General features: G+C 34.2%; 10 protein-coding genes and 1 long non-coding RNA gene across 12 annotated transcripts in view; 6 read left to right on the top strand and 5 right to left on the bottom strand.

Annotated features, from left to right (window-relative positions):
- Positions 1-563: 563 nt before the first annotated feature.
- On the top strand, positions 564-1,075 carry LOC106664996 (cuticle protein 7-like). Of its 2 annotated transcripts, none has more exons than XM_014391111.1 (2): positions 564-676; positions 769-1,075. In XM_014391111.1, the coding sequence occupies exons 1-2, from the start codon at positions 665-667 to the stop codon at positions 1,003-1,005; spliced, it is 249 nt and encodes an 82-aa protein (XP_014246597.1). In that variant the 5' UTR covers positions 564-664; the 3' UTR covers positions 1,006-1,075. The 2 variants fall into 2 exon arrangements, with proteins under 2 accessions (XP_014246597.1, XP_014246596.1); XM_014391110.1 differs by having other exon boundaries at positions 564-696.
- A 6,126-nt stretch (positions 1,076-7,201) lies between these two features.
- Positions 7,202-8,006, top strand: LOC106664992 (cuticle protein 7-like). The gene is made up of 3 exons (XM_024229016.1): positions 7,202-7,317; positions 7,376-7,657; positions 7,724-8,006. The coding sequence occupies exons 1-3, from the start codon at positions 7,216-7,218 to the stop codon at positions 7,955-7,957; spliced, it is 618 nt and encodes a 205-aa protein (XP_024084784.1). The 5' UTR covers positions 7,202-7,215; the 3' UTR covers positions 7,958-8,006.
- Positions 8,007-18,436: 10,430 nt separating this feature from the next.
- LOC106664995 (cuticle protein 7-like) lies at positions 18,437-18,946 on the top strand. The gene is made up of 2 exons (XM_014391109.2): positions 18,437-18,575; positions 18,635-18,946. Exons 1-2 carry the CDS (start codon positions 18,468-18,470, stop codon positions 18,869-18,871), a joined length of 345 nt encoding a protein of 114 aa, XP_014246595.1. The 5' UTR covers positions 18,437-18,467; the 3' UTR covers positions 18,872-18,946.
- Positions 18,947-24,870: 5,924 nt separating this feature from the next.
- Positions 24,871-26,078, bottom strand: LOC106664994 (cuticle protein 7-like). Its single transcript, XM_014391107.1, has 3 exons — positions 25,956-26,078; positions 25,244-25,525; positions 24,871-25,177 (listed from the first exon to the last, which is right to left on the bottom strand). Exons 1-3 carry the CDS (start codon positions 26,061-26,063, stop codon positions 24,941-24,943), a joined length of 627 nt encoding a protein of 208 aa, XP_014246593.1. The 5' UTR covers positions 26,064-26,078; the 3' UTR covers positions 24,871-24,940.
- Positions 26,079-28,843: 2,765 nt separating this feature from the next.
- LOC106665141 (cuticle protein 7-like) lies at positions 28,844-29,663 on the top strand. Its single transcript, XM_014391359.1, has 3 exons — positions 28,844-28,967; positions 29,029-29,310; positions 29,377-29,663. The coding sequence occupies exons 1-3, from the start codon at positions 28,857-28,859 to the stop codon at positions 29,608-29,610; spliced, it is 627 nt and encodes a 208-aa protein (XP_014246845.1). The 5' UTR covers positions 28,844-28,856; the 3' UTR covers positions 29,611-29,663.
- A 3,170-nt stretch (positions 29,664-32,833) lies between these two features.
- Positions 32,834-33,575, bottom strand: LOC112127690. The gene is made up of 3 exons (XR_002910684.1): positions 33,448-33,575; positions 33,161-33,373; positions 32,834-33,095 (listed from the first exon to the last, which is right to left on the bottom strand). It is a non-coding gene; the product is annotated as an uncharacterized LOC112127690 (long non-coding RNA).
- Positions 33,576-35,754: 2,179 nt separating this feature from the next.
- Positions 35,755-36,693, top strand: LOC106665145 (cuticle protein 7-like). The gene is made up of 4 exons (XM_014391362.1): positions 35,755-35,879; positions 35,941-36,213; positions 36,280-36,561; positions 36,628-36,693. The coding sequence occupies exons 1-3, from the start codon at positions 35,769-35,771 to the stop codon at positions 36,424-36,426; spliced, it is 531 nt and encodes a 176-aa protein (XP_014246848.1). The 5' UTR covers positions 35,755-35,768; the 3' UTR covers positions 36,427-36,561; positions 36,628-36,693.
- A 4,305-nt stretch (positions 36,694-40,998) lies between these two features.
- On the bottom strand, positions 40,999-41,810 carry LOC106665144 (cuticle protein 7-like). The gene is made up of 3 exons (XM_014391361.1): positions 41,694-41,810; positions 41,355-41,627; positions 40,999-41,298 (listed from the first exon to the last, which is right to left on the bottom strand). Exons 1-3 carry the CDS (start codon positions 41,793-41,795, stop codon positions 41,062-41,064), a joined length of 612 nt encoding a protein of 203 aa, XP_014246847.1. The 5' UTR covers positions 41,796-41,810; the 3' UTR covers positions 40,999-41,061.
- A 7,108-nt stretch (positions 41,811-48,918) lies between these two features.
- On the bottom strand, positions 48,919-49,739 carry LOC106665142 (histidine-rich glycoprotein-like). Its single transcript, XM_014391360.1, has 3 exons — positions 49,619-49,739; positions 49,285-49,557; positions 48,919-49,218 (listed from the first exon to the last, which is right to left on the bottom strand). The coding sequence occupies exons 1-3, from the start codon at positions 49,727-49,729 to the stop codon at positions 48,982-48,984; spliced, it is 621 nt and encodes a 206-aa protein (XP_014246846.1). The 5' UTR covers positions 49,730-49,739; the 3' UTR covers positions 48,919-48,981.
- A 4,982-nt stretch (positions 49,740-54,721) lies between these two features.
- Positions 54,722-55,451, top strand: LOC106664978 (histidine-rich glycoprotein-like). The gene is made up of 3 exons (XM_014391091.1): positions 54,722-54,826; positions 54,887-55,150; positions 55,218-55,451. Exons 1-3 carry the CDS (start codon positions 54,722-54,724, stop codon positions 55,449-55,451), a joined length of 603 nt encoding a protein of 200 aa, XP_014246577.1.
- Positions 55,452-70,136: 14,685 nt separating this feature from the next.
- The window catches only part of LOC106664993 (cuticle protein 7-like), an 866-nt gene continuing 472 nt past the window's right edge, over positions 70,137-70,530 (bottom strand). Inside the window, exons 2-3 of the mRNA XM_014391106.2 lie at positions 70,497-70,530; positions 70,137-70,436 (exon numbers count right to left, since the gene is read on the bottom strand). The exon at positions 70,497-70,530 is cut by the window's right edge and continues 248 nt beyond it. Coding sequence (XP_014246592.1) covers positions 70,203-70,436; positions 70,497-70,530 — 268 coding nt within the window. The 3' untranslated portion in view covers positions 70,137-70,202. The remainder of the gene's footprint in view (positions 70,437-70,496) is intronic.

The following is a 70,530-nucleotide window of genomic DNA, read 5'->3' as shown; positions in this document are numbered from 1 at the left end:
GGTGGTTTTCTGGTCTTGAATAGTTCGGCATTCTTCACACCCAACCTTGGATTTAATGCTTTTTTTTAAAAAGATGGTTCCTACTCACATTAACCTGTTTCGCAACAATCCGTATTTCGAGCCCTTTAACTCATCGTCAGGTTGAAGGGTTTCTACAAAACGTCTCTCGACATGAATTGCAAAAGTGCTTACTTGCTTAAAATACTTTGCAATTCTTGTCGAGAGACGTGCTTGTAGAAACCCTTCAACCTGACGATGAGCTAAAGGGCTCGAAATACGGATTGTTGCGAAACAACTTAATGTGAGTAGGAACCATCTTTTTAAAAAAATGATTGAACTCCACACTCACTCCATCATTCATAATTTCTATTGAATTTAATGAGTAATCTGTTGTTTCAATTTTGAATGATTGGAAATCCCGCAATCCAACGATAAAAGGAATACCACCCAACACTAGTAATAGTAGAATATACACCGTTATATAAATTAAAAGAATGTTTCTCAATACTATACGGTCTAGTTGCGTGCGTTTCCTATAAAAACAGAAAGTCGAACGTAAATGAGCATCAGTCACTTGTGAGCATGCACGGTCTGACAATGATCTCATTTGTCCTTTTACTCGCCGCCGGCGTCATTGCTGTGGCAGCAGCACAATCTGGAGGACATGGCGAAGAAGGTATCGGCCATCACGAGCGTGTCCGTAACGACTTAAATATTACGAAACTGTTGTTGGTAATAGATTTAATTTAATTTTTCTGTTCATTCTAGGCACCGCTTCATTACAACTTTGAATACAAAGTCCACGATGAACATACAGGAGACGTCAAAGCTCATCATGAGACAAGAGAAGGCGACAAAGTCAAGGGATTCTACACGCTGAAAGAAGCCGACGGTACAGTCAGAGAAGTCCATTACACAGCTGATCACAAAAAAGGTTTCATTGCGAAAGTTAAAAGAATAGGACATACCGTCCACCGCGTACCTGAATACCACCATTATTATTAATAAGTCTATGTAAACAGTTAAATCCTGTGTAAATTTGTAATATACTATACAAATATATAATAATGTCATGTTTTATGTATATAATCATATTCAAGGAAGAATCATTAATTTATACAAATCCGCAAAACAAAATTTAAAATGAACTATTTCGGTACAAAAATTTTCAAGCAAATTGAAAATATTTTATGGCCTATAAATATCGAAGTCTTTGAGAACTCAATTAGACATAATCGTATGTAACCATTTTATTATTTATTAAGGATATACTATATTTCAATTCCGATATAAAATATATGGGCCGAAGATCTCGTTCCACTATCAATAAAAAATTTCACTGTTTTATGTTTGAAACCAGAAGTGTCAATACTGGTAAATGTTCATATTGTGAGTTAATAGTAGTTTCGAAGTCCTGATGAAGGGAATATAATGGTGGAAAGCTTGATGACAAAACTGTGTGATTTCTTTGCTTTCAAATTAGCCCTGATTCTCTTAATACAAAATTAGAAAATATGATAAAATTCAGTTTCCAATGCGGCCAACTTAATTCCCAGTATTATTCAGAAATCGTTAGATGCGGTCTGGTGTGATGTAGGTTTCAGAAAAATACTTTCTTTATCGTGCCAACGTTTCGATCTTTATTGAGATCATCTTCAGGGCTCAAAATGTTTGTTTTCTGCGTAATTGTGCCATTCTTGCGTATCCTGGGCACTTTCAACACAACACGCATGAATGGCACAATTACGCAGAAAACAAACATTTTGAGCCCTGAAGATGATCTCAATAAAGATCGAAACGTTGGCACGATAAAGAAAGTGTTTTTCTGAAACCTACATCACACCAGACCACATCTAACGATTTCTGAATAATACTCGACAACCGGCCACTAATCATCACACATTAATTCCGAGTAATTCATAATTGAAGTAGGCCGTCGATAGTGCTGAATATCTGAGAAAATAGTAAGTGATGTTTTCTACAATTTGAGGAAAAGTATCGGGCGTTGTATATGCCAATAGCTAATAGAATAAATGGTCTATTAACTCTTATTAAATTTTCTTGTACAGAAATGCTGAAAACCCACCAAAAAATTATTGTTAAAAGTGGACATTTAAATGTTGTTTAAAATGTTGTGTAGTGACACATATTTGAATTAATTGAGTAGGTGTTTATGGAAACGTAGATGATTGAATAAATCATTATGGTAATACAATTTGCCAATCGCAGTTCAATTTAGGTATTAACGATTGGTTTAATTATATGTTCATACTGCCTAAGACATATGATTTAATAAATAAAACAAAGATATGATGGTAATTAAAAAATCTGGATCTATGTGATAACAAACTTTTATAATTTTTTAAAGTTCTCTATAAAGTCGAAGGTTTATACTTGGAATTTGATCAAATTTATTTATTTTCACCGTTGAACTTCAGGGAGTATTCTCTTTGAACGAAGAGTCAAACTTCCAGAGAAAATAGGGAAGATAATTTAAAATATAATTAAATCAATATTTCAAATACCAACAATAAATTCATTATTTCAGTTTGTCGGGCTTCACATAAAATGTCAAGTATATAATTCAAAATGTGAAGTATATGATTGTGCTTTTTTAAATATTATTCAACAATAGATTGTGCATATTTTGAATTAATGACATTTATTACAAGGTAATTCACCTACGATGTTATGTGAACCCTTGGGGTGCATTTTCTTTGGAAATGGATAAATATATAACATTCAACGGAGGATATAATTTGATAAAAATATGAATTTTTAAAACCATATTTTCAACATTATACTATTTTAATTCCCATCAATCTAAAAAAATTCACAAAACTTCGTTCATTTGATCACGACGTTCTGGAAACAATGGTACCGAAAGGAGGCCAATTTTTGGTCCAGGTAGTGAAGCCCTACTAAACTCTTTGAGGCTTTGTAGGGCGCACTCTCAAAAATCTATTATTTCTCACATTTGTATATATAATTTTGACACGTAAATGGTGTTTTATTTTGAATAACAATATCAAATAGATATTGTGAAATTTATTGAGACATGTGTTTTGTCGCTAACACGGCTGTTTTTTTAATAACGATAATCTGGTTTGTTTCTTAATTTATTTTAAATAGATGCAATTCCAGCAATGAAGGAAATATAATCAAAGATTATATAAGATAACTTTAGATTAGATTTTAATAGATAACTTTCTATTCGTTTTACACTACAGGAATATGTCATTACTCTTAAAACCTTAACATACCGTGTTGTAAATTTATTTAATCTAATCCTGTAAATATGGGGAAATCAAACGTAATGATCTGTGAAAAAAATTGGGGCTGGTTCCTAAACCTAACCTTAACTAACGGTACCTAATCCTGAACCTAAGCCTACCACATAACAGACCCTAATCTTACCTAACGTGGCCTGTCCCTAATCCTACTTAAAGTAACCTAACCCCTAAAGTAGAGTAAAATGAAATATAATACAACAAGGATAAAAAATAAATAAATGGGCAGTCTCAACACGACACGCAAGAATGGCACAATCACACAGAAGGCAAACACTTTGAGCCCTGAAGATGTTCTCAATAAAGATAGAAACGTTGGCACGGTAAAGAAAATGTTTTTCTGAAACCTACATCACACCAGACCGCATCTCACGATTTCTGAATAAATAAAAAATAAAGTCAAAATTTGTTTTAGGATCAAGTTATGTAAAATTTCTTATCTAACCAGTTATATTCTAATTTATATGCAATATGTGATAACAAGCTTTTATAAATTTTTTAAAGTTATATAAAGTCGAAGCTTTATACTTGAATTATATGCAGAACTTGATCAAATTTATTTATTTTTATTGTTGAACTTCAGGGAGTATTCTCGTTGAACGAAGTCAAACTTTCAGAAAAAGAGGGAAGATAATTTAAAGGATAATTAAATCAATAATTCAAATACCAATAATAATTAGATTATTCAACAAACCTTTATTCAAACATGAAAAATCATTTCCACAATAGTGGCTCAAAGCATTTTCAGAGCAAGACTATTAAAACGTATAAAACTAGTAAAAGTATGCTTTCAATAAATATATATAAATTATTTAACAATGTATAATATAAATTATAATTTAATTCCAGTTCAAAATCTGATTTACATTACCCAACAAAATATACAGCCAAAGAAAAACCGTCTAAGCTTTTTTTTACCATTTTGCCCAATTTATATAAATCATTGTATTATCGAACTGATTCTTCTAGCGTGTCTGGCAAGTGGGTGAAGGTCGTAATGTAATAACATCCTGGCCAGAATGGAATTTCTTCTCAGGCTAATTCTTCGTCACATCGAATATATATAAGGAGGAAAAGATCAACCTAACTGCCATTTAACCTTCCGGCTTTGTGGAAGGAAGTTGTACCACTTTTCGTTTTCGTGCGGTTACAGAAGGTAAACTGCCCAAAAATGAATAGGGATAATTGTAATTTATTCGTAATAAAAACATAAAAACAAAATAGAAAATACAAACAAAAATTACACCTCATTTTAATAACGGATTCACTTAAGAATAGAAATATGAAGATAGTCATTATGTAAACAAACATCTATTCTCGTCTTTTCTTCTTTTTAATCCAGTTGTATTCTCTTCAACCAAGGAAAGATCATCTTGAAACAGAAGTTCGTAATTTTATTGTACAAATGAGTAATCGAGGTGACCGGCAAGTGAATTATTGCAGAGGCAGATGACGTCTCTCATAGCGTATTCTCCCGGGCTTTAGCCCGATTCCGAGAGACTGGAAGCACCAATAGGATGCCTGATAGTGGATCTCAGCGCATTACCACGCTAAGGGAGGACAGAAATATTGTCATTGCTATTGTTAGATCCTAAATGAAGTACAACATGTTTTGGCAAGGCCACAAATGATTATCAACACAAATGATTCGTATCGTTTTTGGGAAGTTGGCCTCACATAGTATGCCCTGCGGCAACAGCCCGCCACCAGCGGAGGAGAATATGGTGTCCTAGCGCCTAGAAGGGAACACCAATTGGAATGCTGTTATGTTTACTGATCATTCGCGTTTCTGTCTGTATATTGATAGCAGGTGCCGAAGAATCTACCGACAACAGGGGTGCGTACAACGCCCCAGTTCGTTCATTGCAGTTTGCAGGAGGTGGTGTAATGGTCTGAACTGGGTTTTACTCTGGAGGGCGAACTGGACTCCATATTGTCGAAGGCAACCTCACCGCAGTCTGCTATGTTCAAGAAGTTATCGAGGAATACATCCCTCAAACTAGGGTCTCATTGGCAGGGATTATCGAATTTGGATGACAATGCCAGTCCTCATAGAGGCAGAGTTGTTTGTAAATATTTAGAAAACATCGGAATTTTTCATCTGCCCCTTCCCCCATTGCCTCCGGATCTGAATCCCATTGAGCACATGTGGGATGCGTTGCAGAGATGGCTTTTCGATCACCATCCACAGCAAGTTGACCTGCAACATCCGAGTGCAACGTTGCAACAATGGAGTGAAATTCCTTAAGAAATTAATGACGACCTTATTAACAGTATGCCTAACAGTGCACAGAGGTTCTGGCTAACGGAGGACAGTATAGACGGTATTAAGTTTTTAAAAATTTATTGTGTTCCATAAACAAAAGTATGAAATTAAAACCTTTTATTTTGTTATTTTTCAAAATCCATTAATTAAATATTCCTTCAGTAGAAACATAATTATGTCTAATAAATTTTAATGTAATTTATAATAAAAATAAAATAAAAATGCTAGGAAAAGTAAATACTACAAAATTCGCACTATCCCCATTCATTTTGAGCATTTTATAATGACGATGACACATAAACAAATGGTGTTTTATAATTAATTTCACAAATGAGAATTATTTATTTTACGCTGGTCTTTTCGAACGGGTAAAAAATAAAATATTACAAAAGAATCGGCAAAAAAGCTTAGTGTTAAATGATTAATGAATACGGAAATGGATCAACAAATAATACCAAACACCTAATTTTTACATTCAAAACTATTTATATGATGAAATTTTACTGTTGGAAGAAAATATTTAACAAGTAGCAGGATTGTGAACGAGAGAGTTTTTTTAAAATTTATTATTTCACAATTGTGATTTTAGTCGCACTTAGTAAATGAGTTAAGAAGTGAAAATCTATCATTTTACACTTGATTGGAGAAGTCACCTAGCAGTGACATTCCATCATTCAAGATTTCCCCGATCAGATGGCTAATGGCTGCTTCTCGAAGATCTGCCCGTATCTGTCTCCCTTCTAAACCAGGGTTCCTCTGGCCGCAGTCGAGCAGAAATGTGAGCGCAGCCTGCAGGTGTAGAAGAACTTATGGAGTAACACCATCCTGGGCCACAAAGAAAAGAGTTTTTCACTTAATCACGTAAAAATAGAGTATAGGCTGACTCAAATTCGATTGGGGCATGTCAGAATGGCGGAGCATCTGCATCGATTCTCCATCATAAGCCGTCCTGGTTGCTCATGCAATCAAGCACCACCTGAAACTGTGGACCACCTGGTATTGGAGCGCGAAATCTTCCAACAGGCCAGACTACCTTTGCTGCAGTGAAAGTTTACTAAAAGACGACAAGACCTTCGGCAAAGTACGAATTTCTGAGATCGAAGAACCTACCATATTTTGAGGACTTTGCGAATACCAATTTTATTTTATGAATTAAAAACTTTTCATTCAAGTGTTGAAAAATATTCTTTTGTGTTTTGAAATAGTTTGATTACTTTTAATTTATTTTTCTTCTTCATATTGTCTTTTTTATTGAAATTATTGTATAATAAACTATTAATCGTCATCGTATAAGTAATATTAATAATGGCGCATACATTTAAATAAATTCCCTCGTTTTAGGGTGTACCTTCACGAGGAAAAATTCTCTCAAGAGATCTCTTGGCCACAACCGCTTCGAAGGATGCGTGGGAATTGAAAGAATGATGTGATAAGAAAGGTGTTGGATAAGTGGATTTGGGGTGAAGGGTTAAATTTTTGCGGAAGTTTTTATATCGGAACTCCGTCGTCGTCCATTCACTCAACACACATTCTTTACATTCTTTAAAATTAAGGATAAGTTTCTTAATCCTGTACGGTCCAGTTCCGAGTGTTTCTTATAAAAACTGAGCCATAAACGTAAATTAGCATCAGTCACTTACGAGTAGCCACGAACAAACAATGAAATCCTTCATCGTCTTTACCGCCTGTATCGTCGTTGCGTCTAGCGCTCCACTTGAAGGCGAAGAAGGTCTAGGGCTCCACGAACATCACGATTATTATGTAGTTCATGAAAATCCATTTACTTTGAACCAATTTAACTACTCTTATTTATTTACAGGCACCACCTCATTACAACTTCGAATACAAAGTCCACGATGGTCATACGGGAGACGTCAAATCTCAGCATGAGACTAGGGAAGGTGACAAAGTCAAAGGATTCTACATGCTGAAAGAAGCTGATGGTACAGTCAGGGAAGTCCATTACACCGCCGATCACAAAAATGGTTTCAACGCTGAAGTCAAGAGGGTGGGACATGCTGTCCACCAAGAAGAACCAGTCCCAGTGCACCACGAAAAAGTAGAAGAAGAACAAGGCCATGAGGAACATCATGACTACTACGTAAAATCAATATTTAAAAGGTTTATTATTTGATAAGAGTTTAAAATCATTTCCTACTTAATTTAGGCCCCACCCCACTACAGCTACGAATACAAAGTACACGACGAGCATACGGGAGACGTTAAATCTCATCACGAGACTAGGGAAGGAGACAAAGTCAAAGGATTCTACATGCTGAAAGAAGCTGATGGTACAGTCAGGGAAGTCCATTACACAGCTGATCACAAAAATGGTTTCAATGCCGAAGTCAAAAGGGTAGGGCATGCTGTCCACCATGTACCTATGTACCATCATCAATAGTAAAGAATTGACGTAAAACATGAAATTCAATTGTTGTACATTTTTAAAATAAAAAGACTTTATTACATAAAATTAATGTTTTTAGCTTGATGAAGTTCTGTAACGTTTATTACGTTTTGATCAAGCGTATAAAAACAACAATAATTCTTTGTTTTATTTCCAATCTACTGTTACCTATGTAATTTAATATACCCATTTTACTTAATTAAAATTAATTATTGTCATTACATTGCTACATTTTTAAATTTTTGTATGTATTATGTACTTCATTTCAACAAATCTGTAATTTTCTGAACGCAATGAATCTTGTCTTTCTGCATGTTCAAAGACTAATTTTATTTATTTAATAATTTTATATATACATAACACAAAAAACATGTTTTTAAAACTAGTTTTAGTAGGAAGGACTGAAAGGAAACAAAATTGCTTACAGTTGACCAGAAAATATCCTGTGAGTGTTCAGGTTTGATAAGGCGATGGGAATAATTAGAAATTACTTTCAAAATTAATCTCTTCTTGAAGTTTTAATCAGCTGTTTGAGCGTTCGAATTCGAAATGTTGACAAGAATTGATTTGGTCAATTTATTTTTGGTGAAAGTGATCTTTTGGGTTGTGCGAAAACAGTCTCCAGGAAGTCTCCTTACAAGACGCATAATTCCAATTTAATTGCTATCTTTCTTAAATAGTGAGTTTTTTAAAAAATTTCTTCAAATGTGTTGTAATCTAAATAATAGACTGTTTAGACTTAATATTATAACTCAAAAAGTGAGAATAAGAAGGGAGCATTCATAATTTCAATTAATTATTCTTTTTACCTAAGGTCTTAGTTCAAATGTAAAGAATAATTAATTAAAATAATTATACGGTCAATTATGACCGCGAAACATATATGGATTCATATTACGAAAGCTCGCAGAAATTTTACAAAACTCATGCAAGAGAGATGATTCCCTAATTGTACCATATGTGATGTAGCAGAAGATTTAAAACATTCAATTTTTATTGCAAAGAACTCGAAGAAGGAAAAGTTATTTATAACATTTTTTTCTGGCTAAAGTAATGAAAAATATATTTAATTATGGCTTAAAATCTCATAAATTTGCCATAGACCTGATTTTTAATATACAAATGTAGAAAGGTCTAAAAGTTGCATTTCGATGGAGAATCCCGCAATAGTCATGAAATAATTTCTATTCTTAGATTGGCGATAAGTAAAGTAATTTAATAATTATTGCAGCTCCTTACAGTGATATTTTCTTCCATTAAACCAAATCGTAGAAAAGATGTTTTTGATGTTTAAGTAGTGTATCCAGCCCCTTTAATATTTTCTTAACTCACTAACAAAGATCATACAAAAAACGTTAAATGATAGTTATTCTGAAATCGTGAGATGCGGTCTGGTGTGATGTAGGTTTCAGAAAAACATTTTCTTTATCATGCCAACGTTTCGATCTTTATTTAGATCATCTTCAGGGCCTGGGATTTACAAACATTGTTTAAATTTAACAAATACATGTAGGATGTGGCAAAAAGTGAATTTATACAATGCAAAAAAATATTTTTTATATTCAATCAAAGTATTTCTACTCACTCAAAGTGTTTGTTTTCTGCGTAAATGTGCGCCATTCTTTGTGTTGTGTTGTGAAGATGATCTAAATAAAGATCGAAACGTTGGCACGATAAAAAAATGGTTTTCTGAAACCTACTTCACACCAGACCGCATCTCACGATTTCCGAATAATCATAGACTAACGGTCACTAAACACCACACACGTTAACTGATAGTAATGAATGGCTTAAGGAACATGGTTTTCAAATTTCAGAACATAAAAGAAACGCAGTTCCTTTCTGTAAAAGAAAACCGCGAAATACTCCTCAACTAATTATTGATAATTAACAAATTAAATTAACTGACTCGACAACCTATTTTGGTGTAATTATAGATAGAGCCTCGAATTGGCCTAAGCACATAAAAGAAACGAAAGCAAAATGTTAAGCATCACTACATTTACTAAAAACGCTTAATTCCACTAAGTGGGTTGCGGATAGGACTTGTATGTTGAAATTTTATAAAGCCTTAATAAAATCAAAGATAGAATATGGATGTAATGCCTGCGCATCTGCCAAGCCCTAGGACTTTACAGCTACTAAATAGTGTTCACAATTTGGAAATACGAATTGCAACCGGTGCTTTCCGTTCGAGTCCAACAGTAAGCTTACTCGTTGAAGCTGCCGAGACTGATTTGGAACGTCGGAGATGCATTTTAGATATAAAATTCTACCCTAAAATTTTATCGTAACATTCCCACCCTTTGCTCGAATTCCCCAGCAGACCCCATTTCATACAATGAAGCTATTAAAAACTACAAAATTGAACATTATGCAATCCGTGCCTCTATTAGTTTACATAACCTTACCATCACTCTACCCACTATTTTGAAATACAGCATAAATCACATATCACCCTGGGTACTTCCGACTCCCAAAATCCCCCATTTTATGTATACGCGAAAGAATTCTTAGAGCTATTAAACAAACTACCACACATCTTTTTGCTATACAGATGGGTCCAAATCCCCTTCAGGAACAGGAACTGAAGGCCATTGTAGTTTGTGACAGTAGGAAATACATGTTCTCACTCTCAAATTTATGGGTCAGTTATACTGCGGAGATGATTGCCATAAGCAAACGTCTAAACACAAATAGTACCATCATATGATAAAATAGCCATATGCACCGATTCACTTTCAGCACTTTTATCAATAAAAATAAATTTACTGATAAACCTATCATTCAAGACAAACTTTTGTCTCTCAGACATCTACACTCAATAGAAAGTGAAGTGTTATTTATATGGATACCTAGCCATTGTCAAATAGCGGAAAACGAACCGGCAGACCAGGCTGCTAAAGAGGCCATCGAGAGTGGTTTACCAATAACAACAGTGTCACATCAAGACGTAGTAAGCGCTATTAAAACAAAAATTTGGTTATCCTGGCAACAAATGTGGAGCAATGTAACGGACAACAAAAATAAAAAGTAGTGTTAGTCCTTCATATCATCAAATAGACAATCTAGATTTGAAGAAACGGTCTTAACAAGACTAAGAATTGGCCATACCCGTCTTACTCATGGTAATTTGATGTCACGAGTCCAATCACCCAAGTGTCAAAACTGTGAAGAAATCCTAACTGTAAAACACTTACTAATAGACTGCCCTAGCTAAAGAACCTTAAATATATACAATTCAATAAATCAAAAATTAAGAATCAAAAAAAGAACATTGACAAACTATTTCAATTTTTACGAGTTAATAGCCTAACTAATAAAATTTAATTTTCATTAAATATTATCTATCAAGGCGGACATGAACCTAGTGGTTGATCGCCTTTATAAATAAATAAAGAAATAAATTTGACAAAAAGCTTTCGTCAAAGACTGCAATAATGCTAAACCAACAGACCACTTTGTGTCAAAACGTCGCAGTTAAGACATGCGAGAGGTCCGACGAGGGCCATTGTCGCCAGTGTTGGCATTTAAGGGCAATGTCACAATTACACGGGCACCGTTCGGTCGCAATATTGCCGAAAGGGTTTGTTAGCTGAAAACGATTTCATACATATTTTGTAGAAAACCGTCTCGCAGGAAACGGCCCACATTGTTAATGCAGCCGCGACGAATCCATCCGTCTTTTTTTTTTATGGTGTGGGCTGGTAATACGCATGTTGTACCCGATTAATCGCTTTGACACATTGAACATCATCTCTATGATGGATTCGTTAGCCATTCCCTGATTCACTTTCTTCGTGATTATTTGGACCACACTTCCACCAGAAGATCACACATACCGATCGTCGGAAAAGAATCTAGTTTTCCTTAAATTTCAGCAGTGCAACAATGATAAGAAGATTCGTCAGGTGCTCAAAGCAGTTATTTCTCTTGTAATAATCATTAATATCATAAAAATATGCTTATACTGCATGTTTTCAATTATATGAATCTACATTACAAAATTATCACAATAAGAATATCGGAATGAGTGTACTGTATGGATGTATTTATGGGTATGAATGTATTTATTTGTATGAATGTAGTGTTTGAAAGGGTAAAAAGAATATAGACACAGTTGGGGGCTGAAATAACCTAGATATCGGAAGCCCCAGTCAAAAAAAAAAAAAAAAAATCGAATAAGTACTTCGTGTGATACTTGGTTTGAACCTATAAAGTAATCTTGGTCTATCAATAATTGGCACTCCCACAAGAAAAGTGACACAACTCAAATAAAAACAAATCTTAACGCAATTACGGTTGTTGGTAATAAAAACTGTCATGATTCATCAATATTGTCTTTTGTTTCTCCAAGACTTAAGCGAAAACATAAAAGTTTAAAAATCCAGCTGTACTACTTCTAAAAAACTATTCCTTTTTGAGTTCTGGCATTTTTCTTGCATATATCGGCCCTTAGTAATTTAAGTTAGTTTGTTTATTCTAACGATAATTGTGGTCAATGAATGACAGGGTATTGATTTCTTTGTGATAGTAACACAACATACAAACCTAAGAAACAGGCATAAATATCCATGTAGTAAGTTTTACTAGGACTATTTTTGACCCAAACTAATGTGCTTTCCTCCTGGAGTCAGGGATAAGTAGCTTTTAAAATAAAAATATATATATGAACTAAAGGTTTTATAAACACAGTGTAATTAAAACATTAACAAAATCGTTGAAACTTTAAAATTAAGTAACTAAGTGAAAGTTAATTAAGTAAAAGGAAAAAGACAACATTGTTAAAAAAATATGAAAACAAGAATATTATAACTAATTAATTAAGGTTTTCAGTTGAGATAAAAAAGTCAATGGCACGAGCGGGATTCTAACCCACGATCTTCGGCTTGATACGCCGCTGCTCTACCACTTGAGCTATCGTGAACTCGATCCACTCAGACACCAACCTTCCATCTCAACCCACCTTTTGAATTTTCCCTCCTTTTTGCCATTTTTCAAATGTCGTGTAATCAATTTGATTCTCGGCGACAAATGAAATGGCCACGGAGAGCTTTAGTGAAGTATACTTCATTTTGAAAAATGGCAAAAAGAAGGAAAAATTCAAAAGGTGTGGTTGAGGTGGGAGGTTGCTGTTTGAGTGGATGGAGGTCACGATAGCTCAAGTGGTAGAGCAGCGGCGTATCAAGCCGAAGATCGAGGGTTCGAATCCCGCTCGTGCCATTGACTTTTTTATCTCAACTGAAAACCTTAATTAATTGTATGATATTAATTAGTCAAGCGGACCACGAAACTAGTGAATTTAATAAGGTTAAAATGAAGTATACTTCACTAAAGCTCTCATTTCATTTGTCGCTGAGAATCAAATTGATTACACGACATTTGAAAAATGGTAAAAAGGAGGGAAAATTCAAAAGGTGTGGTTGAGATGGTAGGTTGGTGTCCGAGTGGATCGAGGTCACGATAGCTCAAATGGTAGAGCAGCGGCGTATCAAGCCGAAGATTGTGGGTTCGAATCCCGTTTGTGCCATTGACTTTTTTAACTCAACTGAAAACCTTAATTAATTGTAAGATATTAATAGATCAAGCGGGCCACGAAACTGATGAAATTATAACTAATAATGTTATTAAAATAAAACAAATGAAACTAAAACAATTCATGGTCACTCTGGATCAAAGTATTGTCATGAAGAAAAAAGCAAGTTCTTCATATTTTTATTGCCAAACTTTCAACCTATTTTAAGGTCATCATCAGGGCCTATATTAGTTTCCCATTACGAAATACATATTTGTACAAGTGATTTAACAATTGTTTGTCATAATGGGAAATTAATATAAATTAATATTCGTGAGTGAAAAAGTGATACTTTTAACATTGAAAACAAAAATAATTCTAAAATTAGTACTACTTTGATCTTACAATGAAGAGAAAAACGAGCATAAGGACTAGGAGTGCTTTTAGATTCAATTAGAGGCATGGAATCTTATTTTATCGATAAAATATATCTGTTTTTCAATATTTTGATTTTTTTTACGAGGGTTCGCAACAGCAGAAGTCATATGCCTCAGGGTGCCGTGTTTTTGTAAAAAAGCCCATTTGTAAGTATGTCGGGTTCGAATGCAGGGCCGTTGGATTCGAACCCGGGACCTTTACCTTACAGTGATGAGCGCCGTGTCAAAGACTAAACCTTGCGGCCACCGAAGCCCCCCCCCTGCATGTTAAAAGACATTTTGTACGATGAAGGTTGTAAAACCCCCAAACGGTGTCATTATTAGCTGATGACTATTTACAAGTGACTTTAACTATTGAAATTATTAAATAGGAATATGATCAAATATTGTCTGAACAGTGGATCAAAAATAAAATGGATTAAGTATAATGCGTATAAAAATATCACCTCCTAATCAAAAGGCTTTTTGCTTTAAACGTAAAAGTACCTATTTAAACTATATTCATATTCAAATTTCAGCCAGGTCGTCTGAAAATATTAACCGAACCCAGGTCTTGAAGTTGGTGATCTGATGAAACGCGTCTCACGGATCAAGATGATGAGTAAAGTTCAAATCACATCTTAATTAGGTATATACCTATATATAAAAAAGTGGGATTCTGCTTTTACAGCATTCTCATCTTTGTTCTTAACTGAATGCTAGTTTTTCTCAATTTTTTTTTTGTATAATGACAATAAATTCAAAGAATGAAGTCAAATAATATAATTCTTTTTAAATACATTGAAAATAGCGCAAATGTTTTCGTTCATATGACACCAGAAGAATAGCAACACACTTTATGTGAGTATGAATGGTTCAAAATTTATGTTCACACATGTAATGTATTTTTTCCCAATCCATATGTTTTTTAATTTACCCCGGCTCTGAAGATGACCCGACTAAAGGTCGAAACGTCGGCAAAAAAATGAAAACGGTTTTTTCTAAATACTTCTTTCTCGACTGCTCCTCACGACAAATTATTGAACAACCAGTCACTAAAAACGCACATTTTAAAGTTAACTTTTTTCTTTGGCCCGATTGGCAAGACCATTGGGTGGGGCGCATGGTTAAAATTTTCAATCTAGTATCAACAAAAAAGTTCGATTAAAATTGGTGATCCAACGATCGGCTTCTTCTAAGAAAAAAACTGACATTAATAAACCAAAAATTAGAACTGACGACTTAAAAATGGATGAGTTAGAACCGAACTTGAACTTTTTAAGATCATACAAATTAGCAAAAATGCCAACATTGCATTGCAAAAGCTTACAATATAATAGATTTTATATATATAAAGCAATGATTCAAAAATATTTAATTGGGATACATTATATCTATATCTAATTGATGATTTTCCAAGCATTCATAAAATTACATATAGCAAAGTATATTTCCTATATTAGCTAATTTTACATTTAAAATTCTAGCTGTTTTTTCGTATTCTGAAAGGCATTGATTTTCGAATTTGTTTGTTAGCATTTGCTTCGACAAGCCTGTAGACTTGCAAAATTTTAGAAACTCCGGGAACTATTTTTCACAAAAAACAAGTTTCTTAAATTGTAAGAATCCTTATTTATCTATAATTATATACTAATCTAATTTATGATATTCGTTCTTCTTCCAAGACGAGCATCAGTAACGAATGCATAAGAATTGACTTTTGATGGAAAAGTGTAAAAATTAATAATAGGTCGCAAGGCGGACCAGGCGGTGTCGTAACCTGCATTTAAAGTCCGGGTAATTTTCCACATTTGACCATCAGATTTTCGCAAGCCCGGAGGGCGGTTCAAGAGCAACTGCGCAAATTCTGCATAAAGGGCATTACAGGCGGATTCGTGTTGAACCAAAGGCATGAGCTGTTGGTCAACCTCACGGCGACCTTTCTATGACGTGCCACAAATTCTTCGCCGGTTGGCCTGAACTGGGCCTCATTCATTCCGAACCCCGCCAACACGTGAATCCAAAATGCAAAATTGTGATAGTTTTAACGTTAACACGCCTTTCTCCCACGTCACTCTAGAATGCAATTCGTTCCTAGTTGCACACCCGTGTGACGTAAGTGTAACGCCCTTTTCATTCTGATCAAATTAAGCAACCTGTGGCCATTAAAACACTTTGTGTAAGAAGGCAAAAGGATTTGCACGATTTATTGTTTCGTGAATACCATTTTATAGATCCAACGTTTCTCATAAGAAAGCCAGATAATATTAAAACTTCAATCAACAATCCCCTACCAACCAATCAAAATAAATATGTTAATAATAAAATTTATCTTTTTTTAAACGCTTATCTTGATGAAAAGAATCAGCATATAATTTATACATGTTAATGTCATTTATTTAACTACAAAACGGTTTGGCACATCAGCCTCAGTAATTTGGTTGTTTCCAACGATCTTAGTCTTTTTTGATCAAACTGCAGTCATTAGAACTGACAATCAGGATGAAATATTGCAAAAAATCTTCGACATCTAGATGATAATGATGGTTACTAGTGATTAAGTGTTTTTGTTCCCTAGGCTCTGCAGCCTTCTGCGTTATTGTACTTACATTGATCCTTAGTTCAGTGCGGTCGACTCGATCCTTCTCCTAAGAAGTACAGGTCATTGACTGTCTTGGTACAGTCTTCTTCCTCCTCATCTCATACCGTACAAATGGGGTCTTCATGATGACCCCATTTGTAGGTGGAATACGCCCATGTTGTTTAGTGTTGAATAGTCCATCACGCCTTTGAGTTTATCCCTCTCTAAGGCCTTCCTCACCAGACTTATCCGAGGGTGGGTGTCCATACAAGAAGATGGAAAGTTACACCTGAAATGGATAAGTCTTCTCAAGTGGCAGTTCAAAGATGTGAAGAGGAAGTTAGTGACAGAGTCAACGATGGACGAAAATCCTATTTAAATGTACCATCCAGTTTGCCTTTTAAATGTAAACTGTAAATTCATCCAAGCAAAATGACAGGAAGAGTGGAGAAAAAACTCCAAACAAAAAACTTTACATGGATTTTAAACTGATTCAGGTCAGGTCACAGGTGTAACAGGGAATACTAGCAGCGATTTAGGATAATAGACAGCCCAGTATGTCCTTCTGACGATCCACATGCTCAATCATGGAGCCACATGATTTACCATTGTCAAAAAGAAGATCAAATATGTGCCAAAATGCTTTGAGAACTCGTCTAACGAAGAAAATAATGGTTACAAAATGAAAATAATACAAGTCATTTTTCCAATTGATCTCCAGTATGAACTCTAACAAACTGTAGATATAATGAAGTCAATCGGTGACACTGCTAGACCGTGGTCGTCAATGAATGACCCTCACTCTTGCATCATCCAGCTCTGGGCCGGGATCAAGAGGTAATCCAAATGCTGAACGGTACTACCGTACACGCATGCCGGCATGTTGGATGTCCAAATCTGAGCATGTGTTTTAGGTTAAGTCCATGTCCGTTGAGTTTTTACGCTAGCTGCGGCGTGACCCCCCCCCTCGTAAAGGTCAAATCGAGCTGTCCTCGGCAGCTTGAAAAATTGTCACGTTTCTTCCCTTTTCGTAGAACTCCATGAAAGATTCATTTATTTAACGGTCTCCTCAAAATGGTAGTTTCTAATTAGGAGTAAGAGATAGTTTTAATCCATCGGTAGATTTCGCAACCTCCTTAGCCAGTTCAGGATGTGGATCATCTCTTGAACTGGACGCTGCAAGAACGAGGGTCATTCAGCATATCATCCTTACAACTATGGTCTGACGGTAACACTGAAACGACATCGTCAAAAAAGAAAACTTTTCAATTTGAATTTAGTACCAAAGTAAATTTGCATCATTTTAACAAAATTACATGTAGGGAAATAAAATCAAATAAACAAATAGTGATTATTTAAAGAACGTGAAATGCGGTCTGGTGTGATTTTGGTAAGCAAAAAAATGTTTTTATCGTGCTAACGTTCTATCGTTATTCAGATCATCCTCAGGTGCTGGGACTTATAATCATTATAGAAATTTGTATAAGATATTAATAAGAATTATACAATGATGTATACATTATAGAATTTTTAGGTTTAATCAAAGTATTTGTACGTAACACCAGACCGCATCTCACGATCAATAAATAATCACAAAATAACGATCACTAAACGTTTCACATTTCTACATGTGAATAAATAATAATACACACCGTGCAAAAAGGGCAATAAATGAACATAAATATTCAAAAATCTGGAAACACAACAGGCTAATTTTAATTTCTTTATAATTATACGTTATTAGCATAAAATTTTACCAAACTATCTTAAAAGATAGATTAAATCCTAACCCTATTAACTAAAAAAAGATTGTATAGATGCGTTTGATTTTAAACAAATAACACGTAACTTTACATGATCAAAATGCCAAAATTAAGGAAATGTTTCTCAACCCTGTACGGTTCAGTTAAGAGCGTTTCGTATAAAAGTGAAGAGAGGACGTAAATGAGCATCAGTCAGTTGTGAACAAGCACGGGCAGACTAACGTACATAATGAGCACTTTTGCCGTTTTCTTCTTCTGCATCGTTGCTGCCGCCACAGCACAATCGGGAGGACACAGTGAAGAAAGTCTCGGCCACTACGAACATTACGACTATTACGTAAGTTATATGAAATATAATATTTTGTCAAATATTTATGCGTGTGCTGTTTACTCCAGGCACCGCCCCACTACAGCTACGAATACAAAGTTCACGACGAGCATACAGGAGACGTCAAATCTCACCATGAAACTAGGGAAGGCGATAAAGTCAAGGGATTCTACATGTTGAAAGAAGCCGATGGTACGGTCAGGGAAGTCCATTATACCGCCGATCACAAAAATGGTTTCAACGCTGAAGTCAAAAGAGTAGGACATGCCGTCCACCACGTACCTGAATACCAACATCATTACTAACAAATTATATGTAAAGAAAACTATGCAACGTAATGTAAATTTGTACTAAAAAGTATACAAACGTATGATAATATATATTTATGCTTGCTGTATAAAACCATGTTCAGCATCATTCCCAAGTAGCTGTACTCAAGAACCCAAAAGCAGTATAAAACAGAAATAATTTATTCATGAATAGTACATGAGTTTGATTTAAAAAAAAAGAAGCTAAATACTAACTTTTTCATTATTGGTCTCATCTTACGCTTAATTATATAATTACTCAATCAATCTTAATTACATACAATTTTTTCGAAATGAAAAATTTGTGTCACAGGCGGTCAGAACACAATCTATTAATTCGTATGGATATGTGATATTATTTTTCTTAATACATAAAACATAATTATTACTGTGTTTAATTAATTAATATTTATGAAAGGTATTGGTTGAGATAAAAAAGTCTGTGCCACGAGCGGGATTCGAACCCACGACCTTCGGCTAAATACGCCGCTGCTCTACCACTTGAGCTATCGATCGCCCATGCCACAAGAAAGTTTGGTGGGTTCGAATTCCGCCTGTGACACAAATTTTTCATTTAAAAAAATGCGTATAATTCATTGAGTAATTATGCTAAATGTTAAATGATGCGCTCGTACGTCGTCAGATTCGCATAAAGATATGTCTAGGGTTTTGTGTCTATTTTATGGTTGACAGCCGGAGGAACATATGAGAGGCTATTTTATTTAGTTAACAAACTATAAAGCAGAGAGTCAGTAACGAAAGAGAGAAGCTCAATTAGCTGCTGTATAAACAAGTTTGCGTGAAAGATGAGAAAAAGACTTAACTAAAGGCAGAGAGCCTTCAGCTCTTTATTTATAACTGTGTATTCAGCCATATTTGTTGTTATTATAAAAACACCAATTTTGAAGCTATATATTTATAAAGTTTTTATATAAAATCGTCGAAGATATATGTCGAATTCTACAATTCTTCCATTTTAAGTTAGTATTAACCAACTTTCGTATTTTGGGTATTAATTTTGTCGCGCTAATGAATATAAATTTATATTAGGGATGAGGCTAATTTGAAAGAAAAACATAAATTCGTTCGTTAGGTTTTCGAAGAAATGAATCGCCTTCAACATTAACAATATTCAATATCTTTTTATGTAAGCTTAAAGCTTTTTATGTAAACCTTAATTAATTGAAAAATATTAATTAGTCAAGCGGACGACGAAAACTAGTGAATTTTTATGTAAGGTTTTGCTGCTCGAGTCGTTAGAGCAGAGGCGTATTGAACCGTAGGTCGTTGGTTCGAATCCCACTCGTGACACTAACTTTTTCATTTCAACCAAAACCTTACATAAAAAGATTAATTAATTGAAAAAAGTAATTTGGTCAATCAGACCATTAAATGTAATTGTTTAACAATATTATTAAAAAATTACAAGGCAAACAGATATGAACATCTATTTACACTATTGAAACTTAAGGTTTTATGCATAATAAAATTATGGATTGAATTTTTATACTAAACGAGGACAGACAAATAGACGAGTTGTAGACTTCCCCATATGGTCTGCGGGATGATAATCCTTTTGTTTGATAGTTACCTCACAAAAATCAGTGAGGTTAAGCGGACCCATCCTATTATACAGACATGGGATCGCCGAATTTAATGAAACATTTTGTACTGATATTAAAGCGACTAATATTAGACATGTACCCAAGATTCTTTGCCAATCGGTCTTAAGAGCGGAAAATTTTTTAACCTATCTAACTTATTTTAACCTAGGTTACTTTGTAATAAATTAGGTATTTCAATATCTAAATACCCATAATGGATACCCATATAAAATGGATACCATATACAATTTGGATATAGTAATCGAGTGTCATAGCAAAAATAAGTTAATAATATTTTTAGTAACAAAATGTTGATTTTTTTTCGCACCTCATAACCCTGAATTCAAATCATCAAGAATACAAAAAGTCAGTTTTTCCCAAATTTTTCTCCTTCCTAAAATTATTAAAAAATCACAAAAATGCTGATATACTGCAAATAAATTGAAAAAAATATACAAGGTTGTGAACACTTTAAACTACACCTAATGACATAAACCTACCACGTACAAAAACGTAAATGAATCCCCTTTTGAAAGTTTTACTTTAAATCAGGTCAATCAAAATGGAATAAAATTTAAACGTTGCTAAAGGTCTTTTCAATTAATTAATCTTTAATTTTGGTTTTGGTTGAGATAAAAAAGTAAGTGCCACGAGCGGGATTCGAACCACGAAATTGTCACGATAGCTCAACTGGTAGAGCAGTGGCGTATTTAGCCGAAGGTCGTGGGTTCGAATCCCGCTCGTGACACTCACTTTTTTATTTCAACCAAAACCTTAATTAAACATTAATCAATTGAAAAGAATTTATTAGGTTAATCGGACCACGAAACCTAATAGATGTTGCTGAAATTATTGAAATACAGCTTTCTGTCATTTGAAATAACGTTGATTTTGGATAAAATCCAGAGAAGTTGTGGTTTTTCAAGTGGAACACCGAACATTGGAAAAAATTGCCGTAGGCTCAATCCAGCATAAAAATGTCTATTTTTTGCAATAAAAAATATTTTTTAGATCAAAATTTGTGACAAATTTACAAATAACCACTTGCAATAAATTGTACCGAATTTGTAAATTTTGTCAGTAATTACGACTATCGTTGTAACTTACATTTAGCTCAATGAAGTTTTACAAATAAAAATAAAACTGTTTACTAGGGGAGACTACGGACGTGGGATCAACTACTCTGTTGTATTCGTCCGTAGGCGACAAAATTGTACTGTATTATTAGAATATTTATAAAGGTACAGAAAATGTTGAATAAACCGTGCGATATAGCATAGCAAGACAAAGGCAAAGATCGTATTTAAAAAATTACTTCAAGAATTTTTCTCGTCTCGTTAAGTCCATTGGCATGGATCCCTCCTTTCTCCATCAACAGGGCATCTTCTTCTGTCTTATAATGGAATTTTGGAGTAACAAGAAGAACGTCTGAAAAGACTGATGAATTATTGTGTCAGATTTATTTTTGGCACCCTCAAATATCTAGTGTCTCACACGTGTATTCAGAATATCCTGGCTTTATCACTCCTTCCTTAAAGTTCCTTAAGTATTTCCTAGGCTCCTTCCTTTATTAATCTATACTCTCGTCGACCTCACGATATTGTCAAGCTATTTTAGTTCAAATTCTCTCTCCACTCTCAAACGCTCGCTCGTTGCCCAATAATATATATCTTCCTCGTCATAAAACCTCTACATTTGAGAAAAGAAAATTAAAAAAAAAATTACTTCCAAACATTTTACTAATTTTTTATAATCATTATTGGTTACAAAGTAAAAACTTCTCTAAGTCCGTAATAAAATAATTGATTGTATGACAAGTTTATCTTAAGACTCGCTCGTTTCCCAATGACATGTAACTTCCTCCTCATAAAACTAACTTCCTAGCTCGAGCCACAAATCTCTGGAATTCCTTTTCCAATCCGCAAAGCTGTCTCTCTCACTTCTTTTAAATCCCTTCTGTATCAACACCTCATCTCCCTCCAAACATTGTCAACATAATTCACAATATTTCTTAGTGCTTTTGCTACATAAGAAAGCTTGTTATCTTCCTTTTCTCAACTTTTAAGTTTACAGTTATTATGTTTGCACGAGAGAGAGAATTTTTTATTATTAGTATTTTTCCCTAAATTCTTATTATTGTTCTTTATTTCTATTTTTTTTTAAATATTTTGTATTATGTGATTTAGTTAATCATAACTTTATGTGAACGTCAAACCTTCATCAATTCAAGTGACAGATTTAGAAAATTTTGTGTCCTTATTGCTAATCTTAGAGGAATTATTAGGAACTCATTATTAATTATTTATTATTATTTTCAGAATTATTCTCTCTCTATATATTGGCAAGAACGCTTGGACTGGTGTCCAACATTTTCCGACCTAGTATACCAAAAAAAATGTATAATTGAAATCACCACGACTGTAGCATTTATTGTGTTTTCTTTCAAATCAGAATTAGTCCTGATTTTTAATGCATAATTATCAAATTAAAGGCTGATATTAGTTATGTCGGATAAAATTTATGATTAAACACCGAAAAATGGCAAAAAGGAGGGAAAATTCGAGAGATGAGGTTGATATGGGAGGTTAGTGTCCGAGCTCAAGTGGTAGAGCAGCGGCGTATTTAGCCAAAGGTCGTGGGTTCGAATCTCGCTCGTGACGCTGGCTTTTTTATCTCAACCAATACCTTTCATAAATATTAATTAATTAAACACAGTAATAATTACGTTTTATTAATTAACAAAAATAATATCACACATCCATATGAATTAATAGATTGTATTCTGAAAAACAAAATTACCGTTGTTTTTTAACCTTTTCCTAAAGCTAAAAATTGCTCCAAATTGAATTACTTATTATAACTCTGACTGAGCGACTTTCATGAATTTGTCAATCTGGAATTTGCCCAATCCTGTGATCAAATATTTTATACGTGCCTCATTACAAATTTTATTGTCAGAATGAACAATGTCTGTGCCATATTAATTGAAGCTGAATGAATAAAAGTGTGCACCTTTTATCTTTTATTTTATGATTTTAATGTGTCTTCGGATGCATGTTCTAACTCTACAATTCAAACGACAATAGGACGGGTTTTCTAGAGGTTAAAAATTTTATATTTGTACGATACGTTTTTGATCCTGCTGATACTTTTTTACTTTTGTTTACCGCCTGTGAATGTCCTGTTTTAGGGACTGGAGTCGTTTGTATAAACATTTTCCTCGTTTAAAAATAACGACATCCTATATTCTTCTTGAGTTTGTCTTTTTATGTGTAGATTTTTGTTTTTACAGAATTGGGACAGAAACGTTCGTTCTGACTTTTCTTGTCTACCAACAATTTTTCGCTTCGAATGGTACATTTTATTAAAATTGGGTGATAGTTTTTCTCTATAACAATTGATGTCTATCCTTCATTAAAAAATAATATTTTCCTTCTTTGAGAGTAAAATTATACATTTGTATGGCAGTAATAAACTAATTAAAAAGAAGTATAAAATAATTAATTGCAAAACGCCAGGCGGTGAAGACAATAAAATAAAAAAGTTCACACCAATATCATTTTGAGTGTATTTTCTGCCATTTCTAATTATTATTTAATTAAGTTATGCATTACTTTACAACGAAGAAATAAATCGCAATTTTTATGACGTTATATCACGAATTCTTTCAGATTTATGACTATAAAAATTATTACGCCATATCCGCCGTCAGAATGTTCCTAACCAAACTCCCGAGGCAACTTTCTATTGTTATAACCAATTTACAGGTATTTTGAATCATTTTTGGTTATTTTTTCTGCAAAACCATAACATATAAATATTTGCTATTACAAATCGATTGTAAATGTACGCACTTGCAACTGCACTAAATAGCTAACAAAACATGGCTTCAGTTTATTCGAAAAGGTATTTTGACATTTAAATTTTGTGTCACTACCATCATTAAGTGCAATAGATATACCGCAAATTTCTTTTTAAAATCATTCGCATGAAGTCTCAAGCAGTGATGTAGCAAATTTAACAAAAAATTATTTATTCCCGTAACTGTTGCGTCACAAATCATAAGATATGCATGTTTTTAGTAGGTTACATTAGTTAAAGTTACATTAGATGCGTTCAGAACTAGCAGGTCTCTTCATATGAAATAATATAGCGGGACATATGATATACACTATACACTATATGGTATATAGAGACCACGATATTCAGAAGAAATTTAGCTGAATATTTAAAAGGCTTAATTCTTTCAACGTAACAGTTGCTTGCAAGCTTAGAATACTCATGTGTAATGTGTGAAAACCATGTTTGAAGGAAATTGTAGGTAACACAATTGGAAATGAGGATTGATTACTTACAATATATAAATTAAAAAAACGCTTTTCATAAGAAACATTTCATGAACACATTTCATATTACAAAAGTACAACGTATTGTTAGACATATTTTAATTATTAATTGATAATTAGTAATGGTGATGGTATTCAGGTACTAGAGGGACAGCATGTCCGACTCTTTTGACTTCAGCGTTGAAACCATTTTTGTGATCGGCGGTGTAATGGACTTCTCTGACCGTACCATCAGCTTCTTTCAGCATGTAGAATCCCTTGACTTTGTCACCTTCTCTGGTTTCATGTTGAGATTTGACGTCTCCTTTGTGTTCGTCGTGAACTTTGTATTCAAAGGTGTAGTGGGGTGGTGCCTTAAAATAAATAGAAAATTATTTTGTTATCATTTCAATTGATAAACCTTCATATTGAATACGTACGTAGTAATCATGATGTTCTTGGTGGCCCTGATCTTCTTCCTCTTTTTGGTTGGGCACTGGTACTGATGCTTCCTGATGTACGGCATGTCCAACTCGTTTGACCTCAGCGTTGAAACCATTTTTGTGATCGGCGGTGTAATGGACTTCTCTGACTGTACCATCAGCTTCTTTCAGCATGTAGAATCCTTTGACTTTGTCTCCTTCCCTTGTCTCATGGTGAGATTTGACGTCACCTTTATGCTCGTCGTGCACTTTATATTCGAAGCTGTAATGTGGTGGAGCCTGGGAAAACAGAAAATTCCCCTTAATATTAAATTCACTAATTTCGTGGTCCGCTTGACCAATTAATATATTACAATTAATTAAGGTTTTTTTAGTGAGATAAAAAAGTCAATGGCACGGTCGGGATTCGAACCCACGATCTTTGGCTAGATACGCCGCTGCTCTACCACTTGAGCTATCGTGACCTCGATCCACTCGGACACTAACCTCTCTTGAAAAATGGCAAAAAGGAGGGAAAATTCAAAAGGTGGGGTTGCGATGAGAAGTTAGTGTACGAGTGGATCGAGGTCACGATAGCTGAAGTGGTAGAGCAGCGGCGTATCTAGCCGAAAAACGTGGGTTCAAATCCCGCTCGTGCCATTGACTTTTCTATCTGAACTAAAAAATTCCCCTTAGTATGTTGAAAATTCAAATAATTTTATAGACTTACATAATAGTCGTGAAGTTCCTGGTGCCCTAGACCTTCTTCCCGATGTTCTTCTAGTGGCGCGCTAGTTGCAACAACAATGCAAGCGAATAAGACAACGAATCTGTTCATTGTTTGTTTGTGGCTATTCACTAGAGAATGACGCTGATTTACTTTCGTTTAACAATTTTTATAAGTAACACTCGGAACTGGACCGTACAGGATTAAGAAAGGGATAATTAATTACAAAGAATGTAACGTTATGAGTTGGGCAAAACCGATAGTCTTGGCATTCCTACCATATTTTTCATTGTACAAAAATCCTTCACATTTATTTCAAAATCAGAAATCTTGGTTAAACTCCCTTCACAGTTATAATTCTTCCAATCAGTACCGTAAGGGGCGTCGGTGACCGCAACGGTTTAGACATTGACACGGCGCTTATCACTGTAAGGTAAAGGTCCCGGGTTCGAATTCAGCAGACCTGCATACTTACAATTTTTTTTACAAAAACACCAGCACCCGGAGTGTCGATATAACCTATGCTGTTGCGAATTGTCGTTTAAAAAAAGAAAAAAAACAGCACCGTCCTTGCGAGTAAATGACAAACTAAAAACTTTTTGTGTACAATTGAAAATAAATCTTTGATGTAGTCAAAATAAAATCATAAAAACATAGCCTTTCTGGAATATAACAGAAATTCTATGTAATATTAAAAATTCCGTTTTATTTTGATATTTCAAAGTGAGATTATATTTCTACTATATTTAATTAAATTGAATTTAATTGATAAATTAAGTATATAAGTCTACTTATATTTCAACCTCAACAGTTTAACTTATGATTTTTCCTTCTTGAAGGTAGGATAGTAGGACTTCCCTTACATCCAAGGGTTATCGGAGCAGTTGATAAGTTGTCTGAAAAGAAAGTTTCCTCTAGTTAAGCTGGCCTTCCGAAACAGTAATGCGGTTAAAAAGCACTACTCACCGCTAAAAGAAAAAAAATTGAGAAAGGACTACAATCAGGCCAGGTATACAAAATTGAATGCAAAGACTGCAAGAAAGTATACTTTGGTGAAACCAAACAATACCTAATGAATAGAATTTATCAACATAAATATACAGTGCAAAATAATAAAAACAATGACACTGCCTTGGCACAACATGCAGTTGTTGAAGGTATTGTTACCAAGGAACAAAATAGTAAAAAACGAAAGTTCCTGGAGGCCCTTTATATAAAAAAGAAAAACTGTGTGTTAATTACCGTCAAGACTGTGATATGATAAGTGATTGCTATTTTAATTTGTTAAACAATATATATAAATAATCCCGTCAATTTTAAACTTTGGAGAAAACTTAAAAATCTGTATCAATTGTGATAATAATTGTTAAAATGTTAATAAAAAAAAATAAAAATTGTTGTTTAAAAGTGAATTTTTTTAGAAAAACGTAATTTTAACTGTTGAGTGGTCTTTTTAATGTTAATTCGTTGGTCTGTGATAAGATGTTGAAAAGAGGTTGAAACATCATATGAGAGGTTGTGATAAGAGTCTAGTCAGGTTCAAAATATTCAAAAGTTTGTTCAGAGTCTGAAAGATTTAAATATGTACCACACAGGCTCTTTTTTAAAATAAACTGTTATAAAATATTAATGACTGACAACCACTGTTTTAACCATTGTAAATAGTGAAGAAATAATGATAACCATGCTGATCTAAAAATGTAAGAAATATTTGTTCAGTGAATAGGCGTTAACTCACCTGAGGGAGGATTAAAATAAATCCGAAACGTTGTGGATAAAAACTGGTTGTAGTTTTTTTGAGATGACCTATTATCCCACTTTCAAGAAGGAAAAATCATAAGTTATATAAGACTATTTTAATCATTCAGAAAAAGTAGCTCTTTTATTTATTTAAAAATAATTAAAAGAAAATTAATATAAGTTTTTCATAGTACACAAATGCCGCTCCCAACCAACCGTAACATTGTCAGTGTTGACACCATACTTAAAAACATAAACATAATAATATGTATAGAAAGGAAATAAGGAATACTATTACTTTTGTATGCATTTTTAAGTGTTTTAGGTGGGGTAGGCTATTTAAAATTGTTGGAGGTTCATTAATTGTTCATTAATGTATTTTGTCTTTTTTAATTAATAAATGTTACACATTAAGTTATTTTATCGTTCACAGTATTTTACAACCAAATGGTAGGCATTTTTTGTTAAATTTTACAAAACGAGGCCAAATAGAGTTTTGGGTCTTTTGAGAATCCCATAATGATTCCTTAATTTGATAAATAATTTTTGAGTGGAAGGTAAAATGCACGTTAATTTACATTATACAATGTATTTACAATACACTATACAAATCGATACAAAACACGAATCGCATAATTTTGTATTTAAAGATAACAAAGTTTGTGTTTGTTATGAAAATTATGAGAAAAAAAAATTCGGAAACATGGTAATAAAAATTACCGAATTCAGACATATCATGCATTCAACGAAGCATTGAAACAAAACATCAAAATCATAATCATTTTGTTGTATCTTCTTTTAAACCGAACATTGTAAATTTGACTTTTTGATATGGCAGAACACTGGAGAAGAAATCCTTCTTTATTTGTGTAATAAATATTATATATAAATATACAATTTATGTATAAAATTAAATTTATTTTAATTTTATTATATATACTTTATATATAAATATATAATAGTATTTATTCTAAATAAATATATATATTTTATTTATATTTGGCAAAGATTGGTTTTATCTAACATATAAGGTTACATGATTACCTTCCACAATAAAGAAAAGATTTCTTAATGCTGTACGGTCCAGTTCCGACCGTGTGTTATAAAAACTGAAAGGCTAACGTAAATGAGCATCAGTACCTCGTAAACAATCGGGAAGAAACAATGAATACTTTTGTTATTTTATTCGCCTGCGTTGTTGTTGCAACTTGCGCGCCATTTAAAGGGCAAGGAGAAGAAGGACTTGAAGGGCACCATGAACATTTCGACTACTATGTAAGTATTAAAAACTTTATTGATTGCTAGTATATCGACGCTATTTTACTATTGATTCCAGGCTCCACCACATTACAGCTTCGAATATAAAGTGCACGACGAGCATAAAGGTGACGTCAAATCTCATCATGAGACTAGGGAAGGCGACAAAGTCAAAGGATTCTACATGCTGAAAGAGCCCGACGGCACTGTTAGGGAAGTCCATTACACCGCCGATCATAAAAATGGTTTCAACGCTGAAGTCAAGAGGGTGGGACATGCTGTCCACCAAGAAGAACCAGTCCCAGTGCACCACGAAAAAGTAGAAGAAGAACAAGGCCACGAGGAACATCATGACTACTACGTAAATTCAATATTTAAAAGGTTTATTATTCGATAAGAGTTTAAAATCATTTCCTGCTTAATTTAGGCCCCACCCCACTACAGCTACGAATACAAAGTTCACGACGAGCATACGGGAGACTTCAAATCTCAACATGAGACTAGGGAAGGTGACAAAGTCAAAGGATTCTACATGCTGAAAGAAGCTGATGGTACAGTCAGGGAAGTCCATTACACCGCTGACCACAAAAATGGTTTCAACGCCGAAGTCAAAAGGGTAGGGCATGCTGTCCACCATGTACCTATGTACCATCATCATTAGTAAAGAATTTATGTAAAACATATAATACGACTGTTGTACATTTGTAAAATAAAAAGACCTTATTATATAAAATTAATGTTTTTACCTTGATGCCATACTTTAATGTTTATTATTTTTTGATCAAGTGCATAAAAATAGCAATAATTCTTTGTCTTATGTCCAACATACTATTACCTGTGTAATGTTTGAAATTATAGTCAATGTAGTGTTCAAAATAATTATTTAATGTGACGATTTTACAGACGAGAAAATGCAGACGTGTTTATTTATTTAAACATTTCAATGTCAACGACGAATCTGCAAACTGTTTTTCTCTAGTTTTATTCCGACTTCAAATGTTAAATATTTCACATTATTTTATGTCAATGATGATTTGACCGATGAAATGTAGCTGAACGTTGAACCAACATTAAAATTAGCAAATAACCCATGACAATTAAATTAAAAAGAGATATTGGAATCGAATCTAATTGATCTTGGTTTAATTTCTTAATTAAAAAAATCTATCCGTTAAACAAGTATCGAGGAATTTATATAAAATAATAAGTAATTTGATACTTTATCACATATTATTGCGGAATAAATAATTGAAAAATATGGAAATAGAGGATAAAATTGTACAAAATACAACAGTCCCATAATATGGATACTGGAAAGCCCTCTATGAAGCACATGAATGCCACCACTATTTTTAATGAAGTTGTAAGAAAACCTTAAAATTTGTTGCAAATTTGTCATGAGAATTATACATGTGGCCAGTCTGACAGAGAAAATATACAGTAGTAGACGAAAGACTATTGAATCTTTATAAAACTATTCGTAACCATCCTTAACCGTCGACTGTATTCAATCTTTTAAATATTTAGTAAAATTTGACATATATAAATCTTAAAAATCAATCTGAAAAAAATTGAGACATACAAATATATTCTAAATAAAAACATTTAGGTTTGTACTTTCTGCTCAACTGGTGTGCTTATCCTGCTGGTGTTGGTATTTGTCATTTTTTGTTATTACAAACTATACACACTGTGTAATGAGCTGCAATATTTTTCTCATCTGACATTGTTATAATATCATGAAGGAAGGAAACGTTGGTCCTCTCCCAGCTTTTCTCAATAGTTACATGGGTCAGAGGTACCCGAGACCGTCTTTGCTTCAATCGCCTGACGGGGTGTAGAGGTGGGTTATGTGGAACATGGATCAGGCTCATTAGACATTGTCTCATTGGTTGGGATTTGACTATAGTTTTGTTTGTGGAACGCGGAAATTTTTGTTGGGGATTTTTTAATCAGGGGTATTCGGATGTCATAAACAGGCGGTTTTGGAAACGTAGTGGTGAGCATTGACCATGGTTGTGAAGACTTTGGATTTGAAGGAAAGTATTCATTGGATGTTGGAAGGTTTGTTTTGTAAAATTTTTAGTTTGTTTTTGGTCTGTATGTATGATTTTTTAAAAATATAGCAATGTTTAGTATCCGTTTGATTCGAGTGTGACGGTTTCAGGTTAGACGTGAGTCGAGATAGAACCCAATGTCCCCGAAGAAAGCCAGTTTTAGGCAAAGGAAGGCGAAGTGAAGCATATATAAGCAAAGGTAAAGTATATTGACCTGCAGGCCATAGCACTCCAGCGCCCAGAGGCAGTATTTTAATTAGTAAAAGATACCCTCATGCCACACGTCGGCCAAACGCTTGTAAAACGTCAATAAAGGCCCCAAGAAATATTGACTCTGGATAAGTAAACATTCCGGGTAAATTATTTCAAGAACAAATGCCTCGTCGACTTAAAGAAAACAATCAAGTATATAATTGCATAGTAAATTTTAAAATGTAAATTGAAATTACTTATAATTAATACATTTATATTTAATAGTCTAATTGACCATATTAATTATTTCAATTAATTATTCTTTTTATATAAGGTCTGGGTTGAAATGGAAAAATAAGAGCCACGACAGGATTCGAACCCACGACCTTCGGCTTCGAATCCGGCTCGTGACGCTAACTTTTTCATCTCAACAAGATCTTACATTAAAACGAATAAGTAATCGAAGTAATTATTTTTAGGGTTAACTATTTGGAAAAGGCAACAGCAAAATTAATATCATTCAACTGTACATTCTTTGTTTAATTCGGAACTAATAATTTTTTCTTTAAGTTTTAACTACTGATAATGTTAAATTGGATTGTAAAAGGAAGTAACTGTCACATTTTTATTAATGCTCTCACGAATTATGATCTTATTTTTTCTCAACGATAATTTTTTTATATAGAACCAAATTATGATTGAACAGTTTCTTTATCATACATCATTTTGAAAACTTAATAATCTTCAAAACAAGCATAATTTTGTTTTATGCTCTATTATGTGCTTTAGTGGTTCTATATTTGGTCTAAAACATAAAGAATTATCAATTTTCCTTATTCTAAATCCAAAATGTAGTCAAAGATTAAAAAAACATAACAATTTTTATTGGTTCCGATATTATAACAATGATTATACCATAAAAAACAAGAAGGAGCAAATTATCTAAACATTAGATAATAAAAGCAAAATAAATATAGAATGAACAACATTAATTTTTGAAATTTTATTTTGAGGCTTGAAAAACTTGTTTTAATACATCCGGCAAGAGTAAAAACGTAAAATAAATAGTAGTCATAGTTAGGAATGTTAGCGATAAAAAGAAACTAAAAAAGTACTTACTAGATAAGAATCAATAATACAAAAATTCACTTCGGCGAAGGTATAGGCTAAAAAAAGTAACAAGAGTTTTTGACTATGACGATAATATTATTAGTAAATTATTATATGTCATGTACATCAAATTCTATTGTAAAGAGATTTTTTACTGGTAATATTGAATTGGAACGTGGCATGGCCAACCCTTTTGACTGATAATGTAGTATCAAGGAAAAAATGTATAAATTTTATAGGTTATTAAACAATGATACAATTTCTGTCACTTTTCAAAATTTCTGACAAATATTTGTTTAGTAATGATGGTGGGCAGCATGTCCCACCCCAAAATAATTATTTTCAACACTACATTGGCTATAATTTAAAAAACATTACACAGGTAATAGTATATTAGAAATAAGACAAAGAATTATTGCTGTTGTTATGCGCTTGATCAAAAAATAAACATTAAAGTATGTCATCAAGGTAAAAACATTAATTTTATATAATAAGGTCTTTTTATTTTACAAATGTACGACAATTGTACTATATGTTTTACATAAATTCTTTACGAATGATGATGGTACATAGGTACATGGTGGACAGCATGCCTTACCCTTTTGACTTCGGCGTTGAAACCATTTTTGTGGTCAGCGGAGTAATGGACTTCCCTGACTTTACCATCAGCTTCTTTCAGCATGTAGAATCCTTTGACTTTGTCACCTTCCCTAGTCTCATGGTGAGATTTAACGTCTCCCGTATGCTCGTCGTGAACTTTGTATTCGTAACTGTAGTGGGGTGGGGCCTAAATTAAGCAAGAATGATTTTAAACTCTTATCAAATAATAAACCTTTTAAATATTGAATTTACATAGCAGTCATGATGTTCCTCGTGGCCTTGCTCTTCTTCCACTTTTTCGTGGTGCACTGGGAGTGATCAGCTGTGTAATGGACTTCCCTGACTGTACCATCAGCTTCTTTCAGTACGTAGAATCCTTTAACTTTGTCTCCTTCCCTAGTCTCGTGTGACGTCTCCCGTATGACCGGCATGAACTTTGTATTCAAAATTGTAATGAGGTGGTGCCTAAAACATATAAAAAATTTACATTTTTTAATTCATATTTTAGGTATGAATAAAAATACAGTTAAATCACTTACGTAGTAATCGTAATGTTTTCTCTGTGTTTCACCTTCTTCACCGTGTCCTCCCGATTGTGCAGTTGCTACAGCAACGATATACGCCAATAAAACGAGAAATGTTTTCATGGTTCGCTCAAGAAAGTACACACGAGACTGATACTCATTTACGTTTGCCTTTCGTGTTTTATAAGAAACGGTCGTAATTGGACCGTACAAACTCTAGAAATATGTCAATAATTTTGAAGGACGTAATGTTAACCAGGGTGCGTGTGTCTGTAAAATAAATTCCTACAAATATTATTTGCTTAATAGAAGAAGAAGAAACAGAAGACGAATATACTTAAGTACTAATTACGCGACATAAGTAACAGTTAATAGATTTACACTAAATTTTAAGTATTGTAAAACGCCCTATACCTGAGGTTGAAATCCATTTGATTATATTACCACTGTAATTTATTTTAGTCAAAAGTCAAAATAACAATCTAAACTAAAAATCCTATTTTTTACCAATACAAAGTTAATCTTAGAAGAGCATATAATATATAAAAAACTCATACTGATTTAACAACGAGCAACAAAATTGATAATTAAACACCGTCATTAAGTTGTACCTGTACAATTTTCCTAATAGTAATTAAAGGTTTACCGAACCGCGGGCTTGTCAAATCTCTGACAATTGCTACATCAGCGAGAGAGCTACTTCCCATGTATAGCTGGCAAAATTCGGCCTGCACGCGGCACAAAGAAGATTCATCCTGGCATTCAAATTGCACATAGGACATCTTTCCCTGAGAGTATCCTTCCTCAATCAGGGCAAATAATCGAAAAATTAGGAATTCCCCTCAACAGCTTGAACCACCACCTAAATCGACAACGATTCGAGAGACAATACAGACAAAAACACTGAATTCTATATCTGACTCCAATGGGTTCTATAAATAGAATAGGCCCGCATAGCCGTCCTTGAGACTTCTTCCGATGAACTATTCCTATCTTCTGGAAAAATAAGAAAAACTGAGTTTACCACCGAGGCATATTGTCTATGGTAATATAAACCTCACAAGAGTAATTTCGAGTCAAGATACCTCAGGATAACCTCCCTGCCTACAGCATTTACCAATCGATGAACAGGAAGTGAGAACACCCTCAAGCAAAAATTAAAATGCAGGCGAATTGTGCATAAGTAAATTGATTCAACAGAGGATTTAATATTAACCATCCAACCCTGAATTCGGAGAACCGAAAACAAGGTCCCAGAGGTTTTTTACGATCGGACGTGAATACAATTATTTAATTTATCGATCAGGCACCTTTTTTTAATATATTCCAGTCAAACCAAAATAAATACGAGACCAAAATATTAGTTAAATTTAAATCTTTTATTACAATTTATTTCCAAATAAAATTACAATTTCTTTTATTATTTATTATTTTTAATTTAAAAAATCTTTTATTTTATAATAAAACCTATTTCAAAATCTACAAACTTCAGTTATAAAATCGAATTTAATTATCGTTTTATAAAGAAAAGTAAACGTAAAGGAATTATTATTATTATTTTCTTTATTACAAAAGAACAGCTGTTTAACCCACGGAGGACAGAAAGGGAATTGTCCTAGGAACTGAAAAAATAGCCCTTTCCTAGCCACCACTCCTTTCACTGTTAGATGTGTGGAGAGGCATGGCGGTACATTCAAATCTAAAAACGTGACTATATATATATANGTTTACACACATATATACTAATATATTAAATATTATTTCCTTTGAAATGAAAGTAAAGATTACAATGTATATATTTTTCATCGTTCAATTAAAGATTCGATATTACTCAAATTAAACTTATACAGAGAGTATTGTGATGGAAATAAAAAATAAAGTAAATTAAAACGAATACGGTTACGTTTTCCTACTAGTGTGCGACCAAGAAAAGAAATTTTAAAAGCTGTGTTTCTTCGTCGTCTTGAATGTAATGATAAAAAAATATTGTAGAATTATTAAATATCACACTACAATCATAGTTTTTCGATATAACGTTTTTCGATACAAAGTTAACAATGTTAAACTTGAAAATGTAACCAGCAAAAATTAAGTGACGTATGTTTGTCTAATGTAATAGATTTTTCATCACTTCATAAAAAATATTGAAATATTACGAAATATACATTCAATCGAATTGTGTGTTAACTACCAATACATAACGTTACGTGATTTATCCTTGGATTTTAACGAAACGTTTCTTAATCCCTTCCGGTCCAGTACCGTGCGTTTCTTATAAATAATGAAAAGCAAACGTAAATGAGCATCATTCACTTGTGGACAGTCACGGAGGAACAATGAATACATTTGCCGTTCTATTCGCCTGCATCGTTGTTGCAACATGCGCGCCATTTGAAGGACAAGGCGAAGAAGTACTTGGAAGGCATCAAGAACATCACGACTATTATGTCAGTATATGAAATTTTATTAATTGGAAAAATTAACATGTTAATTAACTACTCGTTACAGGCTCCACCACATTACAGCTTCGAATATAAAGTTCACGACGAGCATAAAGGTGACGTCAAATCTCATCATGAGACCAGGGAAGGCGACAAAGTCAAAGGATTCTACATGCTGAAAGAAGCCGACGGCACTGTCAGGGAAGTTCATTACACCGCCGATCACAAAAATGGTTTCAACGCTGAGGTCAAACGAGTTGGACATGCCGTACATCAAGAGGTACCAGTGTACCAACAAAAAGTAGAAGAGCAAGGCCAGAAAGAACATTACGACTACTATGTAAGTACAAGCCATAAAAATCTATTAATTGAGAATATATTGAAATAATTTTCGTCTTAATTTTAGGCACCACCTCATTACAACTTCGAATACAAAGTCCACGACGGGCATACTGGAGATGTCAAATCTCAGCATGAGACTAGGGAAGGTGACAAAGTCAAAGGATTCTACATGTTGAAAGAAGCCGATGGTACAGTCAGAGAAGTCCATTAAACCGCTGATCACAAAAACGGTTTCAACGCTGAAGTCAAAAGGGTGGGACATGCTGTCCACCAAGAAGCACCAGTCCCAGTGAATCACCAAAAAGTAGAAGAAGAACAAGGCCATGAGGAACATCATGACTACTACGTAAGTACATGACCTAAAAATCTATTTATTGAGAATGGGTTGAAATCATTTTCGTCTTAATTTTAGTCACCACCTCATTACAACTTCGAATACAAAGTCCACGACGGGCATACGGGAGACGTCAAATCTCAGCATGAGACAAGGGAAGGAGACAAAGTCAAAGGATTTTACATGCTGAAAGAAGCCGACGGCACCGTCAGGGAAGTCTATTATACCGCTGATCACAAAACTGGTTTTAACGCTGAAGTCAAAAGGGTAGAACATGCCGCCCACCATCATTTCTAAGCAATTCTTATTCGAAAATTGTGAAAAGTGACAGAAATTGTACTATTGTATAATAAATTATAAAATTTACTCTTACTGTTTTTTTTCCTTGATTGGATTCCTATAATATTTTATACTGGCAGCATATCATAAGATAGTCAAGTTAACTAATAAAATTTAATTGAAATCCCCTTCACTTCCCAGTAACGTATTTATATTAAGAAACAACTATAAATGAGGATCATTAATCAACCGTTACCAAGTAAACCTTAACAGAATTTTGAATGTTCAATAACTTCTTTAGTACAGTTTATTACGTGATATAATAAAGGTTTATTTTCAATTACATCCAGGATAGAGTTGGAATAATATTGCACGCTTTAAAACCGAAAAATTACCAAGATCAGCGTTGAAATCGTTTCTATTGTTGCATTTCGGCCTGTGACACTACTTAACTATTTTAGTATCATTCGAATTTCTCTACCGTGTAAAGATAACTTTGTCACTGATTGGGGTTATAAAAGTTCATTTACACGCTATTCTGAATCTTAAATAAAATAAAAAAGAATAAATTAGTTAGGTCTTTCGAACAATTGACAACATTCAATCGACGGCAAATGGGCAGGTGAAATGCTAGAAAATGCAGGCATACACAGATGTTATTTAATATTCTCACAGCGCACTCCCATTAACCAACAACAGTTGCACTAATTTCATAACAAAATTGCTCTTCATTCATATCGTAAATTAAAACTAATGAACCTTTTGTTTTGTTATCAAATAGGATTGAATTATTGTTGAATTATATTAATTATATTGTAGGAAAACTAGCAATTTACTAGAAATTCATTAAGAAACCATAGGTGAAAATAGTTTTATCAACCATAATATCAATAAATCATATACACAAAACAGTGTAATTATCAATGTAATATGTAAGTTCACTAGTTTTCGTGGCCCGCCTACCAATTAATATCTTTCAATTAATTAAAGTTTTTAGTTGAGATAAAAAAGTCAGTGTCACGAGCGGGATTCGAACCCACAACCTTCGGCTAGATAGGCCGCTGCTCTAGCACTTGAGCTATAGTAACCTTGATCCACTCGGACACGAACTTCCCATTTCAACACCACCTTTTGAATTTTCCCTACTTTTTGCCATTTTTCAAATATCGTGTGATATATTCTCGGCGACAAATGAAATGGCCACGGAAAGCTTTAGTAATCTTTCTTATCTAAACTAAAAACTTTAATTAATTGAAAGTATACTATGTAAGAAAATCGTATGTAAAACATCATCGAATTAATCTAACGTAATTTACTTTAATATAAAATTAGCAGTTTCACAATAAAATTTGATTATCAAAAAGCCTGCATTTTAGGCAAAGGGTACAGAAAGGCACGTATTGATGTTGGGCAAGGGTGAGCTATGCCAAGAAGAGGCCAGCCCAGTATTATATGGAACAGGTCTTGCTTAGATGCTCATGACCATTTTAAGACGACTTCCACCAGCAAATGGGCCGACTTGAATCCAATTTCCTTTAGACAGTTTTATTTTGAATATTTGGCAGAAAACTATTAGTGGAAAAAATACTCTAGTGAATTCTCGATTTTTTGTTTTTCTCTAAGTTTCTTCCCAATTCCGCAAAGCTTCTTATTGTCGATTAGGCAGTACTTTGAGAATATCCATCCTGACTACACCTAGGTTTTTTCGATGAAACAAAGCGGAGATCCGCTCATCTTTCATTGGCATTACCTTCCCGATGGTACATCGACCGTCATACGAGATTGTTATGAAGTTTATTATCACCCTTAAGATTGTGGTCTCTCATAACTTTCCTTCTTTAATCACCATTCAAAAGCACACTACTCAACGTAGGACGAGTGACATGGCCTGTGTAGCATTCATCTTCAACTTCACCACGTCCACCACCCAAACTCCGGTATACCTTAGCAATTTTCGACGGTATAATAACATACAGTATAATCATAGGTGGGCCGAACGAGTAGCCTTAAACTTCAAGCTGTCCACCAAGGCGTTCTGATTACTGTTTAGAAATACGTGGTCTTTTTTCGTGGTAATGTAAAGCAACTTTTTTCCGCGTATGGAGTCGTACGCATTGTTCCTTCAGTACTTAAATTTTCGTCTACTGTGTCCATCTCTGCTGAAACATATTCTTTTTTTATGAGCTAAAGAGAAGAATTTTGTGGAGTATGCTATCAATAAGATTTAGGTAGTTGAAGAACGGTTTTCTCACGTATTTTTTACGTGATACGTTTCTCATAACCTTTCCTAGATATTGCAGAGATGTTGCATAGGATATGTTCTGCGTTTCTTACTTTCCTAGTCATAATCAACATTAGACATCTGTTGATAGTCTGATTTTTCAAGCTAAGATGTGACTGAAGCTTATCCTCTAAATATGCCAGTTTTTCATGTCTTCCTGTTAAGGAATCCCTCTTTTTCCGATTGGGATGTTTTTGGCGATGAGACTATATCCAAAAATGTATTTGGGCCTATAAGTTGTTCTGAGGCTGCCTTTTTAGCAAGTATTGTATATCTGCTGCCTCGTTTCCGGAAATTTCCTCATGACCTCGTACCCATATTAGCGTTAGGCTATTTGTGTTTTAGGTCTTTAGGCAGTCCAGACAAGTTTTGACATACCGTAGGCCTAGAAAGTCTTTTGAGTTGCCTGGCTACCTGAAGATATGATTATTCTCCTACATTTTAGATGTTTATCATTTATTTCATATGTGCATCTTTTTATAGCTAGCAGTTCAGATTGTTGTAGTGTGATGAAGACCATGTAGTGCTCAAAGCTAGGCCCCTTTACGATCAATCATACCCACACAATTTCCCAGCCACGAGTTATTAATTCATCTTCTTTTCTGATAGTAGATTTTTCATTTTTCAGATTTTCGAGAAGTTGGGAAAATTTTGCCGTATAAGGCACCTATTCTAAAGCTTGGGAAAAATATTCGGTAACAGCTCGCACACATATTTTTTACGATTTAATGATTTCAAAGCTCCAACTATTATAGCGGCATCTATAGCGGTGCTTCCTAAACTGTGGTCTCCTTGAATACTATGCTCATAAAATGTTTGTTTTCATAATTGTCCGCTAACCTGCCCGTCAGGAAGTGAGTGATATGGCCGGATGATCATGTAATGTTGACTGTTTCTGAGGCATCAATATGCTTCTCAATAGGCACTGGACTACATCACATTATTTTAATATTCGACTGTATGTTACACTCAATGTTTTTTGTACAATTTCTTTAGTTAAGAGCTTTCATTTCCATGTCTACATATTGTACCTCTTGTATAAGCATACCCAGCAGAGAAAATGCCTGCATCTGACAGACCAATCAACGTGGATAGACAGAATTTATTTTTAACAGTTTATTCATCGCCTTATGTAACTACATGTTATTGAAGTCAAAAGCACTAGGTCTTACAACAGAATATTTTAAAACCCTATTATAAAGTAAGGAATAAAATCGTTTTATATAAAGTCATTCCATTCCTTTAAATACTAAAGCATAATATGCTTTAAAAAAATTCGAATTTTGAACAATGGTTATTCATTTAAGAAAAAGCCACTCGGTCCAAAGGGTAACTTGTACGAATTTGGACGCAAGAAAGTACAATGGATGTATAGTACAAGGGAAGTATTTGTTTCTAAAATTAAGATCTCAGAGCCCATAGTAAAGTAGTATCTATCCGATGTTTTTGTGACCCAAAGAAGTACTCAATTCAATTTGAATAGAGAATTTAAAAAAATTAATGTTAGTTATCCAACCAGTTTTAAGATCACTGAACTCGAACATTCTCAGCTTGCTCATGGAATTGAATTGAAAGAGGTAACTAAATAGGTCAAAATTATTCTCTACTGTGGACTTCATAATACGCAGGAATAGAGGAAAACAAGAAGGATCCATACAATTTGAGAACATCATAGAAGTAAATTCAAAGAGAGACTGAGGAATCCAAAAATATCCTAGTTGGATTTGAAAAGGAAAGTAATTCTAGAATACATTAACACAGGCAGAGACTCTGAACCTTAACTGTTTTCTTGAGGAGGCACTGCAAACTGAATGTGTGTCTGAGAAACATGGTTGATATACGTAGTGTCACTCAAGTGCAGGATGATTGAACGCATTTAATTAAATGCATGTTTTTAACAGCCTCGTTTATTTAAGAATACAACGAACTTATCCCGTGTTTATATTGATTCTTTAAAAGTGATGATGATATTCTGGGACTTTGTGGACGGCGTGTCCTACTCTTTTAACTTCAGCGTTGAATCCGTTCTTGTGATCAGCGGTGTAATGGACTTCCCTGACTGTGCCATCGGGTTCTTTCAACATGTAGAATCCTTTGACTTTGTCGCCTTCCCTTGTCTCATGCTGAGATTTGTAGTCACCCGTGTGCTCGTCGTGGACTTTGTACTCAAAGCTGTAATGGGGCGGCGCCTAGAATGGATAAATTAATTAACTTCATATCGGTTAACAAGTTCCCCAATATTTACATAGTAGTCGTGATGTTCATGATGGGGTTTCTCTTCCTCGACTTTATGATGGTATTCTGGGACTTCGTGGACGGCATGTCCTACTCTTTTCACTTCAGCGTTGAAACCATTTTTGTGATCAGCGGTGTAATGGACTTCCCTGACGGTGCCATCGGGTTCTTTCAACATGTAGAATCCTTTGACTTTGTCTCCTTCCCTCGTCTCGTGATGAGATTTGACGTCACCTTTATGCTCGTCGTGGACTTTGTACTCAAAGCTGTAATGAGGTGGTGCCTAACAGGAACAAAACACGAGCTTAAAAATTATAAACAACGCCGGATAAAAAATTAAATTACTTACGTAGTAATCGTAATGGTGTTCGACACCTCCTTCACCTTGTTCTCCCATCGGCGCACATGATGCAGCCGCAATGGAAGCCAATAAAAGTATAAAAGTGTTCATTGTTTGGTTCAAGCTAGTTCACAAAAGACTGATACTCTTTACGTTTGACTTTCGGTTTTTATAAGCAAGGCTCGTTATTAGACCGTACAGGATTAAGAAATAATTATTTACTTTTGAAGGGTAAATCATGTAACTTTATACATTATATATGCAAAATCCAATGAATATCCCGTTGTTATTCATGTAGGTCAAAGATTTCACAAACAGAAATTTCTGAAAAGAATGCACGGAATATTTTTAATAATTTTTCTATGTTGAATAGTAAAACAATGTATAAAGAATCAAAAAGGAATAAAAAAGTTTACTGTGAAAAAATTTGTCCTTTTTTTTTCTTTTTCCGTCGGTAGTTTCATCAGGCTTTTTAAGATGAGATAGTGGATTTTTGTTATGTATAATTTCAGCATCTTATATATTTATGTATTTCCTTAAACCTCAAGACCGCATTTATTTAAAAAGTCCACTATCTCAGAGCATACTTTTATATTTTCTATTGTTAATATTGTGTCTAAAGTACAAAGGTTCTGCAAGTTCATCTCTATATTCTTCGTACTCCTGGCACTCCAGGAGCGAATGAGGGCGTCCTTTCTTACATGTTTCACAATTGGGTGTATTTCTTTTACCTGTTCAGAAAAGGTAAGCATCGCAATTGTAGATTTTTTTATTGTCACATTTTGGCTAAATAATCAAGGAATTCTAAAATTAACCAACATTGTCGAACAAAATTCAGCCTTGTTTGATTTTTCAATAAGTAAGGTTACATGATTTTTCCCTTGAAAATAAGTGTATGTTGCTTAATCTAGTACGGTCCAGTTCCGAGGGTAAAAGCAGCCTTCGACGTACCACCAACTTAAATAACAAAAATTAAATTCCGAGTCGTTATCCTATGTTTTGAGAAAAATTGTTACTTTTACATTTTGTTACAAATTACATGTGTCACACTGCGAGAGACAATTTTCAGTGTTATTATCTACCCCTTTTGTACTGTGTAAGTAAGACGTCTGTGCTCGCCAATTAATTATATTTTTGGTCCTATGAATATAATCTTCAATCCATTAGATTTCGTAGTCCGATTGACCAAATAACATCTTTCAATTAATTAATCTTTATGTAAGGTATTGGTTGAGATAAAAAAGTCAGTGTCACGAGCGGGATTCGAACCCCCAGCGCAGCTGCTCTACCTCTTGATGTCACGATAGCTCAGGTGGTAGAGCAGCGGCGTATCTAGCCGAAGGTCGTGGGTTCGAATCCCTCTCGTGCCATTAACTTTTTTCATCTCAACTAAAAACCTTAATTAACTGTAAAGTATTAATTGGTCAAGCGGACCACGAAATTAGTGAATTTAATAAAGAAAAGGTTTTTCTAAAACCCACGTCACACCAGACCGCATCTCACGATCTCTAAGTAATCATTAATGTTTTATTTTATTTTTGTAAGATCATTGAAACAAATAATTATACAAATTAAAATTTAAATTAGGTTCATTCCACCTATTGGAACAATTACAAATTAATTGCGACACCTATACCCATGAGTACTTCGGTAACTTTTGGGCATGTCCACTGGTTCCTTCGTTGGGAAGATTTAGGTATACCCTTGGAAGAAGTCATAGAAAAATAAAAATAAGAAAAATAGAAACCAAAGATAATAAAAACCTTTGGAAGACAGGTAGCCTCAAGTGAGTGCAGTGTAAACGCCTAAACCGTTGCGGCCACCGGATAATTAAATCAATATTTCAAATACCAATAATAATTAGATTAATCAACAAAGCTTTATTCAAACATAAAAAATCATTTCCACAATAATGGCTCAAAGAATTTTCAGAGCAAGCCTATTAAAACGTATAAAACTAGTAAAAGTATGCTTTCAATAAATTATATAAATTATTTAACAATGTATAATGTAAACTATAATTTAATTCGAATTCAAAACCTGATTTACATTACCCAACAAAATATACAGCCCAAGAAAAACTGCCTAAGCTTTATTTACCATTTTGCCCAATTTATATAAATCATTGTATTATCGAACTGATCCTTCTAGCGTGTCTGGCAAGTGGGTGAAGGTCGTAATGTAATAACATCCTGGCCAGAATGGAATTTCTTCTCAGGCTAATTTTTCGTCACATTGAATATATATAAGGAGGAAAAGATCAACCTAACAGCCATTTAACCTTCCGGCTTTGTGGAAGGAAGTTGTACCACTTTTGGTTTTTGTGCGGTTACAGAAGCTAAGCTGGCCAAAAATGAATAAGGATATTTGTAATTTATTCTTAATAAATTAATTTTAATTAAATTATGCGATATATTCTTGTTTGTTGGATAAAACAAAATAGAAAATACAAACACTAACAAACAAAAATTAAACCTCATTTTAATAACGGATTCACTTAAGAATAGTAACATGAAGAATACTCATTTTGTAAATAAACACCTATTCTCGTCTTTTCTCCATTTTAATCCAGTTGTATTCTCTTCAACCACGGAAAGACATCATCTTGAACCAGAATTCGCAATATTATTGTGCAAATGAATAATCGAGGTGACTGGCAAGTGGATATCGCAGAGGCAGATGACGTTTCTCATAGCGTGTTCTCCCGGGTATTAGCCCGATTCTGTGAGACGGGAAGTACCAATAGGATGCCTGATAGTGGATCTCAGCGCATTACGACGCTAACGGAGGACATAAATATTGTCATTGATATTTTTAGATCTTAAATGAAGTACATATTTTGGCAAGGCCACAAATGATTATCAACATAAATGATTCGTAATCGTTCGTGGGAAGTTGGCCTCACATTGTATGCTCTGCAGCAACAGTGTAACCTCTTTTAAGATTTTCCAGGGCACAAGCATTGATGGCATGTATTTCCGCTTGAAAGACCGAAGTGTACTTCCCTAATGAGTTTGATTGCTCATGTTTTGGGCTTGTACAGAAAACGCCTGATCCGGTTCCTTCGTTTGTTTTGGAGCCATCTGTGTACCATATCATTGTATCTGATGCTCTCCTGTGTTCTTCCTCTCCTTTATAGTCCGTTGAGACTTTATAGGAAGTTGTGAAGATTGTTTCCGGGATCATGTAATCAGTCCCCATTTCTAATAATAGGTGTCTGATTTTGTTGATTATGGTTGTATGCCCGAATTGTTTAGTTCCTTTCCAATTTAATTGTTTCTGGAGCCTAAATGAGCTTTTCCTAGCCTCCCCTTGTAACCATTTGGCTATATGACCATCCCTAACCCTTGTAACCAAATATTTCCAGTGAGGGTAGGTTTAGCAAAGTTTTTAATGCGTTTGTAGGGGTTGTTCTCATCGCCCCTGTGATACGTTTGCTAGTCTTTGTATGCTGCCTAATGTTTGGGTAGCTACTTTTTGTTGAGCTTTGTTTCTCCAGATTAGTGATCCATAGGTTATTCTGGGTCTTATTACTGCCGTGTATAGCCAATAGGCCATTTTCGGTTTTAGTCCCCAAGATTTGCCTAAGGTCCTTCTTGTGGCCATTAGCGATATTTTACCTTTTGCTATAGTATGTTGCAACTGAGGATTCCAAGTTAATTTCTTATCAAAGATTATTCCTAAATATTTTACCTCATTTTTAATACCAGCATTTCGTTATAGAAGCGTAATCCTTGTATTTCTATATTTCTTTTCTTGGAGAAAGCAATTAAGGTGGTTTTTGAGGAGTTTACTCTAAGTCCCCGTTTTAAACACCATTGTTCCACCAGGTTGAGTGCTCTTCGGGTGAGCTCTTTTAATGTTGAATCGAATTTCTCCTGACTCGTATGACAATGTTATCTGCATAGCCGTGGGTGTAAATTCCACTTTCATTTAGCTTGCATATGAAGTCGTCCACTACCACATTCCACAGCAGAGACGAGAGTATTCCTCCTTGCGGACACCCCCTCGCCACCACTGCTTCTACTTTTTCGTGGAACATGGAGGCCGGCACTTTCCTGCTTTTTAGCATTGATTCTATCCATCTACAGCAAGTTTCGTCTGTTCCTCGCTGTTTTAGTGATGTAACCATTGCTTCGAAAGGAATGTTGTCAAATGCTCCTTCAATGTCCAAGAAGGTTCCCAATGCCATTTCTTGGTGTTCAGTGGATCCTCTATTTGTATCGTTAGTTGATGTAGTGCTGATTCACACGATTTTCCTTTCTGATAGGCATGTTGATATTTATGAAGAAGTTTTTCTTTTAAAGAACTACAGCAACAGCCCGCCACCAGCGGAGGAGAATATGGTGCACCTAGCGCCTAGTCTAAGAGAACATCAATCGGAATGCTGTTATGTTTACTGATGAGTCGCGTTTCTGTCTGAATAGTGAAAGCAGGCGCCGAAGAGTTACCGAGTGTGCCCCAGTTCGTTCATTGCAGTTTGGAGGAGGAGGTGTCATGGGCTGAATTAGGATTTACACTAGAACCGGTCTCCATATTGTTGAAGGCAACCTCACGCACCGCAGTCTGTTATGTTCAAGGAATACATCCCTCAAACTAGGGATCTCATTGGCAGAGATTTTCGATTGCTGTATGACATGCCAGACCTCATAGAGGCAGAGTTGTTCATCAATATTTAGAAAACCTGGGAATTTCCCATCTGCCCCTTCCTTCATTGTTTCCAGATCTGAATCTCATTGAGCACATGAGTGATGCATTGCAGAGAAGGCTTTTCGATCACCAGCCACGGCAAGTTGACCTGCAACATCTGAGTGCAGCGTTGCAACATCTATGAAGTGAAATTAGTGACACCCTTATTGACAGTATGCCTAACAGGTGCACAGAGAACAATAAAAATTATTGCTTGGTATTAATTGTTTAAAAAATTGTTGTGTCCAATTAACAAAATTAAAACCTTTTATTTTGTTCATTGTCAAATTCCCTTAATTACATTTTCGTTCAGTAAGAAACAACAATTTCTAATACATTTTAATGAAATTTACACTAAAAATAAAATAAAAATGCTAAGGAAAGTAAATACTACAAAATGGGCAACATCCCTGTTCATTCTTGAGCAGTTTGCTAAGTAATCAGAACAAATCCTATATTTTGCTAAGCAGTGATAGATTTAAAACGTCCAATGAATGTGGTTCCAATAAGGAATGTGAGGAATGAAGAAGAATATAACCCCAACCTACCGAGCTGAGGTCCATGCAATGGTTTGTGCAAAGGGGTATATAAACAAAAATATTTAAGGTGCACAGATTTACATGTACTACAAAAAACAATCATTAAAAACATATTTATAAAGTATAAACAAAACATTAATTTATTACTGATACTCTAAACAATCAGAACAAATCTTTTATTTTGCTAAGCAGAGATAGATTTAAAACTTCCGATGAATGTGGATCAAACTCGGCAACCTAACTCGGGCAACTCGGAAATTTAAGTAAGATGGTAATAAAAGACTATCGATTTTATTATTATTATTTTTTTTTGCCGGCTAACTAACAGGGTCAACGCCTGCGCGTCATGTATATAGCCTTCTCACATTTCTCTTCTTAGCTATCTTATGTGTACATTCTTTTCGAAGTCTTGTTATGCCCCAACTAAACGACTGTTGCCTTCCGATTCACCTAATTCACCTAATATGAGATTTGTTATCTTGTTTGTTGTTACCCTCCCACACGTGATAAATGAAAATACATAAATATAATATTTATACACATTTTTATAATTCATATTCATATTAATTTACTAACCTACACTACATATTGGAAGTCGGAAGATTATCGTTATCTTGCGGCCTCCTTTCTCTCACTAATAAATACATTCAAGCGGTATTTACAATTTCCATTCATACACTAAACTATCCTAAATTGTTTGATGGGCCTGCGGAGTACTCGATATTCCTCGAAAGTCGACAGCCACGTCTTTTCATGCATCACCAATTGCGCTAATAAATACATTCATTCTGGACAGGTCACTACACTTCGGAAGTATAGTACTAACGAAATGGCAATGACCCGTTCCTCAAATCATACTACAAATATATATATATATATATACCAAATTAGTATAGGTACGTATGTATATATATATATATTTACATACGTACCTATACTAATTTGGTGGGCCTGTACTCGAGTACTCACTCGATATTCCGTCACTGCCACACCCACGCATTCTTTGACACTCACGCAAATAAATACATTCATACAAATACCACGTGGATTTGTAGAGGAGATATACCACGTGTGGTGGGTTATATATAGCCACATGCATTGATTAATTGTAGGTAATCAATAATCTTTCGTTTATAATCACTGTTGTACTTATGTTCTTTTGTTATATCGTTGGGAAGGCCACACCGTAAATAATTTATAAATGAACACAAAATCGGACTGAAGATAAGAAATATTATGTAAACTATATGGAATATTCAATTTGAAGGATATGAATTTAAAGAATTTATTTAGAATAATCATTCTACTACTCATGTGTGGTGATTAGTGACCGTTAATCAATAATTATTCAGAAATCTAAGATGCGCTCTGGTGTGATGTAGGTTTCAGAAAAACATTTTCTTTATTGTGCCAACGCTTCGATCTTTATTGAGATCATCTTCAGGGCTCAAAGTGTTTGTCTCTACACGACACGCAAGAATGGCACAATTACACAGAAGACAAACACTTTCAGCCCTGAAGATGTTCTCAATAAAGATCGAAACATTGGCACGATAAAGAAAATGTTTTTCTCAAACCTACATCACACCAGACCGCATCTCACGATTTCTGAATAACTACTACTCATATATATTACGATATAAATATTCATCCGTATTCGTTTGTTAACTACTAATATATAATGTTACATGATTTGCCTATTCATCATTTCTTAATAATGTAAAGTCTAATACCGCGCGTATCGTATCAATACTAAACAGAATATTAAATTATTATTTCAAAAGTTAATATTTATTGATAGTAGATTTATCCATTTTTTATGTTCATGTAGAGTTGGTTGTTAAAGTTCCGTGTTTTTAGCATACCTGACCACTGAATATCTATTACTTCAGTTGTTTCAAATCATAACTGTTGCAACACTGTCTTAGTTTTAAATAGACATACTGAGATTATTGTCGTATTAAATTTATCATGAAAAGATTGTTGTTACACAAAAAATGCTAATAATTATACAATAGGGTCGTTTATTTTACAAATATGCAACTGATTGTAATCGTTTGATACACTGTTCAGTGATGATACTGGTAAACTGGAACTTGGTGAACAGCATGTCCAACTCTTTTGACTTCAGCGTTGAAACCGTTTTTGTGATCAGCGGTGTAATGGACTTCTCTGACTGTACCATCGGCTTCTTTCAGCATGTAGAATCCTTTGACTTTGTCTCCTTCCCTAGTCTCATGGTGAGATTTAACGTCTCCCGTATGCTCGTCGTGGACTTTGTATTCGAAGTTGTAATGAGGTGGTGCCTAAAATTAAGTCGAAAATGATTTCAACCTGTTTGCAATTAATAGACTTTTATGTCTTGTACTTACGTAGTAGTCGTGATGTTCTTCCTGGCCTTGCTCTTCTACATTTTGGTGGTACACTGGTACCTCTTGATGTACGGCATGTCCAACTCGTTTGACCTCAGCGTTGAAACCATTTTTGTGATCGGCGGTGTAATGGACTTCCCTGACAGTGCCGTCGGCTTCTTTCAGCATGTAGAATCCTTTGACTTTGTCTCCTTCCCTTGTCTCATGGTGTGATTTGACGTCACCTTTATGCTCGTCGTGCACTTTATATTCGAAGCTATAATGTGGCGGAGCCTGTAACGAGTAGTTAATTAACATGTTATTTTTGCCAATTAATAAAATTTCATATACTGACATAGTAGTCGTGATGTTCTTGATGCCCTCCACGTACTTCTTCGCCTTGTCCTTCAAATGGCGCGCATGTTGCAACAACGATGCAGGCGAATAAAACGACAAATGTATTCATTGTTCCTCCGTGATTGTCCACAAGTGAATGATGCTTATTCCCGTTTTCTTTTCATTATTTATAAGAAACGGACGGTACTGGACCGTACAGGATTAAGAAACGTTTCATTAATATCCAAGGGTAAATCATGTAACGTTATGTATTGGTAATTAACAAACCAATACGATTAATATCTACTTCGTAGTATGACAAAACCAGCTAGTTATTCAAGCATTTACAATTGTTTGACTTTGTCGCCTTACCCTTCGACTTACTTTCAGATCCTTTAAGTATGTAGCGTTAACTTTGTATCATACCAAAATGAAGCCGTCTACGTCGAAAAGTACTTTGAAGCCGCGTAGAGGTCGTGCCTCGTGGCTAAAAGAAAATTTTTATACGTGTTCAAAAACTACTAACACCGAGGGGAAATATTTGAATTACTTAAACATAAATCTATACTACTAAACTAAACTAACAAACAAACACATTAGTTAAACCTTTTCATGAATTAATTTTATGGTAAATCCCTTGTATTGCATACAATTTTTATCCTAGTGTTTTTTTTTATTACTCCAATGGAAAGAGCACTAAAAATTTTATGCAATTAATTTGTTTTTATTTTAATCTAAAACAATATTACAAATACAATTAGAAGATAAACTTTTACCAGTTCTCAAGTTCCTGAGGAAAGTTTAAGTAAGTTTCTTGGTCTCTGTAAATACTGACGCTCACAAAAAAGTTGGTCCTACTCGTGTGTACTTAATTTCATAAAGCTCAGTTATCTCCGAGGTAAAATTAACATTTGATTACTTCATTTTTAGGTCACAAACCGTTAAAAAAAAATCATTAAAATTTTAAAATTTCTATTAAAAATGATGCAAGTAATACAAAAATAAAGAAAGAAAAATGGCTCTTTGGTATAAAATTGTAGATTGAAAAAAAAGAAGCTACAAACAATTAAATCAAACATTCGAAATGTCTACTTTCATGAAGAATGCATTTTTATTTATTTATTTTTTATGTTTTTACGAGGGTATGCACATCAGAAGTCTTATAGACCTTCAAGGTTCCGGTGTTTTTGGAAAAAAAAACATTTGTATGTATGTCGGGTTCGAATGCAGGGCCGCTGGATTCGAACCCAGGACCTTCACCTTACAGTGATGAGCGCTGGGTCAACGCCTAAACCGTTGCTGCCACCGACGCCCCCAAGAATGCAATTATTATTAATTTAATTGATAAAGGCTTTTTGTTTTTTCTTATGTTCAGTTTTGTATCACAGAGACGTTTTAGTTTACTTTTTACAGTACTTTTATTAGAAGTTTTTAAATCGTAATAACGTCATTACTTTGAGGGCTTGAGGTGATTCGTAGATAAGATAGTTTTGGGATTTGATGTTTTGTGATGGTTGGGTAAGTTTATTAAACTATCGATAACAGGACCGAATTACATTTTGGGTAAAAAGAATACGTAGATTTGCCAGGGTAGTTTCATTCGACAGAGAAAATGGAACACCAAAAATTTTTCTTATTACTTCAGCCCGTAAGTCTTTATCGGCTTCACTAAGTTTTTATAAAGCAGCCTTTTATTTTTGAAAGATAAATTGTTAAAATTGTAATTCATCTGTGATCATCGAGTGAAATTTGTTTACTGGTCGATGCTAACTTACTGTAAATGCAAAATGTCGGAAATGTCTGCCAGAGGCAAAATAATCCTTCTAAACGCTGCCTTCTGCTGGGGGTTAAACTTTTCGGTTAAAGGTCAAAAAACCCGACACCGCGTCACGCCAACCCAGTCGTGGGTCCATTGCGAAACCCCTTCAGGAAAATAGCGGTAACTATTTTCCCTCTTCAAATCACACACATTATACAACTGTTTACAAATAACAATTAACCCTTGACCTGCTATCCTCTTTGCCATTGCCTTACGACGAACGCGACATTACAAGCATCACATCAAACCTAATTGAATCTGAGTCGTCTTCTGACGATTGACGGCTTCAAGAGGAACTTTATGTTTTCTTGTCTTATGTAATACCTAGATGCTTTTATATAGAAGTAGTTTTATAGTTTGGAAGTAGCTGGATTGAAATCAAAAAATGATGTAAATAATTTGTACATATCGTTAAGTTACAATCAAAATGGTCTCATCTGCTACTAGAGCATAGCAAAGCTTTTGGGGTGTTGGAAAATCAGGCTGTGATAGAATTCATCTTACCTGAGAACATTTGTAGCATAAAAGAGAAGAATTACAATTTGAACAACACTAAGTGTGTATTTTACCACAATATGTGAATCACTATTATGAACTACCTAAAATAACAGGAAAAAATATTGAACCACGCGAAGACCAGGGAGTAAAATTACCTTGCCCTATTCTAAAGGACACAATTACTTACAACACAAACCTTTTTTTCACCTGATATATATTTGTCTTTTGTTAACGAGAGAATGCTAGGGACGTGGAATCACCGATTTCAATGAAACTCTGTGTAGACTTTGAATAGAAAAAATTAGATACATATCCGAGCATTAGTGCCAATAATACATAAAATACGAGAAAAACTATTCGAAAAAAATTGAATAATGTTTAAATGTTTTTAAATGTTTAAATGCATATGTTGTTTTTGCTTTGGATCTATTTCAAGGCTAATACATTTACACATTGGAGAAAAATGAGTATCAGTTATAATTTGCAACTAACTATAATATTCCCTTGTTGTATTGTATGTAATTGTATTTTAGTAGGCATATTATTGTTCATATATAAATAAAGCTGTATTTCTATATATTCAAGTATTTATTAATCTATGGCAGTAATTTTTTAGAACAAGAAAATAAAATAATACTAAAAATGGTATTAAGTGAGTAATGAGACATATAAAAATTTACAAAACCCAAAAGTCTTTTTCAGTAGAACACGCACAAAAAATGGGGTTCGTTTTAAGCACTGTTTAAAGCGCTTAAGTGCAAATTTTATAGTAATCAAAACGTATAAATTTTTCCGCTTTTGTCACGCTGAGACACGTGTTTCTGAAAGAAAAAAACACTTTATTCTGGATCTGCTAAGAACAACAATAAGGTTACAGAAATGTTTAAAAATCTGGCACTTGAATTTGTGAAAATTTGTCATTAACATAAAGTTGATAACAAATACAAATAGGGGACGTCGGTGGCCACAACGGTATGGGCGTTGACACGGCGTTCATCACTGTAAGGTAAAGGTCCCGGGTTCGAATCCAGCGGCCCTGCATTCGAACCCGACATACTTACAAATGGGCTTTTATTCAAAAACAACTTTTTTGTTTTTTTCAAAAAAATAAACAAAAAGTGGGGGCGAGAGAGAGAGAGAGAGAGAGAGAGAGAGAGAGAGAGAGAGAGAGAGAGAGAGAGAGAGAGAGAAAGAGAGAGAGAGAGAGAGAGAGAGAGCTTTCTTATGTAGCTAAAGGACCTAACAGAATCGTGGCACTATGTTTTAAGGGAAATGAGGTGCTGGTACTAGACAGATTTAAAAGAGATAAGGGAGGCGACTTTGCGAATTGGCAAAGGAAGAAAATTAAAAATATTTGTAGCTCGAGCTAGGAAAGACCGCTGAACTGTTTTAGGACGAGGAAGAGGACATTGGCAACATTTTCTACTTTCCATATTAAACTCTCTTCTCACTCCAATCGAGTTTCCCAATCCCTATCCATTAGAAACCACCTTTATTCCACCAGACTGAAGATCGACCTACTACAAGAGGATTAGTCCTTCCGTGTAGTTGGGAGAACAATGGTTGTCAATTCCCCTCACGACACATGATCAATGTCATCTGTAAAACCAGTTCATTACATAATATATATAGGGTTACAGATTGCAATAAATATATTGAAAGTAAGAATCACTATATAATCGCGAATGTATGTTTTGAAATGTTAATATGTAAGAATTTTCGAAGTGTATATTAAAAAAAGAAATGGTCCCAGTATGCTTCCCTGAAGAACACCCGCATTAATGCGTACATAATATGAAAATTCAATTCCCGGACGGATTCTGGTCTCTGTATGAATCCTTGAAATGATGCTGTTTAGTTTGCTAGACCGAGTTCCAGTTTCGATCGAAGGCCTTTTATTCAATTATCACTTCAATCAAAATCAAGAAAGATACCCAACCCATGCTTTTCTTGTTCAAATGAAGAAGTGGTATTGTTAGCAACTGACTGCAGCTGTTTAGTGGTCAAGTGAAATGAGCGCAATCCAAACAGATAAGTCGAGAAGTTTTAAAATTGCCAAGACGAAGAAAAAGAAAAAAATTCTTCAGCAATTTGTAATGGGAGTTTTTTAATTTAAAAAAGGTTCACAATCGTAGTACAGCACGTACCTCCGATTAGCATTAAAATCTATAAATCTAAACATTTGTGATATTCTCTTAAAACAACAAATAACAAGAAATAATATTGATATTCATTTTTTCGCTCACCAAAAAAAAATCCCAAATGTTCACTTTTTAAATGCCTTCGATTTTTTCGAAAATAAAAAATGGAACCTCTGTACTTTGGTTTTTGTATTTTTTTAGATACCTAATCTCTAAATCTAGTTATTGTTAATTTTTTTCTGCCCTTCTTCGCCAGTTTGGCCTCCCAGACGCATTTCGGCATTTCGCCATCTTCCATGCTGCGTCTTCGTGATTTTCGGCGCAGACCCGATTACCCTCTTGACCCTAATTATAGGGCCCAATACTATATTATATTATATAAAATTATACGGTCGTACATATTATTTCATTATTATATATAAAAATTTGTAATAAAGAAATTTTCACCCAAGATTTACCATACTGGATTAAAATTTTGCCCATTGAACGGAATACTCCAACATTTAATCATACATTCCATCGGTTTTCTCCGATATATAACACTAAATTCCTTACAATTAAGGATAAATTTCTTAACCCTGTACGGTTCAGTTCCGTGTGTTTCTTATAAAAACTGAAATGCGAAAGTAAATGAGCATCAGTCACTTGTGAATAGCCACAGACAATGAACTCCTTTGTAGTCTTATTCGCCTGCATCGTTGTAGCGACTAGCGCGCCACTTGAAGGACATAGCGAAGAAGGTTTAGGGCAAGAACATCACGACTATTATGTAAGTCTATAAAAGTATTTGAATTTTCAACAGACTAAGAGGAATTTTCTGTTTTCCCAGGCTCCACCACATTACAGCTACGAATATAAAGTGCACGACGAGCATAAAGGTGACGTCAAATCTCACCATGAGACCAGGGAAGGAGACAAAGTCAAAGGATTCTACATGCTGAAAGAAGCTGATGGTACAGTCAGAGAAGTCCATTACACCGCCGATCACAAAAACGGTTTCAACGCTGAGGTCAAACGAGTTGGACATGCCATACACCAAGAAGCACCAGCACCAGTGTACCACCTAAAAGAGGAAGAAAATCATGGCCACCATGTAAATTCAATATTTTAAAGTCTAATTATTTGGGAATAGGTTGAACCAATTTTTTGCTTAATTTTAGGAACCACATCATTACAGCTATGAGTACAAAGTCCACGACGGGCACACAGGAGACGTTAAATCTCATCATGAAAGCAGGGAAGGTGACACTGTCAAGGGATTCTACATGCTGAAAGAAGCCGATGGTACAGTGAGGGAAGTCCATTACACCGCCGATCACAAAAATGGTTTCAACGCTGAAGTCAAAAGAGTTGGGCACGCCCTCCACCACATGCCAGTCCACCATCTACATTAAAATTATTTGTAGAGATTAGTGACCGTTAATCGATAGTTATTCAGATATCGTGAGATGCGGTCGGGTGTGATGTAGGTTTCAGAAAAACATTTTCTTTATCGTGCCAACGTTTCGATCTTTTATTGAGATCATCTTCAGGGCTCAAAGTGTTTGTCTTCTGTGTAATTATGCCATCCTTGCGTGTCGTGTTGAGAGGGCAAAATGTTTTTCTGAAACCTACATCACACCCGACCGCATCTCACGATATCTGAATAATTAAAATTATTTCTAAAACAGAATCTGATGTACATAAATACTTTAATAATATAATTATTGTAAAAGAAATTAGCTTTGCGTTTGCTACGCCATTCCGCATATAATTCTGCCTTTTTTATTTTTGATCTTTTCAATTTTTCCCTCACACGATTTTAATGCTAATTGAATAATTGGTTGTTATAAGATCGAGCAAGGATGAAATCGAGTGGAGTTCGTCCCCCTGCTATTCCTACTCAAAAACATATTTTTTATTGCTAAGAAGTTCGTGTTGTCGATTTTTAGTATATACTTAAAATTTATTGTGATATATTTAACTAAAAACTTTAACTTTTTTGAATGAAATTCACGCGCAATGAAAACAGAAAACTATATTTTAAAAAGCTATTGAAATTACATTTTAACCAATTGGTTAAAATTAATTTTTCCCGGCTCTTTTTGCCAATTGGCAAGAACGTTTGAACAGGTGTCTCATTTTTCGACCTAGTGTTACTAAAAATGTTTCTTTAATATCCATGTCACGTCCGTCGGCCCTACTTGTAAGACAGATTAGGTGGATTGGACGTAAAACATGTTAAAATTTATATTTCTAAAATTAAATCAAAATTGTTAAACGCTATCATTAACTTTTAAAATATAGTGAAACCATCTGGCCTATGTAGACAGCGTGCATGTCTTACATAAATCTATTTCTCGACAGAAAAAAAAATCCGAAAGTATTCGGTTCACAATTCCACCTTTCATTTTTCAAAATAGCCCCGCTGTGGAGCCAGATGATAAATAAATTAGACAAGAAAAAGTAAGCCTGGCAAAAAAAACTTAGGATATTTGACTTTCGAACCATGCCTTATGTAGCACGACTTTGTGTGGATACAATCGTGAAAAACGACCTCATAATCCGAGAAGGCTTTGCAAATATGAAATTCACCGATAACCAACATTTTCTATTCCCTGAAGGAAATTTTAAATGAAATATGTGTCACGTTTAAAATTCACGCGTATCTTAAAATTCAGTTGATTAACAGCAACATTTGAGAATCGCCGGTGGCCGCAACGTTTAAGACGGCGCTCATCACTGTAAGGTAACAGTCCCGGGTTCGAATCCAGCGGCACTGTATTCGAACCATACATACTTACAAATGGGATTTTTTGTTTCAAAAATATCAGTACCCAGAGGGCTGATATAACCCCTGTTTTGCGGACCCTCGTTAAAAAATTTAATGAATTAATAAAAATAAATAGTAACATTTCTTCTATCAGGCATTCATGTGTTACGTTCGTAAAACGTAACATAGTATGAAAACATAACATTTTAAGTGTATTGTTGTTGTTTGGCCAGAGATGCCTCCTGAATTGTAATGCCACCTAAACTAAAATTGGCGGTGGGTTAATCAAAATTAAGACGGTCTCCCGGCTTATGAGAGGGGAGAGGAGTGAAAAAAAAAGAGAGGACAGTGTGCGTCGAGACGGATATCCCTACGGCTTGGCCGGAGCAAAGAAAATCAACGAAGGCGATCGCGGACCCACTCAACTTCAGAGAAGGTGCTCCATACTCCTAGAAGCGGGGATTTTCAAGCGCCTGGAAAGAAGCATATCTGGACACTGGTTCCCAGGAAAGTTTAGTTTTAAGGAATGTTTATTTAGATTTTATGATAATTTAGGTTCATTTAGTGTGAAAGTTTGTTAAAATGTTACCCGTAGAGAATTAAGATCAATCTATGTTTAATATTTTGGTTTCCATTGGAATAAATGTATTTTTTTGTTTCCTTATGTAAATATTGTGTTCTTTTTTTTTCTTTGTGTTAATTTTACTGTTATTGAATTTTCTTTGTTTTATTTTAATTTTACGGTTCGCTGTTTCCGTGTACATAAACAGCGTGGCGCCCATCTTTTTTTAAATTTAATATTAAGTTTAATATTCTTAATTCATTAAGTAACCCCGCCCGTCTCCACGGAGCGAAGCCGGCAAATTCTCGGCGTAAGACATGATTATTAAATTACAACTCTGGAAACAATACTACGATGACAAATACTTTTATATATGTTTTAAAGCCCGAGAACTACTATTAATGGGTTAGGGCCGAGTATCTATCGCGTCCGACTCGTATTTACCACGTTAGGGGTCCTTTGTTCGAATCCCGGCATACCACATGGATTTATCATTTTGAATAATATGGAGAAAGTATTGTAAAATGGATTGACCCCTCGTCCTCTACATGGGGTATTTGATTTGCTCATTAAGCTCTCTTGTATGACTGGATTTACTGAACTTGACGTTTTACTAAAAATTATCATTCTTAATACATAATCAAATCCTTTTTAATGTACGCACATAATTCTAATTTTGATAAATAAAACAAAACATTTTTACCGCATTTTTTTATAAAAAAATATATCATAAAGACCGTTTTTTAACCTCTTAAGGTAGTGTGGATTTATTGAGGATGCTAGAAATATTCTAGACTTTCTGAGGTTTGTGAGGATTACAGAAAAATAAAATAGTTGAAATAAATTTCATGGATAGATTAAAAATAGGGGATTTATTTTACAGCACCATCGATTGAAAATTGTATTTTTTAGTCGGATTCAGCTGTATATCGTAATTTTTTTTAGGGAATTCGAATCGTCGGTCGAATAATTTAGAAAGTAAACAGTCCCAGTCTTTAAATTTCTGCTGTATGTTCCAACGTCGGATTCTTGTCCCAGGTGGAGTACGTAGTATGTTGTAATCTATGCAATCCAATAGTAATTATCACTTCTTATTAAAAAACATGGTATAAAAAGTTAATTATACTTATTAGACAGTGGTTGTGAGGACGTAAATAATGAATGTAAGTAAGTTAGTTTAACTTTCATTTTTATGCTTATCTCAAAAGCTATGAGACTTGAATCAAATAATTAATTTAGTCACGTATTTTTAATTCACAGATTAACACGGAAACGAATAATCGCTTTAAAAAAACCGTTAGGAAGGCTGATTTCCGGGCATTGTGAGCAGTAAATATTGAGTACTGAGTATTGCAACACTAATCCTTGAAAAAGGAAATATTCCTATTTACAAATGATAATTTTTCCCTTTCTTACCAATATGAATATAATAGAGATTGAAGTCATCTTGAAATTTTTTTAATATTATTTTTTATCATGATGTTGTTGTTCAATACGACCGTTTATTTCAGAAATTCACAAATTGGATCGTTGTTACGATCAGTAATGACGATGGTAGACGGCATGTCCTATCATTTTACCTTTATCGTTGAAAATGATCAACGGTGTTTTTCCAGATGACGGTAGTCCTTTTCAACTTAGAATCCAATTTCGATACTGATGTAAGTTTTACCATTATAGAGCTTTTTTTTGTTTTAACGGTTCAGTACTAATTTGTTACCTAAATTGTTAAAGTTAAACGTTGGATTAAATTTTGATAAATCTCTCCGATTTGGTTTGTTATATTTCTTTTATTCTAAAACTTCCTCCTTTAATGCAGTCAATTTTGCTCTGAATTTTTCATTAATTTTACACACTTCAGTTTCGTGGGAGTCTAGTTTTGTAAGTGTTTTCATCGATTTGGTCCAATTCATCCATTTCGAGGCAAAATATATCAATCTACACGTGACGTAGACAATCTTCAAGAATTAAAAAAAGTTGATAAGGCGTACTCCGTTTTATAATTAAACCATTAATATGTTTAGCGGTCATATTTGACCATATTAATTATTATTTTTATCTAAGGTCTTGGTTGAGTTGAAAAAGTTAGAGTAACGAGCGTGATTCAAACCCATTGAACCGAAGGTCGTGAGTTCGAATCCCGCTCGTGCCACTATCTTTTTGATCTGAACCAAAACCTTAGATAAAAACTTATAATTAAAATTGATAAAGTCTACGTAAAATGTAACTTACAAGCAGCAGAAATAGGGAAAGTGAATGGAATGTAGCGAGACCTTTTACACAGATAAGACAACAGTCCTCTTCACTGGTCAAGGTGCGAGGTACGACTCGGAATATTAATTATACAGATTATACCCAACTCGGGATGGAAGTTTATTTGATTAAGTTTACCAACTGGCAAACACAAAACGTCAATTAATTATATTCGATTTTTTCGAAATGAAAAATTTGTGTCACAGGCGGGATTCGAACCCACGACTTTCGGCTAAATACGCCGCTGCTCTACCACTTGAGCTACCGTGAATTTGATCACCTATGCCACAAGTTTTTCATTTCGATTCCCCTTTTTATTCCAATTGTAAGCAAATCGCGGCTTCATATAGAAAAACTTTTTTTATTAACGATTGAACTAATTTGGCAGAACCGTGTACGATTCACAGGTGTGGTTCTTGATTAATACTAACTTTAAACGGGGAGTTGAAATCAGAAGTTTGTGGCATGGGTGATCTAAGTCACGGTAGTTCCAGTGGTAGAGCAGCGGCGTATTTAGCCGAAAGTCATGGGTTCGAATCCTGTCTTTGACACAAATTTTTCATTTCGAAAAAATCGAATATAATTAATTGAGTATTTATATAATTAAGCATAAGCTGATAAAATAATTAAAAATGTTAGTTTAAATCAAATTATTTAAAAGCGACATATACACGTCTGCATTCGATCGTTTCGCAAACTGAACAACAAAGAAGAAATATAATAAAATTGTTTATACTAAGACTGTAGGACCATAATATATATTATTTTATAATTTACAGATTATTTTATTATGTTACAAATTCTTAACTGAGTGATCAATGTTAATTTATCAATAATAATCTCTAAGCGCCACTTGCGTCCCAAACCTGTTCACCAGTATTGTCTCATACTTCTATGATATGATTATATCACAATTAGACTTTGTGAAACTAATTTGTCACTCATAAAAAAATAGTTTTTTCTCCAATCCTACCAGCTGTATTTGTAATCTTAAATCGTACTCCAGTTGTGAAACTTTGAAACAAGTACTAACAAACGCCATACATTTATGCACGGACAAGGCGAAAAGCGCATTTACATAAACTCTTAAGCACAAAAGGTGAATGTTCTATTTAATGTACGAATCTGTTCATATGCACATTCACAGCACAATTAAAATGACTATAAAATCGATTGTGAGACTGGCGAAAGAGCGTCATGACGAAATCCGTCTATCAATATTGAAAATAGAGTATATGTCAATAAATCCTAATGCTTCTAACAGTAAACTTTTTGCGAGTAAACCCATTCAACTTTTATTAACTATATTGTAATTGAATTGCTGGGTTTTGGTCTGCGAGTAACCGGCACTTGGTCACTTATTTGCTTATGCTCGCGGGTTTATTGATCTATTCAAACATATTCGTTGCGCCATGCTCAGAACAGTTTTTCGCTGAAGATAGCGCAATGCCGAAACGCTTTTGGATAGTCCAACAAACCCGCGAGTATAACCCAATAAGTGACCAAGTACACATTCAACCTATATTGTAATAGCTAAATAAAAATAAACTGGACTGCTTAACGTGAATTCAAACATATAAAAACTGGTAATTTCGTATTAGATTTATATTATTAGGAGGGTTTTATTACAAATATGTAGAAAATTGGAGTGATAATACTTCGGCCAATAACTTTGTACTAATGTTTTATTATGTACTATTCTTATTATTTTGTATATTATTTTGCAAATTTTTTTAAATGGCGGGTTACCAACAACGGAGTAATATCAAAAACGAGTTCCGACACGCTGGAGATTATTATAATAATAATAGTTATAGCTATTATTATTATTATTATTATTATTATTATAAGCTATTAAACGTAATAATAATATTACAATAGTAGAGCAGAGGTGTATTTAGCCGAAGGTCGTGGGTTCGAATCCCGCGCGTGAAACTAACTTTTCCATTTCAACCATACCTTACATAAAGATTAATTAATTGAAAGCATTTAGTTGGTCAATCGGACCACGAAACATAATGGATTTAATAAGTACTTTGAAAAATGGCAAAAAGGAGGGAAATTTTGAAAGGTTGGGTTGAAATGGGAAGTTAGTGTCCGAGTGGATCGAAGTCACGATAGATCAAGTGGTAGAGCAGCGGCGTATTTAGCTGAAGGTCGTGGGTTCGAATCCCGCTCGTGACACTAACTTTATCGTAGAAATGATGAATGATGGAGTGAGTGCGCTGTTCAATCCTTTTTAAACAGATAGTTCCTACTCACAGAAAGTTGTTTTGCTACGACCCGGATTTCGAGCCCTTAGCTCATCATCAGGTTGAAGGATTTCTACAATCACGTCTCTCGACATTAATTTCAAAAGTCTTTGCTCTTCATACTCTACTTTTGCTTTTACACTGCTTTTGCTCTACTTTAGCAATTCATGTCGAGAGACGTGGTTGTAGAAATCCTGTGATTAGGAACTATCTTTTTAAAAACGATCTAACTTTTTCATTTCAACCAATACCTTACATAAAGATTAATTAACTTAAAGCAGTTATTTTTGTCAATTGGACCACGAAATATAATGGAATTATTATTATATTTGAAAAATAAGGAAAACAACACAGAGCCGATTATTTCAACTGTTTGTCGGCACTTATAGTTCAATTGCCAATATGAAGAAGGGATTACAATATATATATTTTTTTTACACGAAAACAATGTTTGTCTCGCAATTATGTTTAAAAAATTTTGCTATTTATATAATGCGCTAACTGGAGCGTACACAATTAACTAATATTTTATTACTTTTGAATCAGGTAACGTTATAATTTTTTATTAAATATGTTATAGCCATTAACACGAAGAAAGTGATTTTTTATTGCACCTGTAAAAATATTTTAAATATGATGATTAATCTTAATCAAAATCTCTTAGAAAATAAGTAAATTGGCATAAATGTTTTTGGATTTGTTTTTATTAAGTCCGATCTGCTTCTGTCCTGACAAGAAAGTGAAAATAGTCGGGCCATTACGAACAGAGACCTTCAAGAACGGAGAACTCTTCAAACATCCCACAACGCATAAAATCCATGGTAAACATTGTGTAAACCCAAGACATGATTTCGTTGAATCGTTCTTCTGGTTGTCCAAGAGTTTGTCACATTTATTTTCCAGTCATCGTAGGAAGCCGTTTTGGAGTCACACTTTAAATCAATGGAGCCTGTTTAATGAAGAGGTAGCCTAGGAACATGGCGCAACAGCTTTCCAACAGGGCTTTCAAGAGACACGTGACCCCCGGCAGGTGAGTATTTACTTTCCGGACGTGATCTTCCACCCGCGATGACCGTCCGAGAGAGGTTCGTGACTGCCGGGCAGACGTGGATCGACCGAAGACGAATTCTTGACGAAAGTCACTCATTTCGGCTCATAAAAATGTTTTCAGAACTCGTACAGTCCTAATATCTATCGTTCGTGTGACCGTCCAATAGGAAAATGTGAATTTTGTGAAATTTACTTTACCTCGGTGCTAGATTTTATTAATAGTTGTGTTAATTTTCGCGGATATAATCAAATTAAATATTTTAATTCAAAACAATTTTATCACTCAAGATTCCAAATGTCAAACTGGACCAAAAAGTAGGATTATCAACTGAATTTACGATATATTTCTTTTTACGTTACTTTAACCTTTCACAAATTATTTCATAAAGTAACTCACAAAACGTTACACTTTCTGTCTATTTGATAACACCAATGCAAAAAGAAAACCCTATACATTTTTTTTTATTATAACCTCAAGAAAACAAAATGCAAAATTTCTTCGAAGATAAACTTTTAATGAACTTCACACTTATCAAAAGTTTAATTAAGAATGACTTTTTCGTTTCATGTCAGATTTTATTGCTCTCAAACCTTTTGCTTTTTTTATGTACAATTTTGAACCAAAGTATTTTCTTGTTTGTTCACTTTGTATACTTTCATTATTATTTAATAGAAGTTTCAAAATCTTAATCGATAATTTTTTGACGGTTTGTAACTGAAAAATCAGATTTTTAACATTTAAACGTTAATTTTACATATAACAACTGACCATTAAAAAATTAAGTACAAGTTAAATTCACTAGTTTCGGTGTCCGCTTGACCAATTAATATGTTACAATTAATTAAGGTTTTTAGTTGAGATAAAAAAGTCAATGGCACGAGCGGGATTCGAACCGAGAATCAAATAGATTACAAGACATTTGAAAAATGGCAAAAAGGATGGAACATTCAAAAGGTGGGGTTAAGAATCCCGATCGTGCCATTGACTTTTCATCTCAACTAAAAACCTTAATTAATCGTTAAGAACAAGTGTTTACAGTTCATTACTAGGGGAAATTACCAAGAACCAAGAAAAACTTACATAAACTTTAGACTTTTGAAAATTTGTAAAATTGATCTAAGTGATTTTGTATTTTACTTCGTTAAGGTTGTTATAAAAAACAATCTCATAGCGTTTTCAATGATATTTTGTTTAGTGTAATTAAATTTACATTAAGATTTAAATTTCATGAGATACTTGGGACTTTATGGATAAAGTTGTGAAAGCATGTTGAGCCGGCACACGGGCACTACAGGGTCTGTCTTTACTCGCGGGTTTTTTGTTTGAGATTCAAACGCGTTTCGGCATTGCGCCATCTTCAGTGAAAAAACCCCATCATCTACTAAAGTTGTGAAAGGTTAAGTGACCTGAAAAGTGAAATATCTGGAATAACACAAAGAATCAGGCTTTAGACATTTTAGTACAATTTGACATGTAGGATACCTCCAGGGAACGCTCTGTAGATATAATTTTTTGTTTTAATTTTTATACCTAAAATGTCCAAATATTAAGATAATGCATAAACCCTAACAATAAACTCTAAAATCTACGGTTTCACCCAATGCATGATGTTACACGATTTACTGTTCAAAATAAAAATCATTCTTAAGTCGTCAATAAAGTCGTTCTAAATGTACAGTTTTGTTTCCAGAAGTGTTATTGCTATTTGCTTTTTTTGATGTACAATTTTGAACCAAAGAATTCACTATTTTTCGTGGTCCGCTTGACCAATTAATATCATTCAATTGATTAAGGTTTTAAGTTGAGATAAAAAAAATTCAAAAGGTGCGGTTGAGATGGGAAGTTAGTGCCCGAGGGGATGGAAATCACGATAGCTCAAGTAGTAGAGTAGCGGCGTATCAAGCCGAAGGTCGTGGGTTCGAATCCCGCTCGTGACTCAACTGAAAAGCTTAATTAATTGAATGGTATTTCCAAAGGTTCAACTCCACATAAATTGAAAGTGAAACATTAAGCCCGGATAAATAATAATGATCAATTTATTCGTCTTATTCGCCTGTGATGTTGCTGCAGAAAGTGTGCAATGGGAAGTGATTTGGTAAATTAGGTTATTTACTATTTCTGCGTATTCGTTTGAAATTTTATTAATTGCTAGATTAGTGCTATAAAGTATTTTTCTTCTTGTATTAAGTACCATCTAAAAACACTTTCGAGTGCAAAATACAAGGCAAGCTTATATATGTCAAATCCTAGCATGAGACAAGGGAAAGCGTCAAAGTGGAAATTTTTTACATGTTGAAAGAACCCGATAACACCAGCGAAACGCGGACATCATGACCTTTGCGTAAGTTATTTAAATAAACATTAATTGAAAGTAAGTTAATTTTTTGCTTTCTTTCAGACACAAGCTTTGAATAGGTAGCATACAGGAGAGTTCGAATGTCATCGTAAGACAAAGAGAACATGACAAATGATGACTTTAAGACGAGCGTACATCAAATCACACCTTAAAGTTAAAGGATTCGCCATGCTGAAAGAAGCGGATGGTTCAATCAGGGAGGTTCATTACACTATTGATCACCAAAATAGTTTCAGATTATAGGTTCAGCTGAAGTGAAAAGTGAATTCCACGACAGCACACAAGAGACGTCAAATCTCAACATGAGGCAAGAGAAGGTGACAAGGTTAAGGTTTCCACATGTTGAAAGACCCTAATGAAACCGCCAGGGGAGTCCATTACACAGCTGATCACAAAAACGTTTGCAATGCAATAATTAAAGCAATAAGACTTCCACCTACCTCGCCCCAGTATACCGTCATCATCAAAATAACAATAATAATAATAAAGATGTTTATTGACAAAAATTAATTATAGTTATACAAAACGAAATATTTTGTTTTACATCAATCGAATAGCTAACAGTTTTCGGTGGAACCTCTTTATTATAAACAAATGTATGATTTTAATTATTTTATTTATTTTATTAAGAATACTATTTATTACACAGCAAGCAAATACAAAACTGGAATAGCCAATTCCAATTAGGGAATTTTCGGTCTATACTCGATGAAAGCCCTAGACGGATTGAATTAAAAATATTAATATTAGCAAAGGCTTGGGGATGAAATGAAGGAGGGGTCTCTTGGAAGTGAAGACGTACAGATGTGATAAGGGAGGAATGTGAAGGGTTGTAACAGATAAGGGTCTAGCGAGTACGTAACATATATATATATATATATATATATATATAATATATGTGTTGCTTTTATTTTACTTTTTTTGGGTTTATATTTCTTTAGGTAAATATTTTTTAAAAATTCAAACATTTTATTTAGGCATGTTGATTCGTCGCTAAGGAGCGATACTTATACTTTTCTGGCTGATTTTAAAAATTTATATTCATTTAATACATGTTTTACAGTTAGATATACCTTTGATGTGTTGCATTGTGGAGGTGTTTCTTTGTTGATGAGGTGGACATGTGTGTATCTGGTTTGTCCGGTTGCCTGGTCAGAGTTATTTTTTCTTGTCTGCTTTGTCGGAAGGAGTCCAGCACCTGACAGAATTAATTCACTACTTTCGTCGTCCGCTTGACCAATTAATACATGACAATTAATTAAGGTTTTTAGTTGAGATGAAAAAAGTTAATGGCACGAGCGGGATTCGAACCCAAGATCTTCGGCTAGATACGCCGCTGCTCTACCACTTGAGAAATGGCAAAAGGAGGGAAAACTCATAAGGTGGGGTTGAGATAGGAAGTTGATGTCCGAGTGGATCGAGGTCACGATAGCTCAAGTGGTCGAGCAGCGGCAAATCTAGCCGAAGATCGTGGGTTCGAATTCCGCTCGTGCCATTAACTTTTTTTCATCTCAACTAAAAACCTTAATTACCTGACAGAATCTTTGATGCTTCGTAGTTTATTGTCTATGCTGTTGCGCCAGGTTTGGTCCCAGTCTATCCATATTGTATGTTTTAGATGTGATTCTAAATTCCCATGTGGGTACGCAGAATTCCTTGTGTCTTGAATGTCAGCTTGAGTACTGCCTTGAATGTCACAGTGGCCGGGCACCCACATAAGGATTGGTTGTTTATTTTGTTATTTCATTTTTTGTATTTGATTAAGGATGTCCTGGATTAGTGAATTTTCAGTGAAGATATGTTCGTATGGCCTATAATGCAGATAAGGAATCGGAAAAGATATCTACCATTTTTTATCTGTAAAGGTGATGTTGAGTGCGTTTTTATTGCTAATAATTCTGCAATAAAGTTGTTACATATTGAGGGAAGTTTAAATTAGTATATTTGCCGTGAACACCTGCGGCACCAACTCCATCGTTGGATCTGGATCCGTCAGTGTAGGCAAAATCAGCATCAAATTTGTTTTTACTCTTAGGAATTCATGTTTGTATTCATATATTGATATACTGCTTTTGGCTAGATGAGTTAGATGAAATGAGATGATGGGGTGTCGGACAGACCAAGGTTGAATGGGTGAAAGTAAATGTCCAAGCAATTATTTTATTTATGTATGTTTTATGAGTGTATAATTTTATGTTAATGTTGTTATAAATATCTCAACTTATGACGATTTCAAGAATTCTCAACAACAGTCATCACTTTGCCACTTATTTTTTAATTGAATTTCAAATATCTACTTTGGATCTATTAATTTTTCATTTTCAAATATTTTTTTAACTATTATTTCAAGTCAAATCATCCTGAGGGCTTTTGAATTTCAACAAGTTACTTTAAAAAAGAAATTTTTGCCTAATGGGTTCGCTTGTGTTGACTTTTTTTTTGGGGGGGGACAACAGTAGAGGCCATCATAACATGACTTTTGACCGAGGTTGCAGGTGTTCTCCTACCGTGAGGTTGCTGAGGGCGGGGAGTCCATCACGTGCGTGTCACTACTGATGTTACAAATTCTTACCTTATTACGATCGATTGATTATTTGAGAACCGCGGTAACCGAGTGGCAAGCTTGTTGGGCTCCCGGCTCGCAAAGCATGATCGTTTTTCACGCTTCCCTTCCCCCAAAAAACTATATATAATGAAACATCAAATACATACAGTATATAGGTAATATGTAATCCATAAGGCCAATAAATGGCAGCAGGAATTTTTGAAATTTTTTAATTAAATGTTTTAGTCTTTTAAAGGAACATTTCATTTTTCAAACCCAATTTAACAAAATAAATTTTATTTCTATGTATTCTATATATTTCTTTCTAACCCGACTTCCTTCCCCACCCCTTGAAAATTCAAACTATATAGATATAAAACATCAATATCTCACTGGCACTCTCAATACGACACACAAGTATGACACATTTACACAGAAAACAAACACTTTGAGTGAGTAGAAATACTTTGATTGAATCTAGTATTTCTAGCATTGTATAAATTCATTCATTTTTTAACATCCTACATGTATTTATAAAATTTAAACAATGTTTATAAATCCCAGGCCATGGAGATGATCCCAATAAAAATCGAAATGTAGGCACGATAAAGAATGTTTTTATAAAACCTACGTCATACCAGACCGCAACTCACGATCTCCAGATAATAATTATAGTACCAGAGATTGAAAGACCTGCTACATGCTACATTCCATGACAATTATAATATATTTCTACATTAATGCATTTGTATTTTAGGTGGTCCTAATTAACCAAAGTAATGATCTAAATTGATTTATAATTTTGATGTAAAGTTTGGTTGAGATGGGAAGTTGGTGTCCGATCGAAGTCACGATAGCTCAAGTGGTAGAGCATCGGCGTATTTAGCGGAAGGTCGTGGGTTCGAATCTAATATTTCTAGCATTGTATAAATTCACTCATTTTTTAACATCCTACATGTATTTATAAAATTTAAACAATGTTTATAAATCCCAGGCCATGGAGATGATCCCAATAAAAATCGAAATGTAGGCACGATAAATAGTGTTTTTATAAAACCTACGTCACACCAGACCGCATCTCACGATCTCTAAATAATCATAAATTTAATTTTTCTACTGCAAATCTTACAAACACATTCATAACAAAAAACGTTTTATTTTTAACATAAAAAATTAATGATCCAATGTCTTATCGTTTTAGTATAAATTTACTTAAATTTATCATCTAAACTACTTAAATCTCAGTCCTAATGTACATTGTTTTATTTGTCTAGGGATTACACATCTATTAACATATCTGTAGTAAACAAATTATTTAAATTATTTTTTTCTCGAACTAAAATGTTTCTGGTAAACATGCGTCATGCTACGGAGTCAGTCTAGTATCACTTTATTCCATCTTCACTGAGAATCTGTGATGAAATCGAAACCCACGGGAGTAGTCACTATCACACAGACCAACGCCCACCACCAAAATTATACAGTGTCGTACGTTGGCCAATATTGTAAAGCTTCGTGTTCAAAGTTTGTATCGTTTATTTCAACACACCTTCACTGTGAAAATTACCACTGGGTTAATTTCAAGAGGCTGCATTTTAACTTACTTCACATTGAATTTACAAATAGGTTACAAATTTTGTAATTTAAACATTGTAATGCCAACTAGTATTTATCGAAAACTGCCAATATAACGTAAAATCAGAAATATAGCGAAATAATAGTATGAAACGACCAAAAACATTTATTGGCGAGATGCATTAGCATGTAACGCAGTCAAATAAACCTAAACAAAAATAAAATAGTAAGTTACAATATTAACAAGCCTTTTCAAGTTCAAATGTAATGCTTAAAATGGGAGACTGCGGTGGCCGAACGATTAGTATGTCCGACTCGTATTTGCCAACCTAGCAATTCCGGGTTCGAATCCTGTACCGCCCAATTTTAATTCGTTTCTGACGTAAGCTAAAGCATCGAAGACCTATCGAAAATCCTTCTAGTCCAACACCCCGCGTTGCACAACACCGTCCCCATCATCGCTACCGTTCAGGACAATACAAGGCTATTATTCTCTATCACCATTGTTTTTCCTTATTGCAGTTAAATGCAATTCCAAATGAAACGAAAAAACCATATAAAAAGTAATAATTGGATGATGCTGATGATTTTGGTAAAGATCTAAATTCTATCAAATTTATACTGCTTTAGTATATTACGATGGCAAATAAGTCGTTAGATTACACTAGTTTTTAATATTCAATACATGTATTTATTTATTATGGTGTATTGGCCGTGCACTGAATACATGCAATTTTCGATTAGCCTCCTTTATTTTTTACATATATACAAATAAATTGGCGATTTTTACATAGTTGTATCAGTAATGATGGTACATTGGTACGTGGTGGACGGCCTGTCCAACCCTTTTGACTTCAGCGTTGAAACCGTTTTTGTGATCAGCGGTGTAATGGACTTCCCTGACTGTGCCATCGGGCTCTTTCAGCATGTAGAATCCTTTAACCTTGTCACCTTCCCTTGTCTCGTGCTGAGATTTGTAGTCTCCAGTATGCTCATCGTGCACTTTATATTCGAAGCTGTAATGAGGTGGTGCCTGGAACGAGAAGAAAATGAGTTCAATATATCCTCAATTAATGAACTTTTAAATACTTACGTAGTAGTCATGATGTTCCTCGTGGCCTTTTTCT

This window comes from Cimex lectularius, unplaced genomic scaffold (assembly GCF_000648675.2).
Source record: "Cimex lectularius strain Harlan isolate CLEC.00 unplaced genomic scaffold, Clec_2.1 scaffold174, whole genome shotgun sequence".
Lineage (NCBI taxonomy): Eukaryota > Metazoa > Arthropoda > Insecta > Hemiptera > Cimicidae > Cimex > Cimex lectularius.
Note: the sequence above shows the minus strand (reverse complement) of the source record. Positions and strands in the feature narration are given on the sequence as shown.

Coding starts and splice junctions, on each gene's coding strand:
- LOC106664996 (XM_014391110.1), top strand. CDS start 583: ATGCACGGTCTGACAATGATCTCATTTGTCCTTTTACTCGCCGCCGGC. Junction 697..768: donor GTATCGGCCATCACGAGCGT/GTCCGTAACGAC, acceptor TGTTCATTCTAG/GCACCGCTTCATTACAACTT.
- LOC106664992 (XM_024229016.1), top strand. CDS start 7,216: ATGAAATCCTTCATCGTCTTTACCGCCTGTATCGTCGTTGCGTCTAGC. Junction 7,318..7,375: donor ACGAACATCACGATTATTAT/GTAGTTCATGAA, acceptor ATTTATTTACAG/GCACCACCTCATTACAACTT. Junction 7,658..7,723: donor AGGAACATCATGACTACTAC/GTAAAATCAATA, acceptor TACTTAATTTAG/GCCCCACCCCACTACAGCTA.
- LOC106664995 (XM_014391109.2), top strand. CDS start 18,468: ATGAGCACTTTTGCCGTTTTCTTCTTCTGCATCGTTGCTGCCGCCACA. Junction 18,576..18,634: donor ACGAACATTACGACTATTAC/GTAAGTTATATG, acceptor TGTTTACTCCAG/GCACCGCCCCACTACAGCTA.
- LOC106664978 (XM_014391091.1), top strand. CDS start 54,722: ATGAACTCCTTTGTAGTCTTATTCGCCTGCATCGTTGTAGCGACTAGC. Junction 54,827..54,886: donor AAGAACATCACGACTATTAT/GTAAGTCTATAA, acceptor CTGTTTTCCCAG/GCTCCACCACATTACAGCTA. Junction 55,151..55,217: donor AAGAAAATCATGGCCACCAT/GTAAATTCAATA, acceptor GCTTAATTTTAG/GAACCACATCATTACAGCTA.
- LOC106664994 (XM_014391107.1), bottom strand. CDS start 26,063: ATGAACAGATTCGTTGTCTTATTCGCTTGCATTGTTGTTGCAACTAGC. Junction 25,526..25,955: donor AGGAACTTCACGACTATTAT/GTAAGTCTATAA, acceptor CTGTTTTCCCAG/GCTCCACCACATTACAGCTT. Junction 25,178..25,243: donor AAGAACATCATGATTACTAC/GTACGTATTCAA, acceptor ATTTATTTTAAG/GCACCACCCCACTACACCTT.
- LOC106665145 (XM_014391362.1), top strand. CDS start 35,769: ATGAATACATTTGCCGTTCTATTCGCCTGCATCGTTGTTGCAACATGC. Junction 35,880..35,940: donor AAGAACATCACGACTATTAT/GTCAGTATATGA, acceptor TACTCGTTACAG/GCTCCACCACATTACAGCTT. Junction 36,214..36,279: donor AAGAACATTACGACTACTAT/GTAAGTACAAGC, acceptor TCTTAATTTTAG/GCACCACCTCATTACAACTT.
- LOC106665144 (XM_014391361.1), bottom strand. CDS start 41,795: ATGAACACTTTTATACTTTTATTGGCTTCCATTGCGGCTGCATCATGT. Junction 41,628..41,693: donor AACACCATTACGATTACTAC/GTAAGTAATTTA, acceptor TGTTCCTGTTAG/GCACCACCTCATTACAGCTT. Junction 41,299..41,354: donor ATGAACATCACGACTACTAT/GTAAATATTGGG, acceptor TATCCATTCTAG/GCGCCGCCCCATTACAGCTT.
- LOC106665142 (XM_014391360.1), bottom strand. CDS start 49,729: ATGAATACATTTGTCGTTTTATTCGCCTGCATCGTTGTTGCAACATGC. Junction 49,558..49,618: donor AAGAACATCACGACTACTAT/GTCAGTATATGA, acceptor TACTCGTTACAG/GCTCCGCCACATTATAGCTT. Junction 49,219..49,284: donor AAGAACATCACGACTACTAC/GTAAGTACAAGA, acceptor ACTTAATTTTAG/GCACCACCTCATTACAACTT.
- LOC106665141 (XM_014391359.1), top strand. CDS start 28,857: ATGAATACTTTTGTTATTTTATTCGCCTGCGTTGTTGTTGCAACTTGC. Junction 28,968..29,028: donor ATGAACATTTCGACTACTAT/GTAAGTATTAAA, acceptor TATTGATTCCAG/GCTCCACCACATTACAGCTT. Junction 29,311..29,376: donor AGGAACATCATGACTACTAC/GTAAATTCAATA, acceptor TGCTTAATTTAG/GCCCCACCCCACTACAGCTA.